At 36.2% G+C, this 72,089-nt stretch overlaps 1 protein-coding gene across 1 annotated transcript; it reads left to right on the plus strand.

The window, feature by feature from the left end:
- Nucleotides 1-13,732: 13,732 nt before the first annotated feature.
- On the plus strand, nt 13,733-40,196 carry LOC131031126 (extensin-like). Its single transcript, XM_059220692.1, has 5 exons — nt 13,733-13,767; nt 14,136-14,404; nt 22,737-23,000; nt 31,333-31,596; nt 39,928-40,196. Exons 1-5 carry the CDS (start codon nt 13,733-13,735, stop codon nt 40,194-40,196), a joined length of 1,101 nt encoding a protein of 366 aa, XP_059076675.1.
- The last annotated feature ends 31,893 nt before the right edge of the window (nt 40,197-72,089 follow it).

Raw genomic sequence — 72,089 nt, forward strand, 5'->3', positions numbered from 1 at the left:
ACATTTTGATGCTTCAAAACTTGCATTTAGGAAAGCACAAACTTCAAAATCATGATTTGGGAGTACGATAAGTCTCATAATTGTGCTTTCATACTCGTGCCTTCTGAATCAGAACTTGCATTTTCAAGTTTTTTGTACCTCCAAACAACCATTTTGATGCTTCAAAATTTGCATTTAGGAAGCATAAGCTTCAAAATTATGATTTGGGAGTACGATATGTTTCATAAATCACACTTTCATGCTTGTGGCTTGGGATTCAGAAATTGCATTTTCAAGCTTCAAAATGATTATTTGGAAGTACGATAAGTTTCATAATTGTGATTTCATACTTATGGCTTCGAAATCAAAACTTTCCTTTTCAATCTTGTTGTACCTTCAAACACCCATTTTCATACTTCAAAACTTGCGTTTAGGAAGCACAAGCTTCAAAATAATGATTTGGGAGTAAGATAAGTTTTATAATCGCGCTTTCATACGTGGCTTTTGAATCAGAACTTGCATTTTCAAGTTTTTGTGCCTCCAAAGACCCATTTTACAACTTCAAAACTTGCGTTTAGGAACCACAAGCTTCAAAATGATGATTTGGGAGTATGATAAGTTTCATAATTATGCTTTCATGCTTGTGGCTTCAGAATCAGAACTTGCACTTTCAAGCTTTTTGTGCCTCCAAACAACCATTTTAATGCTGAAAAATTTGCATTTAGGAAGCATAACCTTCAAAATGATGATTTGGGAGTATGATAAGTTTCATAATCGCGCTTTCATGCTCATGGCTTTGGAATCAAAACTTACATTTTCAATCTTGTTGTACAAAACTAAAAAAAGGGTGCAACACCGGGACTTCCTGGGAGGTCACCCATCCCAATACTACTCCGGCCCAAGCACGCTTAACTGCAGACTTCTAATGGGATCCAATGCATGTTATGATCACACTTGTTATGAGCTTTTCCTAGTGTGTACTTAGCAAACCATGGCCCATGTGAGAATCCACCCTGACTACCCAGCCCATGGTGCCTCCAAACACACATTTTGATTTTTCAAACCTTGCATTTAGTAAGCAAAAGCTTCAAAATGATCATTAGGGAGTACGATAAGTTTCATAACCGTGTTTCCATGCTTGTGGCTTTGGAATTAGAACTAGCATTTTCAAGCTTGTTGTTCTACCAAACACACATGTTAATGCTTAAAAACTTGCGTTTAGGAAGCACAAGCTTCAAAATGATGATTTGGGAGTACAATAAGTTTCATAATCACGCTTTCATCCTCATGGCTTCAAAATCAAAAGTTACATTTTCAATCTTTGGGAGTACGATAAGTTTCATAACAGTATTTCCATGCTTGTGGCTTTGGAATTAGAACTAGCATTTTCAAGCTTGTTGTTCTACCAAACACACATGTTAATGCTTAAAAACTTGCATTCAGAAAGCACAAACTTCAAAATGATGATTTGGGAGTATGATAAGTTTTATAATTGCGCTTTCATGCTCGTGGATTCATAATAGAAACTTGCATTTTCAAGATTCTTGTTCCTCCAAACATCCTTTTTGATGCTTCAAAACATGCTTTTAGGATACATAAATCTCAAAATGATGATTTGGGAGTATGATAAGTTTCATAATAGTGCTTTCATGGTCATGGCTTCAAAATAAAAACCTGCTTTTTCAATCTTGTTGTGCTGTCCAAACACCCTTTTTGATGCTTCAAAACATGTGGTTAGGAAGCACAAACTTCAAAATGATGATTTGGAGTACCATAACTTTCATAATCACGCTTTCATGATTGTGGCTTCGGAATAGAAACTTGCATTTTCAAGCCTCTTGTCCCTCCAAACACACATATTGATGCTTCAAAATATACATTTAGGAAGCACAACCTTGAAAATAATAATTTGGGAGTATGAGAAGTTTCTTAATCACTCTCATGGTTTCTGAATCAAAACTTGCATTTTCAAGCTTGTTGTGCCTCCAAACACCCATTTTGATGCTTCAAAACATGTGTTTAGTTAGCACAATCTTCAAAATGATGACTTGGGAGTACAATAAGTTTCAAAATCATGCTTTCATACTTGTGGCTTCTAATTCAATACTTACCTTTTCAATCTTGTTGTATCTCCAAACACCAATTTTGATACTTCAAAACTTGAGACTTGAGTTTAGGAAGCATGAACTTCAAAATGATGATTTGGGAGTACGATAAGTTTCATAACTGAGCTTTCTCGCTTGTGGCTTTGGAATTAGAACTTGCATTTTCAAGCTTTGTGTGCTTCCAAACACACATTTTGATGTTTCAAAACTTATATTTAGGAAGCATGAGATTCAAAATGATGATTTGGGAGTAGGATAAGTTTCATAATCTCGCTTTCATGCTCATGGCTTGGGAATCAAAAGTTACATTTTCAATCTGTTTGTGCCACACCATTTTTGATGCTTCAAAACAATGATTTGGGGGTACGATAAGTTTCATAATTGTGCTTTCATGCTTCAAAACAAAAACTTACATTTTCAAGCTTGCAAACACCCATTTTGATGCTTCAAAACATGTGTGTAGGAAGGGCAAGATTGAAAATGATGATTTGGGACTACGATTTGTTTTATAATTGTGCTTGCATGTGGCTTCGGAATCAAAAATTACATTTTAAGCTTTTTGTACGTCCAAACACACATTTTGAGGCTTCAAAACTTGTGTTTAGGAAGCACCAACTTCAATAAGATCATTTGGGAGTATGATAAGTTTCATAATCATGCTTTCATGCTCATGGCTCTGAAATCAGAACTTGCATTTTGAAGCTTGTTGTGCCTCCGCATTTCCATTTTGATGCTTCAAAACATAAGTTTAGGAAGAAAAACTCAAAATGATGATTTGCGAGTACGACAAGTTTCATAATCATGCTTTCATGCTCATGGCTTAAAAATCAGAACTTGCATTTTCAAGCTTGTTGTACCTCAAAACACACATTTTGATGCTTCAAAACTTGCATATAGGAAGCACAAGCTTCAAAATGATGATTTGGGAGTATGATAAGTTTCATCATTGCGCTTACATGCTAGTGGCTTCGGAAAAAGAACATGCATTTTCAAGCTTGTTGTGACTCCAAAAACAGCCATTTTTATGCTTCAAAATGTGCATTTAGGAAGCACAAGCTTCAAAATGTTGGTTTGGTAGTACGATAAGTTTCATAATAACGCTTTCATGCTCGTGGCTTAAAAATCATAACTTGCATTTTCAATCTTGTTGTGCCTCCAAACACCCATTTTGACACTTCAAAACTTTCGTTTAGAATACACAAGTTTCAAAATGATGATTAGGGAGTTCGATATGTTTCATAATCATCATGCTTTCATGCTCGTGGATTTCCAAACCTGTTGTTCCATGAAACACCCTTTTTGATGCTTCACAACTTTCATTTAGGAAGCAACAACCAATGATGTTTTGTGAGTGCGATAATTTTCATAATCAGCTTTCCTGCATGTGGCCCCTCTATTAGAATTGACATTTTCAAGCTTTTTGTGCCTCCAAACACCCATTTTGATACTTCAAAACTTGTGTTTAAGAAGCACATGTTTCAAAATGATGATTTGGGAGTACGATAAGTTTCACAACAACGCTTTAATGCTAGTGGCTTCAGAATTAGAACTTGCATTTTCAATCTTGTTGTGTCTCCACACCCTTTTTTGATGCTTCAAAACATGTGCTAAGGAAGCACAAACTTCAAAATGATTTTTTGGGAGTATGATAACTTTCATGCTCTCGTGGCTTCGGAATAAAAAAATTGCATTTTCAAGCTTTTTGTCCCTCAAAACACCCATGTTTAGGCTTCAAAACATACATTTAGGAAGTACAACCTTGAAAATGATGATTTGGGAGTATGATAAGTTTGTTGATCATGCTTTCATTCTCATGGCTTTTGAATTAAAACTTGCATTTTCAAACTTCTTGTACCTCCAAACACACATTTTGATGCTTCAAAACCTGCATTTAGGAAAGCACAAGTATCAAAATCATGATTTTGGAGTATGATAAGATTCATAATCATGCTTTCATACTCGTGGCTTCTGAATCAGAATTTGCATTTTCAAGTTCGTTGTGCCTCAAAAGACCCATTTTCATACTTCAAAACTTGCGTTTAGGAACCAAAAGCTTCAAAATGATGATTTGGAAGTATGATAAGTTTCATAATCATGCTTTCATGGTTGAGGGTCTGGAATCAGAACTTGTATTTTCAAGCTTCTTGTGCCTCCAAACACCCTTTTTGATGCTTCAAAACATGTGTTTAGGAAGCACAAACTTCAAAATGATGATTTGGGAGTATGATAATTTTCATAATTGTGCTTTCATGCCCGTCGAGTCTTTGGAATAAAACTTGCATTTTCAAGTTTTTTGTCCCTCCAAACACCCATGTTGATGCTTCAAAACATATATTTAGGAAGCACAATGTTGAAATTGATGATTTGGGAGTACGATAAGTTTCTTAATCATGCTTTCATGCTCATGGCTTCTGAATCAAAACTTGCATAATCGCACTTTCATACTCATGGCTTATGAATCAGAACTTGCATTTTTGTCAGAACCCTCTTTTTGGACCTTGATATGACTTGCTATTATTACTACTACTACTACTACTACTACTACTACTACTACTATTACTACTACTACTACTACTACCACTACTACTACTACTACTATAATATTCATTTGATGAGTAATCTTAGAAAGAAAAGATAAATTGAAATGAGGTTGAAGTTTTTAAATAAAAAAGAATTTAAGTGGTGACATACACATGAGGTCATAATTTATTTGATAATTGCCTATTTTCTCAATATCCTAATAGTTAAATCTTCTTATTAAACAAATTAGTTTGACTTAGGGAAAACAAAGTAAAAGAAAATGTTATTGCGCCAATGATACACTTATTCCTTAGTTTTGGATCTTTTCATCAAATAAATAAATCCTAATAGTAAGTAGGTTCCCTCAAGACATTCAATACAATTCAAATTTTTAAGTTCTTTAATTAATGGATTTCAAAACTACCTTTTGTATATTTCAATCAGTACAAGTATCAAAGGTTAAAGGAATTTACCTAACAAGTAAATGTGTTTAGATTCATAGTAACCCTTTTAGGTATTTCAAGCAATATGAGTTAATGTCAGGCACAAATTTGCCTCAATTCCAAAAGTTGATTATTTGATTTGTTTCCTTATTAGATTCTAAGATATGAGTATACAAGGCATTGAGAATAGTCAATTCTTTTAATTGTTAAAATATTTACCTTCTAGCTAAAAAGAAACATAAGACTAGTAAAAAGGAAAAGTTACACTTAATAATACAAGTAATTAGTAAGGATAAATTTAATTAAGGTTAAATTTAGAGGTAAATTGCATAGTTAAATATTCATATAGTAATAGTATTAATTAGGATGCAAAGAGAGTTTATTCAAAACCGAAATTGTTGTAGCAAATGAGTTTCAAGAAACCTATTTCTTATCCTACTCCCAAATCATCATTTTGAAGCTTGTGCTAACTAAACACATGTTTTGAACCATCAAAATTGGTGTCTGGAGTTACAACAAGTTTGAAAATGCAAGTTCTGATTTTGAAGCCACGAGCATGAAAGTGCAATTTATGAAACTTATTGTACTCCCAAATTATCATTTTGAAGGTTATGCTTCCTAAACGCAAATCTCGAAGCATCAAAATGGTTGTTTGGAGGCACAACAAGCTTGAAAATGCAAGTTTCTATTCCGAAGCCACAAGCATGAAAGCATGATTATGAAATTTATCATACTTCCAAATCATCATGAAGCTTGTGGTTCCTAAACGCAAGTTTTGAAGTATGAAAATAGGTCTTTGGAGGCACAACAAATTTGAAAATACAAGTTCTGATTCATAAGCCACGTATGAAAGCACGATTATGAAACTTATCGTACTCCCAAATTATCATTTTGAAATTCATGCTTCCTAAAAGCATGTTTTGAAGCATAAAAAAGGATGTTTGGAGACACAAGAGGCTTGAAAATGCAAGTTCTAGTTTTGAAGCCATGAGCATGAAAGCGTTGTTGTGAAACTTATCATACTCCCAAATTGTCATTTTGAAGCTCGCGTTTCCTAAATGAAAGTTTTGAAGTGTCAAAATGGGTGTTTGGAGGCACAACAAGCTTGAAAATACTTTTTATGATTCCGAAGCCACGAGCATGAAAGCGTAATTATAAAATTTATCGTACTACCAAATCAATATTTTGAAGCTTGTGGTTCCTAAATACATATTTTGAAGCATAAAATGGGTGTTTGGAGGCAAAACATGCTTGAAAATGCATGTTTTGATTCCAAAGCCACTACAATATAAGCGCAATGATGAACCTTATCATACTCCCAAATCATTGTTTTGAAGCTTGTGCTTCCTAAACGCAAGTTTTGAAGCATCAAAATGTGTGTTTGGAGGTACAACAAGCTTGAAAATGAAAGTTCTCATTCTGAACCGATGAGCATGAAAGCATGATTATGAAACTTATCGTACTCACAAATTATCATCTTGATTTTTTTCTTCCTAAACTTATGTTTTGAAGCATCAAAATTGGTATGTGGAGGCACAACAAGCTTGATAATGCAAGTTATGATTCTGGAGCCACGAGCATGAAAGCGGGAATATGAAACTTATTATACTCCCAAATGATCATTTTGAAGTTGGTGCTTCCTTAACATAAATTTTGAAGCATCAAAATGTGTGCTTGGATGCACAAAAAGCTTAAATATGCAAGTTTTGATTCTGAAGCCACATGAAAGCACAGTTATAAAACTTATTGTACTCCCAAATCATCATTTTCAAGCTTGCCCTTCCTAAATGCATGTTTTAAAGCATCAAAATGGGTATTTGGAGGGATAAGAGACTTGAAATTGCAAGTTTCTATTACAAAGCCAGGAGCATGAAAGCGCAATTATGAAACTTATCGTACTACCAAATCCATGTTTTGAAGTTTGTGCTATCTAAATGCATGTTTTCAAGCATCAAAAAGGGTGCTTGGAGGCACAAAAAGATTGAAAATGTAACTTTTGATTCCAAAGCCATGAGCATGAAAACATGATTATGAAACTTATCCTACTCCCAAATCATCATTTTGAAGCTTGTGCTTCCTAAACATAAGTTTTGAAACATCAAAATGTGTGTTTGGAGGAACAACAAGCTTGAAAATGCTAGTTCTAATTTCGAAGCCACGAGTGTGAAAGAGTTATAAAGCTTATTGTACTCCCAAATCATCATTTTGAAGCTTGAGCTTCCTAAACGCAAGTTTTTAAGCATTAACATTTGTGTTTGGAGGTACAACAAGCTTGAAAATGCAATTTCTATTTCCAAAGCCATGATCATGGAAACACGGTTATGAAACTTATCGTACTCCCAAATCATCATTTTGAAGCTTTTGCTTACTAAATGCAAGGTTTGAAGAATTAAAATGTTAGTTTGGAGGTACAACAATCTTGAAAATACAAGTTTCGATTCCAAAGCCATGAGCATGAAAGCATGATTATGAAACTTATCTTACTCCCAAGTCATCATTTTCAAGCCCTGTGCTTCCTAAACGTAAGTTTTTAAGCTTATCTTACATGTAAGCGATATTATGAAACTAAATGTACTCCCAAATCATCACTTTAAGCTTGTGCTTCCTAAACTCAAGTTTTTAAGTAGCGTACTCCCAAATCATCATTTTGAATCATTTTCTAATCAAACACAAGTTTTGAAGCATCAAAATGGGTGTCTGGAGTTACAACAAGCTTGAAAATGCAAGTTTTGAATCGGAGGCCATGAGCATGAAAGTGCGATTTATGAAACTTATTGTTCTCCCAAATCATCATTTTGAAGCTTATGCTTCCTAAACGCAAATTTTCAAGCATCAAAATGATTGTTTGGAGGCACAACAAGCTTGAAAATGCAAGTTCTGATACCGAAGCCACAAGCATGAAAGCATGATTATGAAATTTACCATAATTCTAAATTAACATTTTGAAGCTTGTGGTTCCTAAATGCAAGTTTTGAAGTATGAAAATGGATATTTGGAGGCACAATAAACTTGAAAATGCAAGTTTTGTTTCAGAAGCCACGGGTATGAAAGCGTGATTATGAGACTTGTGGTACTCCCAAATCATGATTTTGAAGTTTATGCTTTCCTAAACGCAAGTTTTGAAGCATCGGGATGTGTGTTTGGAGGTACAACAAGCTTGAAAAGGCAAGTTTTGATTCAAAAACTTATCGTACTCTCAAATAATCATTTTCAAGGTTATGCTTCCTAAATGTATGTTTTGAAGCATCAACATGGATGTTTGGACGGACATAAAGCTTGAAAATGCAAGTTTTTGTTCCAAAGCCACGAGCATTAAAGCACGATTATGAAAGTTATAGTACTCCCAAATTATCATTTTGAAGTTTGTGCTTCCTAAACACATGTTTTGAAGCATCAAAAAAGGGTTTTTGTAGGCACAACAAGAATTAAAATGCAATTTTTGATTCTGAAGCCACCACCATGAAATCACGATTATGAAACTTATCATACTCCCAAATCATCATTTTGAAAGTTATGCTTCCTAAAAGCATGTTTTGAAGCATCAAAAAGGGTGTTTATAAAACTTATTGTACTCCCAAATCATCATTTTGAAGCTTGTGCTTCCTAAATGCAACTTTTAAAGTATGGAAATCTGTGTTTGGAGGTACAATAAGCTTGAAAATGCAAGTTATGATTTCGAAGCCATGAGCATGAAAGTGTGATTGGGAAACTTATCGTACACCCAAATCATCATTTTGAAGCTTGTGCTTCCTAAATGCAAGTTTAAAGCATCAAAATGGGTGTTTCATGGAACAAGTTTGAAAATGCACATTTGGATTTTGAAGCCATGAGCATGAAAGTGCAATTGTGATACTATCATACTCCCAAATCATCATTTTGAAGCATCAAAATGCATGTTTGGAGAAACAACAAGCTTGAAAATGGAAGTTCCGATTCCGAAGCCACAAGCATGAAAGAACGATTATGAAAATTATCGTACTCCCAAATCGTCATTTGGAAGCTTATGCTTCCTAAATGCAAATTTTGAAGCATCAAAATGGTTGTTTGGAGGCACAACAATCTTGAAAATGCAAGTTTTGATTCCGAAGCCACAAGCATGAAAGCATGATTATGAAACTTATCATACTTCCAAATCATCATTTTGAAGCTTGTGGTTCCTAAACGCAAGTTTTGAAGTATGAAATTGGGTCTTTGGAGGAACAACAAACTCAAAAATGCAAAATCTGATTTAGAAGCCATGAGTATGAAAGTGCGATTATGAAAGTTATCGTACTCCCAAATCATGATTTTGAAGTTTGTGCTTTCCTAAACGCAAGTTTTGAGGCATCAAAATATGTGTTTGGAGGTATAACAAGCTTGGAAAAGCAAGTTTTGACTCAGAATTCATGAACATGAAAGCATGATTAAGAAAATTATCGTACTCCCAAATCATCATTTTCAAAGTTTTTCTTCCTAAATGTATGTTTTGAAGCATCAACATGGGTGTTTGGAGGGACAACAAGCTTGAAAATGCATATTTTTGTTCTCAAGCCATGAGTATGAACGTGCGATAATGAAAGTTATCGTACTCTAAAATCATCATTTTGAAGTTTGCCCTTCCTAAACACATTTTTTAAAGCATCAAAAAGGGTGTTTGGATGCACAACAAGATTGAAAATGCAAGTTTTGATTCTGAAACCATGACCATGAAAGTGCAATTATGAAACTTATCATACTCCCCAATCATCATTTTTAAATTTATGCTTCCTAAAAGCATGTTTTGAAGCATAAAAAAGGGTGTTTGGAGGCACAACAAGCTTGAAATTGCAAGTTTTAATTCAGAAGCCATGAGAATGAAAGCATGATCAACAAACTTATCGTACTCTGATTATGAAACTTATTGAACTCCCAAATCATGATTTTGAAGTTTGTGCTTTCCTAAACGCAAGTTTTGAAGCATCAAAATGTGTGTTTGGAGGGACAACAAGCTTGAAAATGCAAGTTTTTATTCCGAAGCACGATTATGAAAGTTATTGTACTCCCAAATCATCATTTTTAAGTTTGTGCTTCCTAAACACATGTTTTGAAGCATCAAAAAGGGTGTTTGGAGGCAAAACAAGATTGAAAATGTAAGTTTAGGTTCTGGATCCACAACCATGAAAGTTTTTGTACTCCCAAATCATCACTTTTAAATTTATCCTTCCTAAAAGCATGTTTTGAAGACACAAAAAGGGTGTTTGGAGGCACAAGAAGATTGAAAATACAAGTTTTGATTTCAAAGCCACAAGCATGAAAGCATGATTATGAAACTTATCATACTTCCAAATCATCAATTTGAAGCTTGTGCTTCCTAAACACAAGTTTTGAAGTATGAAAACGGGTCTTTGGAGGCACAACAAACTTGAAAATGAAAGATCTGATTCAGAAGCCATGAGTATGGTGAAGCACGATTATGAAACTTATCGTACTCCCAAATCATGATTTTCAAGTTTGTGCTTTCCTAAACACATGTTTTGAAGCATCAAAATGTGTGTTTGGAAGTACAAATAGCTTTAAAATGGAAGTTCTTATTTTGACACCACGAGCATGAAAGCACAATTGTGAAAGTTATCGTACTCCCAAACCATCATTTGAAGTTTGTGCTTCCTAAAAACATGTTTTAAAGCATCAAAAAGGGTCTTTGGAGGCACAACAAGGTTGAAAATGCAAGTTTTGATTCTGAAGCCACAACCATGAAAGCGCGATTATGAAACTTATCATACTCCCAAATCATCACTTTTAAATTTATGCTTCCTAAAAGCATGTTTCAAAGCATCAAAAAGGGTGTTTGGAGGCACAACAAGATTGAAAATGCAAGTTTAGATTCTGAAGCCATGACCATTAAAGCGTGATTATGAAATTTATGCTTCCTAAAAGTATGTATTGAAGCAACAAAAAGGCTATTTGGAGGCACAAGAAGCTTGAAAATGCAAGTTCTGATTCCGAAGCCTTGAGCATTAAAGCATCATTGTGGAACTTATCATACTCCCAAATCATGATTTTGAAACATGTGCTTCCTAAACACAAGTTTTGAAGTATCAAAATGGGTGTTTGGAGGCACAACAATCTTGAAAATGTAAGTTCTAATTGAGGGGCCATGAGCATTAAAGTGCAGTTATTAAACTTATCATACTCGCAAATAATTGTTTTGAAGCTTGTGCTTCCTAAACGCAAGTTTTGAAGCATCAAAATGGGTGTTTCATGGAACAACAAGTTTGAAAATGCACAATTCAATTTTGAAGCCACGAGAATGCATGTGCGATTGTGAAACTTGTTGTGTGTAATGCCCCGCCAGGAAACCCCTAGGGGTTTAAATTAAAAACACTCAAATAGAGTGTAAATTTTTTTTTTTATAATAACTAAGAGTGTTAATGAAAAGGTTACAATATTAAGATAGATTGAAGTGATCTCAAGTTATCTCTATCTAGATAACACAGCGGAAGGCTAAAACGATCCTAGGGAGTTTCCCAACGCGATTACACAACTTTACACCTAACTCAACTTGCGTCATTTGATCCATTAAACTAGATATCTTAGTTACGAGGACAATGCATAGATCTTAATTACAAATGTGTTCAATGGTTTGACATCTTATAATTTTAGGAAGAGATCATTTACTATAGACGGTTAGGGAGCCATTGAGAAGTTATTTATTCATTGCACTTTAATTCATAATTACATTAGGAGGTCTCCAAATGGGCTCAAGCGCCTATAAATATAACAAGGTTCATTCATTAGAGTTTTAAAATGACCATCCACACTTGACATCATCCTTTAATACTATAAATATGCTTTACGAGATTCATTCGTTTAGGGTTATACTTCGATTAGTAAAACAAGGATGCCATCATTTGATTTTAAGATATTCACCCACATTTGTTAACTTTTTTTTTTGTTAATATTAAAAGCATGGTTGATGAGAGGAATTCATTTCTTAAAGATTAACCACAGTTAATAGAATGAGATTCCCTTCATTAGATTTCGTGCATAGCCAACTGATGAGTGGAAGTTCTTTTATGAAGGGTATAATGTGAGTAGCCATAGGATTCATTTGATGTTTTAATAATGCAAAGAGATGGACTAACTTCATTTAGATGAGAGTGTATTAGGAATCCCATGAGTTCATCCTTTAAATTAAGATATATTTAGCAAGGTGATATTCATCATTTCAAGATTAGAGAAATAAGATCATAATGGCGTCCTTCTATTGGGTTTAAAATACAATTATCTTTTTGCATATCCCCTCTTTTTGTTAGATGACAGTAATATGCGAGAGATACTTTAACTAGGATTTAATGTATAAACAACAATTCAATTACTTTTCCATTTAAGATTAATTTTAGCAATCATGAGGGATTCCTTTTATATGGATTAAAATAGGGATATCTATTTGAGTTCACACAATTATAAAGTAAATCTGGTGAGGATTATTGGTTAAGATTACAACATAAATTACTAAGTATATTCATCCAATATACAACATGAATTACCTAATTGAGTCCACACGATTATCATTTTACTCTAGTGAGGAATATAGTTAAGGTTAAAGCGTGAAATAACTTAATGAATCATCCAATGCAATGAAGCATAATTAACATGGCGTGAATTTCATTCACTAAGGCAAAAGGATAGATGTTGATATGATGTTCAACCTTTAGATTTCAATCTAGGAATGGTGACATAAATTTTAACTTTGTTTCCTTTTTACATCCATTCCATTTATATACTTAATAACAAGTTAATCCAATAAAGAAAACTAGCAAGGTTCCTTCCATTATTACTACGTTCATTTAACCTTATCAAAATACTCCTTTCCACAACTCTAAATTCAATATTTTAAATGCTTGCCATAACCATGATTCACCAAGTTTTATGAACTTAAATAACTACATTTATCCATATGAATAATGTCATGCACTTAAATTTGAATTCATTAAATTTCCACCATACACTCATGCAAGAAATACAACCATCCATGATAATTTAAAACATAAAACAAGCACACTATAAACATCACATAACACAGATATGATCTCGGAGTTCACCCCGGATGGGCTACATCTCCGGGTCTGCTCAACTGCAAGACCCTTTTGGTATTTAATATAGTTAAGGTTACATAATTACATGTCTTTACAATCTTGCCACTTAGGCGATTACAATCAATATACAACAGACACTTCGGACATTAATTACATAATGATCCCTTTTGTAACAGATCCTACTAAGTACATCAAGTAAAAAAAGGCAAGGATTCCTTAATAGGTGGTACCTTAAATGGGGTCTAGACCGACGTTGGATAGACCAAGGAAAACAGATGACGGGGTCCCCACAAATTTCCAAATTAATAGATCATGCACAAACGTTAACGAGTAAATACAACATTTTCTCAAATTGACATAAACGTCTATTCAAATTAGTTAACACTAGATCCCCACTAATGATAAGATGGTTTTCAACAATAGTCTAGCCCCCTTTCTAACGACACAAAACAAAATTTCCCCTTTTTCTATGAAGAACAAATACATAATGAGTGAATGACAAAAAGGAAAGGAATCATTTCCGAGCTAAATTAGCTTCTATTGTATACATTTAAGGATCAAAACCATCACCTCCATTTAATTTACCCTTTATCATATAGTTATTTATCATTTGGGTTTAAAAATTACAATGAAGGTCATTGCTATACCAAGGCCCATAATTCTGTATATATATATTTAATAATACATGCTAAATAGGTGTTACCCATATTAGCATATATTTTAAATATATACCTTTATCCCCTTTTGGTTAAACATACTTGCTAGAGTATAAACTACATCTCATTATCTTTTTAATACCAAAATAGTTCTTAAGATAACTTTATACTAATAAGTAAAATCCCCTTTTCTTTTATTTTAAACATTATATATACTAATATAAAATCCCAACTCATTTTGAAAATACAATATATTACTTAAAACAGATTTTACACCAATAACATCTCCCCATTTTATAAAATGAAAACCCCCATTTCATGTTTAACTATACTAATAAGATTTTTTTTTTTATAAAAAACATTTTAAAAACAAAGCAAAGGGCGGCCAAACCCTAGGCGGCGAAACCCTAGGGCGGCCGAGCCCGAGCCGAAGAGGCTGCGGCCTCCACGGAGGACGCAGGCCCCTCGGCCTCCACTTACAGTGGAGTCGGGGGTTCTGCGCCTTCCGTGGGGGTCGCAGGCCCTTCGGCTCCCCACACAGTGGCGCCGGGAGGGACTGTGGCCTCCATGGGAGACACAGTCCCCTCGGCCCCCACTGTGTGTGGGCACCGAAAGAACTGCGAGCGGCGCGCGGGGAGGGGCGGGTTGAGCTTCGGCTCCCCCCCCGAAAACCCCAAATTTTGTATATATTTTTTTTTTGTTTAATAATTTTTTTTTTGATTCGCCTCACAGTCCGAATTTTAATCATTTAAGAATGCTTCAAAATAAAATAAAATAGGTATACAACGAAAATAACGAAATCTCCCATCATTTTATTTTTATTACAGATCCATTCTTTTCCAGATTTTTCCAAAAATCATCGTTATGGGAAAGATATTTTCCATCAAGTTTTCAGATCACAACTCCATTAAGAACAAGGATTTGATTCAAGAACAACCAAGTTTGAAAAAAAACTGGAACTAAGCTTCAAGGAAACATTCATGGCTAATATCATTTATTTCTTTTCTTTTCTTCAACATTTCATGGAGAACACAACAACAAACAAACAGGTAGATTGGAATCCTACCTCAAAATGCAATTTCCAGGCATGAATCTTGATAAAATGCTTCCCATTCTGCTGCTCCCATCCAAATCTTCCATTTTTCTTCCAAAAAAAACTCCCAAAACCAAGAACCCCCAAAATGTCTCCAAAACTAGGTTAAAAAGAAAAAGCCCTAATTTTGCCCTAATTTCAATTTCGAATTTAGGGTTTTATTTCTAAAATACAATAAATGAAAATCCAAATGGGAATCATTCATTCCCTCCTTGTTCATTTTTCTTTTAAAATTTAAAAGCTTCTATTTCATATTCAACTCTAATTTAATTTACTGAAATTCAAACTTTTATATTTTATCAACTATACAAGTAAGAAGAAATAATTTCTTTTAAACAATAATAATTTTCCCTTTTCCCTCCAAATGCGAAAATGCGTAATTTATTGCTATCTCCCAAATGTCTTTAAATTTTTCCTTTCCAAAAACGCATAATCTCATTAAATTCATTATTTTGAAATTAGCTATTAAATTAACTCGCTACAACATAATAAAGCGATATTTTTAAATAAATGACTAATCTAATGCAAGAGTTTAATTTATTCTAATTTCTCAACTACAAATGCATAAAAGTTACAAATGCGTAAATGAGCACACTAACCTCAGTTAAATACCTTAAACTTGCTACAATAATAATTTAAAGCAAGTCTCTTTAATTACTGATTAATCGTATAAAGAAGCTACCTATTTAAATTTTCTATATCTCTAATGTGTACGTTTAACCATAATTTTAAATTTAATACTTAGGATAACAAACCTCACTTACCTCGTGCAAGGCATGCAAATCGAGGTAGTCCTCCAAATCTCTCGACACGCATCCCAATGAAAGGCAAGCTCCACGAATCCACGCACGATGCTCACCTAACCATGGCTAAGGCAAGACGAGCGTTATATGACCACTAATTCCGAATTCAAAAGATGAAAGAGCATACTCAACCTTGCAAGTTCCAAAGGAGGTGAACCTTGCCCTAAGCGGTGTTGTACCTGCAATCTCCTGCACCCATGAACTCATACAAGCATGCATATACATATACATATTCAATGAAGGCGTTAGCTCGAGATTTATCTCAAGGGTTAGGGAACAATTGTATTTACACGAAAATCGATGCAAAAGCACAATAATAAGTATGCACAATTTATTTATATTATCTAAACTACACATTGCATATCGGTTAATCTACCATTCGAGAATGCCACATAGGAAGTCAATCAAGGTTAAATGGGTTTTAAAAGTCCGACCAGGGTATGGGCATTACATTCTCCCCCCCTAGGTTCCGACTTACTCCTGGAAGTCGCAAAGTTAACGGAAGTCCTGCAACACTTATTAGTCCTTAAACTCAATTAACAATTATCAATTTGCACAAACACCTATTTTGTCAACAATTTAAAACATTATTCACCAATAAAAATGCATCTAACACCATTCACACCTTCAAACATTCTATAATCTACACTCAATCATAGCAAGGATACGAGACTTTTCCCTTTTTATTTCACCAAATTTAAAGCAATTAAAGTATATAAGCACAGTTATCATACTCATTTATCAAACAAGACACGAAAATATGCTCTCAAGGTCAATTTCTCTCACCAATTCATCTCTTTCACAAAACTTTATCACATAGGACTAGCTTCACATATCAATTTTACAACCAAGTTAACTTTTCAACATATAAGAACAACATAAGAACTCAATTGTTTACACTTTTCAGACATACAAGAACTTTTCCAATGACTATGCCCCATAACATAGTGACAAGTTAATACCATTTAATCCATGATTACACATAATTTCCATCCACAAGACTGGTTTGCACAACACAATAGGCCACATGTGAGCATGTCTAATGCTCGGTCAAAGGTAACATATATGATCCACATCTCTATGTCTGCTCTCAGAATACATACATGATCAACAAATATCCATCATCTCACTCAAGGGCTTGATGGTGCTAGGGTACACCATAGCGGTGCCACCTTCCATACAAGTCCCCCGTGAATATCCCTTGTTGTGTAAGGTGTTTAGCCTCCAAGAGATAGTCACCACTCATAGGTAGGTAGTGGATCTTAGCTGTTTTCACAGCCTCACATACCTCCATCCTCAAGGTTCCTTGCGTCTACTTCCTCGTATACACTCATCCAAGCCCGTCTCCCACGTTCTTGGAGAGGAATTCACATCACAACATAAGACCAGCATTCAAAAACAACAAGAATTAACCGGTTTAGCCACCAAAGTACAAAAGATTAAGGGTAATATTTGTCAATTCCAACAATAAAACAAGAAAATAATTTCCGGATTTGCAACATCAAATCAAGTAAAATCAAGATCGCAAGTTTCGTGGCTAAACTGTCAAGGTCAAAGTAAAATAAATTGCTGGCCCACAAGATAATCAATAAATAAATAAATAAAAGAAATTCAGAAGTGCACATTACATCACTATGTGACTAGTAGCTAGCCACCAACGAGGAAGGAAGGAACAATCGTCTAGCTATCCTAGTAGCTCATCATGTGGTGTGGCCAAGTCACACATCCACATGGCATGGCAGTGTGCACCTCGGCATCACCCCGCATCACGTCGTCACGTGGCATGGCTCTACCCAATACATAGCGGTAGACCGCATGGAAATGTCTACTACATCCCGCATCGTGTCTCAGCACGGCATGGCAATACTCCAAGCGGACAAAGTACGCAATGGACGTATCCCGCATGGCAGTGTACCCCGCGGATAAGGCACGCGCTGGTCACACTCCGCATAGCGATGTTCCTCTCAGGATACTCGCCGTAAGCCAGAGGTATACATGGCTAAGGTCTACCCATAAGTCTACCAACACTAGCCAGTTGGTAACTTATGTAGAACAATAACACGCCTCTCATGAAGACAAGGCAACAAATGCTCCAACATGTAAGAAAGTACCACACCTCTCATGAAGACAAGGCAACAAATGCTCCAATGGAATCCAACAATATGCCCAAAAACTGTCATCAATATGCTCGAGATAAAGGATAGGAATAGGCTGGCACATATGAACCTCATAAATCGGTTCATCACAAGGGGAAGTATTGAGTACACCTATGTTATAGTTTCGCTACAAAACCATGTTTTTCCTCGAAATAGGGAAGCTAAAGTTGCTTCGCGTCGACATTACTCGTACGCTGTTCATACTATTTCAAGGAACGGTGACTACTACTACTACCCCTTCACATACTGACTTATCAACAACCCGTGGGTTGGCACTCAGTAAGGAAACAAATAAGCAACACCACATAGATAGGTATGGTTTCCCATACTCCTAAGCAAACATATTCCCCATGGTTGATTACTTCACCATCCCATGGGCACACAAAGCAAGTACGGGTTCTCTCACAACACACACCGAATAGCACCATTACTGGTTTAGTCACATTTACGGGGAGTTTTTTTTTTTACATTATGCTAACACATACTTAAGGGAAGTTTCTAATTATGCTTTACACATGAATCACCAACAAGGTTTACTCTAGATCCGCGTTCTGAAATTTTCAACAATTCAATTTACACAATGAGATAACATCATTCTAATATCTTTCTCAATCTTCCCTAAGCATTTTCATTCACATTATTAACTATGCAATTTTTCCCTTTTCAAGATGAGAAACTTTCCCCTTTCAATTAGAAGCCCAAAGCAACATAAAATTTCACATGCATTATAACAAAATTTCTTCTTAAATCACTGCATTCCAAATAGTATTTCAAAGACAACAATTCCTGTATTTTAGACAAGAGGAGGAAGAGAGTTGGAAAATCAACTATTTCCTACGAATACACAAGAATTTCAAAATCACACCATATACTCGGATATAAGTTTATCATTTGAGTTGCACGGTTTTCATTTTGCTATCTTTTAGGAAGGTGTTGAAGCATCCGAACATGACATTTCTAATCATTATTGTTGCACTATAATGTTCTAGTGTTCCGATCAAGAATTCAAGACAACCAAACTTTCTTTTGTAATACAAGTCTTCTTGAGAACAATCGCTATTCGTAATACAATACAATACAATAATACATCAAATCTAACATTGGAAACTCATAATATAACAAGGAGGTAAATGAAGAGCTATCTACTAGATATTACACATTTAATGCATACAAATTCAACAAGTCTTTCATTTACTCCTTCTTAAACACGATAAGGCAATTATCTAAATCCAAAGCAAGTTAAATGGCGCGTCATTCAATAGGTTCTAAATCACACTAGTTTAATTAAACACTTAAAACAATCTTTCGAGGAGCACATTAATTCACTCTTGAAGCTACTACAATATGTCCTCTTTTGGTATTCTTTTTTCACATCAAGAAATTTTCACAAAATCACTATACGCATATTAAAGCACCTTACTTAAGATGAAATTTATTTATATTACTCCTACCAAGCACATGGAGAGTCCTTAATGCAAACATACCATTTTCTATCATTAACCAAAAATTAACTCCCAAGTCATTCCCTTTCACAATCTAAAACACAAAAACATTATAAGGCTCACACAAGGGCTCAAGATATATCATCCTTTCTCTTGCAATAAGAAAACTTAAATGAGAGATAACTACACATATCAATCCCTTTTAATTTACTTAGAGAGAGAAAAGAGGATGAGTCATAATCACTCAATTTACTACATAATAAGCATTAACATTTGCCATACTAGTTTTTTAAAGTGGACAATCATTAGGGTAGATCAAAACCATAAACAAGCACGTTTCGTACTTTTAGATTTAAGATATCAACAACTCACCCAGAAGGATTAGCCAAAGGAGCAAAATAAATCAAAAATGAAAGTACATACAAATCCCTTTTCAAGGTAAGAGAAATCATAGACCAAGACCTCATTAGGTAGACAAAACACCCATAATTACTCCCAAAACACCCACATCAATAAGGTGAAACACAAGGTGTGAACACACACGTTACACCCAAGTACGGTTTGTTAAATCACACCCTCACATCAAGGAGGACAAGCACACATCATAAAGTAGACCCACACACAACAACTAAGAGCACAAGTGAAACCAGAGATCCCAGTGTTGCAACATGGGCTCTGATACCAAGTGTAATGCCCCGCCAGGAAACCCCTAGGGGTTTAAATTAAAAACACTCAAATAGAGTGTAAATTTTTTTTTTTATAATAACTAAGAGTGTTAATGAAAAGGTTACAATATTAAGATAGATTGAAGTGATCTCAAGTTATCTCTATCTAGATAACACAGCGGAAGGCTAAAACGATCCTAGGGAGTTTCCCAACGCGATTACACAACTTTACACCTAACTCAACTTGCGTCATTTGATCCATTAAACTAGATATCTTAGTTACGAGGACAATGCATAGATCTTAATTACAAATGTGTTCAATGGTTTGACATCTTATAATTTTAGGAAGAGATCATTTACTATAGACGGTTAGGGAGCCATTGAGAAGTTATTTATTCATTGCACTTTAATTCATAATTACATTAGGAGGTCTCCAAATGGGCTCAAGCGCCTATAAATATAACAAGGTTCATTCATTAGAGTTTTAAAATGACCATCCACACTTGACATCATCCTTTAATACTATAAATATGCTTTACGAGATTCATTCGTTTAGGGTTATACTTCGATTAGTAAAACAAGGATGCCATCATTTGATTTTAAGATATTCACCCACATTTGTTAACTTTTTTTTTTGTTAATATTAAAAGCATGGTTGATGAGAGGAATTCATTTCTTAAAGATTAACCACAGTTAATAGAATGAGATTCCCTTCATTAGATTTCGTGCATAGCCAACTGATGAGTGGAAGTTCTTTTATGAAGGGTATAATGTGAGTAGCCATAGGATTCATTTGATGTTTTAATAATGCAAAGAGATGGACTAACTTCATTTAGATGAGAGTGTATTAGGAATCCCATGAGTTCATCCTTTAAATTAAGATATATTTAGCAAGGTGATATTCATCATTTCAAGATTAGAGAAATAAGATCATAATGGCGTCCTTCTATTGGGTTTAAAATACAATTATCTTTTTGCATATCCCCTCTTTTTGTTAGATGACAGTAATATGCGAGAGATACTTTAACTAGGATTTAATGTATAAACAACAATTCAATTACTTTTCCATTTAAGATTAATTTTAGCAATCATGAGGGATTCCTTTTATATGGATTAAAATAGGGATATCTATTTGAGTTCACACAATTATAAAGTAAATCTGGTGAGGATTATTGGTTAAGATTACAACATAAATTACTAAGTATATTCATCCAATATACAACATGAATTACCTAATTGAGTCCACACGATTATCATTTTACTCTAGTGAGGAATATAGTTAAGGTTAAAGCGTGAAATAACTTAATGAATCATCCAATGCAATGAAGCATAATTAACATGGCGTGAATTTCATTCACTAAGGCAAAAGGATAGATGTTGATATGATGTTCAACCTTTAGATTTCAATCTAGGAATGGTGACATAAATTTTAACTTTGTTTCCTTTTTACATCCATTCCATTTATATACTTAATAACAAGTTAATCCAATAAAGAAAACTAGCAAGGTTCCTTCCATTATTACTACGTTCATTTAACCTTATCAAAATACTCCTTTCCACAACTCTAAATTCAATATTTTAAATGCTTGCCATAACCATGATTCACCAAGTTTTATGAACTTAAATAACTACATTTATCCATATGAATAATGTCATGCACTTAAATTTGAATTCATTAAATTTCCACCATACACTCATGCAAGAAATACAACCATCCATGATAATTTAAAACATAAAACAAGCACACTATAAACATCACATAACACAGATATGATCTCGGAGTTCACCCCGGATGGGCTACATCTCCGGGTCTGCTCAACTGCAAGACCCTTTTGGTATTTAATATAGTTAAGGTTACATAATTACATGTCTTTACAATCTTGCCACTTAGGCGATTACAATCAATATACAACAGACACTTCGGACATTAATTACATAATGATCCCTTTTGTAACAGATCCTACTAAGTACATCAAGTAAAAAAAGGCAAGGATTCCTTAATAGGTGGTACCTTAAATGGGGTCTAGACCGACGTTGGATAGACCAAGGAAAACAGATGACGGGGTCCCCACAAATTTCCAAATTAATAGATCATGCACAAACGTTAACGAGTAAATACAACATTTTCTCAAATTGACATAAACGTCTATTCAAATTAGTTAACACTAGATCCCCACTAATGATAAGATGGTTTTCAACAATAGTCTAGCCCCCTTTCTAACGACACAAAACAAAATTTCCCCTTTTTCTATGAAGAACAAATACATAATGAGTGAATGACAAAAAGGAAAGGAATCATTTCCGAGCTAAATTAGCTTCTATTGTATACATTTAAGGATCAAAACCATCACCTCCATTTAATTTACCCTTTATCATATAGTTATTTATCATTTGGGTTTAAAAATTACAATGAAGGTCATTGCTATACCAAGGCCCATAATTCTGTATATATATATTTAATAATACATGCTAAATAGGTGTTACCCATATTAGCATATATTTTAAATATATACCTTTATCCCCTTTTGGTTAAACATACTTGCTAGAGTATAAACTACATCTCATTATCTTTTTAATACCAAAATAGTTCTTAAGATAACTTTATACTAATAAGTAAAATCCCCTTTTCTTTTATTTTAAACATTATATATACTAATATAAAATCCCAACTCATTTTGAAAATACAATATATTACTTAAAACAGATTTTACACCAATAACATCTCCCCATTTTATAAAATGAAAACCCCCATTTCATGTTTAACTATACTAATAAGATTTTTTTTTTTTTAAAAAACATTTTAAAAACAAAGCAAAGGGCGGCCAAACCCTAGGCGGCGAAACCCTAGGGCGGCCGAGCCCGAGCCGAAGAGGCTGCGGCCTCCACGGAGGACGCAGGCCCCTCGGCCTCCACTTACAGTGGAGTCGGGGGTTCTGCGCCTTCCGTGGGGGTCGCAGGCCCTTCGGCTCCCCACACAGTGGCGCCGGGAGGGACTGTGGCCTCCATGGGAGACGCAGTCCCCTCGGCCCCCACTGTGTGTGGGCACCGAAAGAACTGCGAGCGGCGCGCGGGGAGGGGCGGGTTGAGCTTCGGCTCCCCCCCCGAAAACCCCAAATTTTGTATATATTTTTTTTTTGTTTAATAATTTTTTTTTTGATTCGCCTCACAGTCCGAATTTTAATCATTTAAGAATGCTTCAAAATAAAATAAAATAGGTATACAACGAAAATAACGAAATCTCCCATCATTTTATTTTTATTACAGATCCATTCTTTTCCAGATTTTTCCAAAAATCATCGTTATGGGAAAGATATTTTCCATCAAGTTTTCAGATCACAACTCCATTAAGAACAAGGATTTGATTCAAGAACAACCAAGTTTGAAAAAAAACTGGAACTAAGCTTCAAGGAAACATTCATGGCTAATATCATTTATTTCTTTTCTTTTCTTCAACATTTCATGGAGAACACAACAACAAACAAACAGGTAGATTGGAATCCTACCTCAAAATGCAATTTCCAGGCATGAATCTTGATAAAATGCTTCCCATTCTGCTGCTCCCATCCAAATCTTCCATTTTTCTTCCAAAAAAAACTCCCAAAACCAAGAACCCCCAAAATGTCTCCAAAACTAGGTTAAAAAGAAAAAGCCCTAATTTTGCCCTAATTTCAATTTCGAATTTAGGGTTTTATTTCTAAAATACAATAAATGAAAATCCAAATGGGAATCATTCATTCCCTCCTTGTTCATTTTTCTTTTAAAATTTAAAAGCTTCTATTTCATATTCAACTCTAATTTAATTTACTGAAATTCAAACTTTTATATTTTATCAACTATACAAGTAAGAAGAAATAATTTCTTTTAAACAATAATAATTTTCCCTTTTCCCTCCAAATGCGAAAATGCGTAATTTATTGCTATCTCCCAAATGTCTTTAAATTTTTCCTTTCCAAAAACGCATAATCTCATTAAATTCATTATTTTGAAATTAGCTATTAAATTAACTCGCTACAACATAATAAAGCGATATTTTTAAATAAATGACTAATCTAATGCAAGAGTTTAATTTATTCTAATTTCTCAACTACAAATGCATAAAAGTTACAAATGCGTAAATGAGCACACTAACCTCAGTTAAATACCTTAAACTTGCTACAATAATAATTTAAAGCAAGTCTCTTTAATTACTGATTAATCGTATAAAGAAGCTACCTATTTAAATTTTCTATATCTCTAATGTGTACGTTTAACCATAATTTTAAATTTAATACTTAGGATAACAAACCTCACTTACCTCGTGCAAGGCATGCAAATCGAGGTAGTCCTCCAAATCTCTCGACACGCATCCCAATGAAAGGCAAGCTCCACGAATCCACGCACGATGCTCACCTAACCATGGCTAAGGCAAGACGAGCGTTATATGACCACTAATTCCGAATTCAAAAGATGAAAGAGCATACTCAACCTTGCAAGTTCCAAAGGAGGTGAACCTTGCCCTAAGCGGTGTTGTACCTGCAATCTCCTGCACCCATGAACTCATACAAGCATGCATATACATATACATATTCAATGAAGGCGTTAGCTCGAGATTTATCTCAAGGGTTAGGGAACAATTGTATTTACACGAAAATCGATGCAAAAGCACAATAATAAGTATGCACAATTTATTTATATTATCTAAACTACACATTGCATATCGGTTAATCTACCATTCGAGAATGCCACATAGGAAGTCAATCAAGGTTAAATGGGTTTTAAAAGTCCGACCAGGGTATGGGCATTACATTCTCCCCCCCTAGGTTCCGACTTACTCCTGGAAGTCGCAAAGTTAACGGAAGTCCTGCAACACTTATTAGTCCTTAAACTCAATTAACAATTATCAATTTGCACAAACACCTATTTTGTCAACAATTTAAAACATTATTCACCAATAAAAATGCATCTAACACCATTCACACCTTCAAACATTCTATAATCTACACTCAATCATAGCAAGGATACGAGACTTTTCCCTTTTTATTTCACCAAATTTAAAGCAATTAAAGTATATAAGCACAGTTATCATACTCATTTATCAAACAAGACACGAAAATATGCTCTCAAGGTCAATTTCTCTCACCAATTCATCTCTTTCACAAAACTTTATCACATAGGACTAGCTTCACATATCAATTTTACAACCAAGTTAACTTTTCAACATATAAGAACAACATAAGAACTCAATTGTTTACACTTTTCAGACATACAAGAACTTTTCCAATGACTATGCCCCATAACATAGTGACAAGTTAATACCATTTAATCCATGATTACACATAATTTCCATCCACAAGACTGGTTTGCACAACACAATAGGCCACATGTGAGCATGTCTAATGCTCGGTCAAAGGTAACATATATGATCCACATCTCTATGTCTGCTCTCAGAATACATACATGATCAACAAATATCCATCATCTCACTCAAGGGCTTGATGGTGCTAGGGTACACCATAGCGGTGCCACCTTCCATACAAGTCCCCCGTGAATATCCCTTGTTGTGTAAGGTGTTTAGCCTCCAAGAGATAGTCACCACTCATAGGTAGGTAGTGGATCTTAGCTGTTTTCACAGCCTCACATACCTCCATCCTCAAGGTTCCTTGCGTCTACTTCCTCGTATACACTCATCCAAGCCCGTCTCCCACGTTCTTGGAGAGGAATTCACATCACAACATAAGACCAGCATTCAAAAACAACAAGAATTAACCGGTTTAGCCACCAAAGTACAAAAGATTAAGGGTAATATTTGTCAATTCCAACAATAAAACAAGAAAATAATTTCCGGATTTGCAACATCAAATCAAGTAAAATCAAGATCGCAAGTTTCGTGGCTAAACTGTCAAGGTCAAAGTAAAATAAATTGCTGGCCCACAAGATAATCAATAAATAAATAAATAAAAGAAATTCAGAAGTGCACATTACATCACTATGTGACTAGTAGCTAGCCACCAACGAGGAAGGAAGGAACAATCGTCTAGCTATCCTAGTAGCTCATCATGTGGTGTGGCCAAGTCACACATCCACATGGCATGGCAGTGTGCACCTCGGCATCACCCCGCATCACGTCGTCACGTGGCATGGCTCTACCCAATACATAGCGGTAGACCGCATGGAAATGTCTACTACATCCCGCATCGTGTCTCAGCACGGCATGGCAATACTCCAAGCGGACAAAGTACGCAATGGACGTATCCCGCATGGCAGTGTACCCCGCGGATAAGGCACGCGCTGGTCACACTCCGCATAGCGATGTTCCTCTCAGGATACTCGCCGTAAGCCAGAGGTATACATGGCTAAGGTCTACCCATAAGTCTACCAACACTAGCCAGTTGGTAACTTATGTAGAACAATAACACGCCTCTCATGAAGACAAGGCAACAAATGCTCCAACATGTAAGAAAGTACCACACCTCTCATGAAGACAAGGCAACAAATGCTCCAATGGAATCCAACAATATGCCCAAAAACTGTCATCAATATGCTCGAGATAAAGGATAGGAATAGGCTGGCACATATGAACCTCATAAATCGGTTCATCACAAGGGGAAGTATTGAGTACACCTATGTTATAGTTTCGCTACAAAACCATGTTTTTCCTCGAAATAGGGAAGCTAAAGTTGCTTCGCGTCGACATTACTCGTACGCTGTTCATACTATTTCAAGGAACGGTGACTACTACTACTACCCCTTCACATACTGACTTATCAACAACCCGTGGGTTGGCACTCAGTAAGGAAACAAATAAGCAACACCACATAGATAGGTATGGTTTCCCATACTCCTAAGCAAACATATTCCCCATGGTTGATTACTTCACCATCCCATGGGCACACAAAGCAAGTACGGGTTCTCTCACAACACACACCGAATAGCACCATTACTGGTTTAGTCACATTTACGGGGAGTTTTTTTTTTTACATTATGCTAACACATACTTAAGGGAAGTTTCTAATTATGCTTTACACATGAATCACCAACAAGGTTTACTCTAGATCCGCGTTCTGAAATTTTCAACAATTCAATTTACACAATGAGATAACATCATTCTAATATCTTTCTCAATCTTCCCTAAGCATTTTCATTCACATTATTAACTATGCAATTTTTCCCTTTTCAAGATGAGAAACTTTCCCCTTTCAATTAGAAGCCCAAAGCAACATAAAATTTCACATGCATTATAACAAAATTTCTTCTTAAATCACTGCATTCCAAATAGTATTTCAAAGACAACAATTCCTGTATTTTAGACAAGAGGAGGAAGAGAGTTGGAAAATCAACTATTTCCTACGAATACACAAGAATTTCAAAATCACACCATATACTCGGATATAAGTTTATCATTTGAGTTGCACGGTTTTCATTTTGCTATCTTTTAGGAAGGTGTTGAAGCATCCGAACATGACATTTCTAATCATTATTGTTGCACTATAATGTTCTAGTGTTCCGATCAAGAATTCAAGACAACCAAACTTTCTTTTGTAATACAAGTCTTCTTGAGAACAATCGCTATTCGTAATACAATACAATACAATAATACATCAAATCTAACATTGGAAACTCATAATATAACAAGGAGGTAAATGAAGAGCTATCTACTAGATATTACACATTTAATGCATACAAATTCAACAAGTCTTTCATTTACTCCTTCTTAAACACGATAAGGCAATTATCTAAATCCAAAGCAAGTTAAATGGCGCGTCATTCAATAGGTTCTAAATCACACTAGTTTAATTAAACACTTAAAACAATCTTTCGAGGAGCACATTAATTCACTCTTGAAGCTACTACAATATGTCCTCTTTTGGTATTCTTTTTTCACATCAAGAAATTTTCACAAAATCACTATACGCATATTAAAGCACCTTACTTAAGATGAAATTTATTTATATTACTCCTACCAAGCACATGGAGAGTCCTTAATGCAAACATACCATTTTCTATCATTAACCAAAAATTAACTCCCAAGTCATTCCCTTTCACAATCTAAAACACAAAAACATTATAAGGCTCACACAAGGGCTCAAGATATATCATCCTTTCTCTTGCAATAAGAAAACTTAAATGAGAGATAACTACACATATCAATCCCTTTTAATTTACTTAGAGAGAGAAAAGAGGATGAGTCATAATCACTCAATTTACTACATAATAAGCATTAACATTTGCCATACTAGTTTTTTAAAGTGGACAATCATTAGGGTAGATCAAAACCATAAACAAGCACGTTTCGTACTTTTAGATTTAAGATATCAACAACTCACCCAGAAGGATTAGCCAAAGGAGCAAAATAAATCAAAAATGAAAGTACATACAAATCCCTTTTCAAGGTAAGAGAAATCATAGACCAAGACCTCATTAGGTAGACAAAACACCCATAATTACTCCCAAAACACCCACATCAATAAGGTGAAACACAAGGTGTGAACACACACGTTACACCCAAGTACGGTTTGTTAAATCACACCCTCACATCAAGGAGGACAAGCACACATCATAAAGTAGACCCACACACAACAACTAAGAGCACAAGTGAAACCAGAGATCCCAGTGTTGCAACATGGGCTCTGATACCAAGTGTAATGCCCCGCCAGGAAACCCCTAGGGGTTTAAATTAAAAACACTCAAATAGAGTGTAAATTTTTTTTTTTATAATAACTAAGAGTGTTAATGAAAAGGTTACAATATTAAGATAGATTGAAGTGATCTCAAGTTATCTCTATCTAGATAACACAGCGGAAGGCTAAAACGATCCTAGGGAGTTTCCCAACGCGATTACACAACTTTACACCTAACTCAACTTGCGTCATTTGATCCATTAAACTAGATATCTTAGTTACGAGGACAATGCATAGATCTTAATTACAAATGTGTTCAATGGTTTGACATCTTATAATTTTAGGAAGAGATCATTTACTATAGACGGTTAGGGAGCCATTGAGAAGTTATTTATTCATTGCACTTTAATTCATAATTACATTAGGAGGTCTCCAAATGGGCTCAAGCGCCTATAAATATAACAAGGTTCATTCATTAGAGTTTTAAAATGACCATCCACACTTGACATCATCCTTTAATACTATAAATATGCTTTACGAGATTCATTCGTTTAGGGTTATACTTCGATTAGTAAAACAAGGATGCCATCATTTGATTTTAAGATATTCACCCACATTTGTTAACTTTTTTTTTTGTTAATATTAAAAGCATGGTTGATGAGAGGAATTCATTTCTTAAAGATTAACCACAGTTAATAGAATGAGATTCCCTTCATTAGATTTCGTGCATAGCCAACTGATGAGTGGAAGTTCTTTTATGAAGGGTATAATGTGAGTAGCCATAGGATTCATTTGATGTTTTAATAATGCAAAGAGATGGACTAACTTCATTTAGATGAGAGTGTATTAGGAATCCCATGAGTTCATCCTTTAAATTAAGATATATTTAGCAAGGTGATATTCATCATTTCAAGATTAGAGAAATAAGATCATAATGGCGTCCTTCTATTGGGTTTAAAATACAATTATCTTTTTGCATATCCCCTCTTTTTGTTAGATGACAGTAATATGCGAGAGATACTTTAACTAGGATTTAATGTATAAACAACAATTCAATTACTTTTCCATTTAAGATTAATTTTAGCAATCATGAGGGATTCCTTTTATATGGATTAAAATAGGGATATCTATTTGAGTTCACACAATTATAAAGTAAATCTGGTGAGGATTATTGGTTAAGATTACAACATAAATTACTAAGTATATTCATCCAATATACAACATGAATTACCTAATTGAGTCCACACGATTATCATTTTACTCTAGTGAGGAATATAGTTAAGGTTAAAGCGTGAAATAACTTAATGAATCATCCAATGCAATGAAGCATAATTAACATGGCGTGAATTTCATTCACTAAGGCAAAAGGATAGATGTTGATATGATGTTCAACCTTTAGATTTCAATCTAGGAATGGTGACATAAATTTTAACTTTGTTTCCTTTTTACATCCATTCCATTTATATACTTAATAACAAGTTAATCCAATAAAGAAAACTAGCAAGGTTCCTTCCATTATTACTACATTCATTTAACCTTATCAAAATACTCCTTTCCACAACTCTAAATTCAATATTTTAAATGCTTGCCATAACCATGATTCACCAAGTTTTATGAACTTAAATAACTACATTTATCCATATGAATAATGTCATGCACTTAAATTTGAATTCATTAAATTTCCACCATACACTCATGCAAGAAATACAACCATCCATGATAATTTAAAACATAAAACAAGCACACTATAAACATCACATAACACAGATATGATCTCGGAGTTCACCCCGGATGGGCTACATCTCCGGGTCTGCTCAACTGCAAGACCCTTTTGGTATTTAATATAGTTAAGGTTACATAATTACATGTCTTTACAATCTTGCCACTTAGGCGATTACAATCAATATACAACAGACACTTCGGACATTAATTACATAATGATCCCTTTTGTAACAGATCCTACTAAGTACATCAAGTAAAAAAAGGCAAGGATTCCTTAATAGGTGGTACCTTAAATGGGGTCTAGACCGACGTTGGATAGACCAAGGAAAACAGATGACGGGGTCCCCACAAATTTCCAAATTAATAGATCATGCACAAACGTTAACGAGTAAATACAACATTTTCTCAAATTGACATAAACGTCTATTCAAATTAGTTAACACTAGATCCCCACTAATGATAAGATGGTTTTCAACAATAGTCTAGCCCCCTTTCTAACGACACAAAACAAAATTTCCCCTTTTTCTATGAAGAACAAATACATAATGAGTGAATGACAAAAAGGAAAGGAATCATTTCCGAGCTAAATTAGCTTCTATTGTATACATTTAAGGATCAAAACCATCACCTCCATTTAATTTACCCTTTATCATATAGTTATTTATCATTTGGGTTTAAAAATTACAATGAAGGTCATTGCTATACCAAGGCCCATAATTCTGTATATATATATTTAATAATACATGCTAAATAGGTGTTACCCATATTAGCATATATTTTAAATATATACCTTTATCCCCTTTTGGTTAAACATACTTGCTAGAGTATAAACTACATCTCATTATCTTTTTAATACCAAAATAGTTCTTAAGATAACTTTATACTAATAAGTAAAATCCCCTTTTCTTTTATTTTAAACATTATATATACTAATATAAAATCCCAACTCATTTTGAAAATACAATATATTACTTAAAACAGATTTTACACCAATAACATCTCCCCATTTTATAAAATGAAAACCCCCATTTCATGTTTAACTATACTAATAAGATTTTTTTTTTTAAAAAAAACATTTTAAAAACAAAGCAAAGGGCGGCCAAACCCTAGGCGGCGAAACCCTAGGGCGGCCGAGCCCGAGCCGAAGAGGCTGCGGCCTCCACGGAGGACGCAGGCCCCTCGGCCTCCACTTACAGTGGAGTCGGGGGTTCTGCGCCTTCCGTGGGGGTCGCAGGCCCTTCGGCTCCCCACACAGTGGCGCCGGGAGGGACTGTGGCCTCCATGGGAGACGCAGTCCCCTCGGCCCCCACTGTGTGTGGGCACCGAAAGAACTGCGAGCGGCGCGCGGGGAGGGGCGGGTTGAGCTTCGGCTCCCCCCCCGAAAACCCCAAATTTTGTATATATTTTTTTTTTGTTTAATAATTTTTTTTTGATTCGCCTCACAGTCCGAATTTTAATCATTTAAGAATGCTTCAAAATAAAATAAAATAGGTATACAACGAAAATAACGAAATCTCCCATCATTTTATTTTTATTACAGATCCATTCTTTTCCAGATTTTTCCAAAAATCATCGTTATGGGAAAGATATTTTCCATCAAGTTTTCAGATCACAACTCCATTAAGAACAAGGATTTGATTCAAGAACAACCAAGTTTGAAAAAAAACTGGAACTAAGCTTCAAGGAAACATTCATGGCTAATATCATTTATTTCTTTTCTTTTCTTCAACATTTCATGGAGAACACAACAACAAACAAACAGGTAGATTGGAATCCTACCTCAAAATGCAATTTCCAGGCATGAATCTTGATAAAATGCTTCCCATTCTGCTGCTCCCATCCAAATCTTCCATTTTTCTTCCAAAAAAAACTCCCAAAACCAAGAACCCCCAAAATGTCTCCAAAACTAGGTTAAAAAGAAAAAGCCCTAATTTTGCCCTAATTTCAATTTCGAATTTAGGGTTTTATTTCTAAAATACAATAAATGAAAATCCAAATGGGAATCATTCATTCCCTCCTTGTTCATTTTTCTTTTAAAATTTAAAAGCTTCTATTTCATATTCAACTCTAATTTAATTTACTGAAATTCAAACTTTTATATTTTATCAACTATACAAGTAAGAAGAAATAATTTCTTTTAAACAATAATAATTTTCCCTTTTCCCTCCAAATGCGAAAATGCGTAATTTATTGCTATCTCCCAAATGTCTTTAAATTTTTCCTTTCCAAAAACGCATAATCTCATTAAATTCATTATTTTGAAATTAGCTATTAAATTAACTCGCTACAACATAATAAAGCGATATTTTTAAATAAATGACTAATCTAATGCAAGAGTTTAATTTATTCTAATTTCTCAACTACAAATGCATAAAAGTTACAAATGCGTAAATGAGCACACTAACCTCAGTTAAATACCTTAAACTTGCTACAATAATAATTTAAAGCAAGTCTCTTTAATTACTGATTAATCGTATAAAGAAGCTACCTATTTAAATTTTCTATATCTCTAATGTGTACGTTTAACCATAATTTTAAATTTAATACTTAGGATAACAAACCTCACTTACCTCGTGCAAGGCATGCAAATCGAGGTAGTCCTCCAAATCTCTCGACACGCATCCCAATGAAAGGCAAGCTCCACGAATCCACGCACGATGCTCACCTAACCATGGCTAAGGCAAGACGAGCGTTATATGACCACTAATTCCGAATTCAAAAGATGAAAGAGCATACTCAACCTTGCAAGTTCCAAAGGAGGTGAACCTTGCCCTAAGCGGTGTTGTACCTGCAATCTCCTGCACCCATGAACTCATACAAGCATGCATATACATATACATATTCAATGAAGGCGTTAGCTCGAGATTTATCTCAAGGGTTAGGGAACAATTGTATTTACACGAAAATCGATGCAAAAGCACAATAATAAGTATGCACAATTTATTTATATTATCTAAACTACACATTGCATATCGGTTAATCTACCATTCGAGAATGCCACATAGGAAGTCAATCAAGGTTAAATGGGTTTTAAAAGTCCGACCAGGGTATGGGCATTACATTCTCCCCCCCTAGGTTCCGACTTACTCCTGGAAGTCGCAAAGTTAACGGAAGTCCTGCAACACTTATTAGTCCTTAAACTCAATTAACAATTATCAATTTGCACAAACACCTATTTTGTCAACAATTTAAAACATTATTCACCAATAAAAATGCATCTAACACCATTCACACCTTCAAACATTCTATAATCTACACTCAATCATAGCAAGGATACGAGACTTTTCCCTTTTTATTTCACCAAATTTAAAGCAATTAAAGTATATAAGCACAGTTATCATACTCATTTATCAAACAAGACACGAAAATATGCTCTCAAGGTCAATTTCTCTCACCAATTCATCTCTTTCACAAAACTTTATCACATAGGACTAGCTTCACATATCAATTTTACAACCAAGTTAACTTTTCAACATATAAGAACAACATAAGAACTCAATTGTTTACACTTTTCAGACATACAAGAACTTTTCCAATGACTATGCCCCATAACATAGTGACAAGTTAATACCATTTAATCCATGATTACACATAATTTCCATCCACAAGACTGGTTTGCACAACACAATAGGCCACATGTGAGCATGTCTAATGCTCGGTCAAAGGTAACATATATGATCCACATCTCTATGTCTGCTCTCAGAATACATACATGATCAACAAATATCCATCATCTCACTCAAGGGCTTGATGGTGCTAGGGTACACCATAGCGGTGCCACCTTCCATACAAGTCCCCCGTGAATATCCCTTGTTGTGTAAGGTGTTTAGCCTCCAAGAGATAGTCACCACTCATAGGTAGGTAGTGGATCTTAGCTGTTTTCACAGCCTCACATACCTCCATCCTCAAGGTTCCTTGCGTCTACTTCCTCGTATACACTCATCCAAGCCCGTCTCCCACGTTCTTGGAGAGGAATTCACATCACAACATAAGACCAGCATTCAAAAACAACAAGAATTAACCGGTTTAGCCACCAAAGTACAAAAGATTAAGGGTAATATTTGTCAATTCCAACAATAAAACAAGAAAATAATTTCCGGATTTGCAACATCAAATCAAGTAAAATCAAGATCGCAAGTTTCGTGGCTAAACTGTCAAGGTCAAAGTAAAATAAATTGCTGGCCCACAAGATAATCAATAAATAAATAAATAAAAGAAATTCAGAAGTGCACATTACATCACTATGTGACTAGTAGCTAGCCACCAACGAGGAAGGAAGGAACAATCGTCTAGCTATCCTAGTAGCTCATCATGTGGTGTGGCCAAGTCACACATCCACATGGCATGGCAGTGTGCACCTCGGCATCACCCCGCATCACGTCGTCACGTGGCATGGCTCTACCCAATACATAGCGGTAGACCGCATGGAAATGTCTACTACATCCCGCATCGTGTCTCAGCACGGCATGGCAATACTCCAAGCGGACAAAGTACGCAATGGACGTATCCCGCATGGCAGTGTACCCCGCGGATAAGGCACGCGCTGGTCACACTCCGCATAGCGATGTTCCTCTCAGGATACTCGCCGTAAGCCAGAGGTATACATGGCTAAGGTCTACCCATAAGTCTACCAACACTAGCCAGTTGGTAACTTATGTAGAACAATAACACGCCTCTCATGAAGACAAGGCAACAAATGCTCCAACATGTAAGAAAGTACCACACCTCTCATGAAGACAAGGCAACAAATGCTCCAATGGAATCCAACAATATGCCCAAAAACTGTCATCAATATGCTCGAGATAAAGGATAGGAATAGGCTGGCACATATGAACCTCATAAATCGGTTCATCACAAGGGGAAGTATTGAGTACACCTATGTTATAGTTTCGCTACAAAACCATGTTTTTCCTCGAAATAGGGAAGCTAAAGTTGCTTCGCGTCGACATTACTCGTACGCTGTTCATACTATTTCAAGGAACGGTGACTACTACTACTACCCCTTCACATACTGACTTATCAACAACCCGTGGGTTGGCACTCAGTAAGGAAACAAATAAGCAACACCACATAGATAGGTATGGTTTCCCATACTCCTAAGCAAACATATTCCCCATGGTTGATTACTTCACCATCCCATGGGCACACAAAGCAAGTACGGGTTCTCTCACAACACACACCGAATAGCACCATTACTGGTTTAGTCACATTTACGGGGAGTTTTTTTTTTTACATTATGCTAACACATACTTAAGGGAAGTTTCTAATTATGCTTTACACATGAATCACCAACAAGGTTTACTCTAGATCCGCGTTCTGAAATTTTCAACAATTCAATTTACACAATGAGATAACATCATTCTAATATCTTTCTCAATCTTCCCTAAGCATTTTCATTCACATTATTAACTATGCAATTTTTCCCTTTTCAAGATGAGAAACTTTCCCCTTTCAATTAGAAGCCCAAAGCAACATAAAATTTCACATGCATTATAACAAAATTTCTTCTTAAATCACTGCATTCCAAATAGTATTTCAAAGACAACAATTCCTGTATTTTAGACAAGAGGAGGAAGAGAGTTGGAAAATCAACTATTTCCTACGAATACACAAGAATTTCAAAATCACACCATATACTCGGATATAAGTTTATCATTTGAGTTGCACGGTTTTCATTTTGCTATCTTTTAGGAAGGTGTTGAAGCATCCGAACATGACATTTCTAATCATTATTGTTGCACTATAATGTTCTAGTGTTCCGATCAAGAATTCAAGACAACCAAACTTTCTTTTGTAATACAAGTCTTCTTGAGAACAATCGCTATTCGTAATACAATACAATACAATAATACATCAAATCTAACATTGGAAACTCATAATATAACAAGGAGGTAAATGAAGAGCTATCTACTAGATATTACACATTTAATGCATACAAATTCAACAAGTCTTTCATTTACTCCTTCTTAAACACGATAAGGCAATTATCTAAATCCAAAGCAAGTTAAATGGCGCGTCATTCAATAGGTTCTAAATCACACTAGTTTAATTAAACACTTAAAACAATCTTTCGAGGAGCACATTAATTCACTCTTGAAGCTACTACAATATGTCCTCTTTTGGTATTCTTTTTTCACATCAAGAAATTTTCACAAAATCACTATACGCATATTAAAGCACCTTACTTAAGATGAAATTTATTTATATTACTCCTACCAAGCACATGGAGAGTCCTTAATGCAAACATACCATTTTCTATCATTAACCAAAAATTAACTCCCAAGTCATTCCCTTTCACAATCTAAAACACAAAAACATTATAAGGCTCACACAAGGGCTCAAGATATATCATCCTTTCTCTTGCAATAAGAAAACTTAAATGAGAGATAACTACACATATCAATCCCTTTTAATTTACTTAGAGAGAGAAAAGAGGATGAGTCATAATCACTCAATTTACTACATAATAAGCATTAACATTTGCCATACTAGTTTTTTAAAGTGGACAATCATTAGGGTAGATCAAAACCATAAACAAGCACGTTTCGTACTTTTAGATTTAAGATATCAACAACTCACCCAGAAGGATTAGCCAAAGGAGCAAAATAAATCAAAAATGAAAGTACATACAAATCCCTTTTCAAGGTAAGAGAAATCATAGACCAAGACCTCATTAGGTAGACAAAACACCCATAATTACTCCCAAAACACCCACATCAATAAGGTGAAACACAAGGTGTGAACACACACGTTACACCCAAGTACGGTTTGTTAAATCACACCCTCACATCAAGGAGGACAAGCACACATCATAAAGTAGACCCACACACAACAACTAAGAGCACAAGTGAAACCAGAGATCCCAGTGTTGCAACATGGGCTCTGATACCAAGTGTAATGCCCCGCCAGGAAACCCCTAGGGGTTTAAATTAAAAACACTCAAATAGAGTGTAAATTTTTTTTTTTATAATAACTAAGAGTGTTAATGAAAAGGTTACAATATTAAGATAGATTGAAGTGATCTCAAGTTATCTCTATCTAGATAACACAGCGGAAGGCTAAAACGATCCTAGGGAGTTTCCCAACGCGATTACACAACTTTACACCTAACTCAACTTGCGTCATTTGATCCATTAAACTAGATATCTTAGTTACGAGGACAATGCATAGATCTTAATTACAAATGTGTTCAATGGTTTGACATCTTATAATTTTAGGAAGAGATCATTTACTATAGACGGTTAGGGAGCCATTGAGAAGTTATTTATTCATTGCACTTTAATTCATAATTACATTAGGAGGTCTCCAAATGGGCTCAAGCGCCTATAAATATAACAAGGTTCATTCATTAGAGTTTTAAAATGACCATCCACACTTGACATCATCCTTTAATACTATAAATATGCTTTACGAGATTCATTCGTTTAGGGTTATACTTCGATTAGTAAAACAAGGATGCCATCATTTGATTTTAAGATATTCACCCACATTTGTTAACTTTTTTTTTTGTTAATATTAAAAGCATGGTTGATGAGAGGAATTCATTTCTTAAAGATTAACCACAGTTAATAGAATGAGATTCCCTTCATTAGATTTCGTGCATAGCCAACTGATGAGTGGAAGTTCTTTTATGAAGGGTATAATGTGAGTAGCCATAGGATTCATTTGATGTTTTAATAATGCAAAGAGATGGACTAACTTCATTTAGATGAGAGTGTATTAGGAATCCCATGAGTTCATCCTTTAAATTAAGATATATTTAGCAAGGTGATATTCATCATTTCAAGATTAGAGAAATAAGATCATAATGGCGTCCTTCTATTGGGTTTAAAATACAATTATCTTTTTGCATATCCCCTCTTTTTGTTAGATGACAGTAATATGCGAGAGATACTTTAACTAGGATTTAATGTATAAACAACAATTCAATTACTTTTCCATTTAAGATTAATTTTAGCAATCATGAGGGATTCCTTTTATATGGATTAAAATAGGGATATCTATTTGAGTTCACACAATTATAAAGTAAATCTGGTGAGGATTATTGGTTAAGATTACAACATAAATTACTAAGTATATTCATCCAATATACAACATGAATTACCTAATTGAGTCCACACGATTATCATTTTACTCTAGTGAGGAATATAGTTAAGGTTAAAGCGTGAAATAACTTAATGAATCATCCAATGCAATGAAGCATAATTAACATGGCGTGAATTTCATTCACTAAGGCAAAAGGATAGATGTTGATATGATGTTCAACCTTTAGATTTCAATCTAGGAATGGTGACATAAATTTTAACTTTGTTTCCTTTTTACATCCATTCCATTTATATACTTAATAACAAGTTAATCCAATAAAGAAAACTAGCAAGGTTCCTTCCATTATTACTACGTTCATTTAACCTTATCAAAATACTCCTTTCCACAACTCTAAATTCAATATTTTAAATGCTTGCCATAACCATGATTCACCAAGTTTTATGAACTTAAATAACTACATTTATCCATATGAATAATGTCATGCACTTAAATTTGAATTCATTAAATTTCCACCATACACTCATGCAAGAAATACAACCATCCATGATAATTTAAAACATAAAACAAGCACACTATAAACATCACATAACACAGATATGATCTCGGAGTTCACCCCGGATGGGCTACATCTCCGGGTCTGCTCAACTGCAAGACCCTTTTGGTATTTAATATAGTTAAGGTTACATAATTACATGTCTTTACAATCTTGCCACTTAGGCGATTACAATCAATATACAACAGACACTTCGGACATTAATTACATAATGATCCCTTTTGTAACAGATCCTACTAAGTACATCAAGTAAAAAAAGGCAAGGATTCCTTAATAGGTGGTACCTTAAATGGGGTCTAGACCGACGTTGGATAGACCAAGGAAAACAGATGACGGGGTCCCCACAAATTTCCAAATTAATAGATCATGCACAAACGTTAACGAGTAAATACAACATTTTCTCAAATTGACATAAACGTCTATTCAAATTAGTTAACACTAGATCCCCACTAATGATAAGATGGTTTTCAACAATAGTCTAGCCCCCTTTCTAACGACACAAAACAAAATTTCCCCTTTTTCTATGAAGAACAAATACATAATGAGTGAATGACAAAAAGGAAAGGAATCATTTCCGAGCTAAATTAGCTTCTATTGTATACATTTAAGGATCAAAACCATCACCTCCATTTAATTTACCCTTTATCATATAGTTATTTATCATTTGGGTTTAAAAATTACAATGAAGGTCATTGCTATACCAAGGCCCATAATTCTGTATATATATATTTAATAATACATGCTAAATAGGTGTTACCCATATTAGCATATATTTTAAATATATACCTTTATCCCCTTTTGGTTAAACATACTTGCTAGAGTATAAACTACATCTCATTATCTTTTTAATACCAAAATAGTTCTTAAGATAACTTTATACTAATAAGTAAAATCCCCTTTTCTTTTATTTTAAACATTATATATACTAATATAAAATCCCAACTCATTTTGAAAATACAATATATTACTTAAAACAGATTTTACACCAATAACATCTCCCCATTTTATAAAATGAAAACCCCCATTTCATGTTTAACTATACTAATAAGATTTTTTTTTTTAAAAAAAACATTTTAAAAACAAAGCAAAGGGCGGCCAAACCCTAGGCGGCGAAACCCTAGGGCGGCCGAGCCCGAGCCGAAGAGGCTGCGGCCTCCACGGAGGACGCAGGCCCCTCGGCCTCCACTTACAGTGGAGTCGGGGGTTCTGCGCCTTCCGTGGGGGTCGCAGGCCCTTCGGCTCCCCACACAGTGGCGCCGGGAGGGACTGTGGCCTCCATGGGAGACGCAGTCCCCTCGGCCCCCACTGTGTGTGGGCACCGAAAGAACTGCGAGCGGCGCGCGGGGAGGGGCGGGTTGAGCTTCGGCTCCCCCCCCGAAAACCCCAAATTTTGTATATATTTTTTTTTTGGAAGTACAACAAGCTTGAAAATGCAAGTTTTGATTTTGAAGCCATGAGCCTGAAAGCGAGATTATGAACTTATCGCACTCCCAAATCATCATTTTGAAGCTTATGCTACCTAAACACAAATTTTGAAGCATCAAAATGGTTGCAAACCACAAGTATTAAAGCATGATTATGAAACTTATCGTACTCCCAAGTCATCATTTTGAAGCATCAAAATGTTTGGAAGTACAGCAAGCTTGAAAATGCAAGTTTTGATTTTGAAGCCATGAGCCTGAAAGCGAGATTATGAACTTATCGCACTCCCAAATCATCATTTTGAAGCTTATGCTACCTAAACACAAATTTTGAAGCATCAAAATGGTTGCTTGGAGGCACAACAAGCTCGAAAATGCAAGTTCTAATTTTGACTCCACCTGCATGAAAGCATGATTATGAAACTTATTATAATTCCAAATCATCATTTTGAAGCTTGTGGTTCCTAAACGCAAGTTTTAAAGTATGAAAATGGGTTTTTGTAGGCAAGACAAACTTTAAAATGCAATTTTTAATTCAGAAGCAATGTATGAAAGCACGATTATGAAACTTATCGTACTCCCAAATCATGATTTTGAAATTTGTCCTTTCCTAAATGCAAGTTCCTCCAAACACCAATTTTGATGCTCCAAAACTGGGGCTTTCAAGGCACAAGCTCCTAAACAAGGTTCTAAGAGCACAATGTGCTTCAAAATCACATTTTGACACTATGGGCTCTGGAATCGGGACTTGCATCTTCAAACCTTGTTGTGCCTCCAAACACCAATTTTGATGCTCTGAAACTGGGGCTTTCGATGTGCAAGCTCTGAAACAACGTTCTAAGAGAACGATGTGCATAAAAATTGAATTTTGATGCTACTAGAATAGGAATCGGCACTTGCATCTTGAAAACATTGATTTTGATATTCCAAAATCAAGGCTTTCAAGGCACAAGCTCCAAAATGAGGTTCTAAGAGCCCGATGTACATCAAAATTACATTTTGATGCTACCGACTCTAGAATTAGGACTTGTGTCTTGAAACCTTTTTGTGCCTCAAAACACTAATTTTTATGCTCCAAAAATGAGGCTTTTGAGGCACAACCTCCGAAATGAGGTTCTAAGAACACCATGCTTGTCAAAATCATGTTTTGACGCTATCAGCTTGAGAATCGGGACTTGTGTTTTGAAACCTTGTTGTGCCTTTAAACATTGATTTTGATGTTTTGAAACTGGAGCTTTCGAGCCACATGCTCGAAAATGAGGTACTAAGAGCACGATGTGCATCAAAATCATGTTTTGACAATACAGGCTCCGGAATAGGGGCTTGCATCTTGAAAGCTTGTTGTGCCTCCAAACACCAATTTTGATGCTTTGAAACTGAAGATTTTGAGGCATAAGCTCCAAAACAAGGTTATAAGAGCACGATGTGCGTCAAAATCAAATTTTGAGGCATAAGCTCCAAAACAAGGTTCTAAGAGCACGATGTGTGTCAAAATCAAATTTTGACGCTACCGGCTCCAGAATCAGGACTTGTGTCTTGAAACCTTGTTGTGCCTCCAAACATCAATTTTGATGCTCTGAAATTGTAGAATGTCAGGCACAAGCTCCAAAACGAGGTTCTAAGAGCATGATGTGTGTCAAAATTGCATTTTGATGCTATCGGCTCCGGAATCAGCACTTGCATCTTGAAAGCTTTTGTGCCTCCAAAATCGAGGCTTTTGATGCTCCAAAATCGAGGCTTTTGATGCACAAGCTCTGAAAAGAGAATGATATTTGTCTGAATCAAATTTTGATAGTATTGACTCTTGAATTGGGACTTGCATCTTGAAAGCTTGTTGTGCCTCCAAACACCAATTTTTATGCTCCGAAACTGGTGCTTTCAATGCACAAGCTCTTAAAGGAGGTTCTAAGAGCACAATGTGCGTCAAAATTAAATTTTGATGCTATCGGCTCTGAAATCAGGACTTGTGCCTTGAAAACTTGTTGTACATCCAAACACTAATTTTCATTCTCTAAAGCAGGGGCTTTCAAGGCACAATATCCAAAATGAGGTTCTAAGAGCACGATGTGCGTTAAAATCGCGTTTTGATGCTACCAGCTCAGGAATCAAGACTTGTGTCTTGAAACCTCCTTGTGTCTCCAAAAATTGATTTTGATGCTTTGAAATCAGGGCTTTCAAGGTATAAGCTCCTTTTAAGAGCATAATGTGTGCCAAAATCATGTTTTAACGCTACCGACTCTGGAATCTGGACTTGCATCTTGAAACTGTGTTGTGCCTCCGAACAACAATTTTGATGCTCTGAAATCAGGGCTTTCAAGGTATAAGATCTAAAATGAGGTTATAAGAGAATGATGTGTGTTAAAATCATGTTTTGATGCTACCGGCTTAGGAATCGAGATTTGTGTCTTGAAACCTCCTCTTGCCTCCAAACATTGATTTTGATGCTCTGAAATCAGGGCTTTCGAGGTATAAGCTCCTTCTAAGAGCATAATGTGTGCCAAAATCATGTTTTAACACTACCGACTCTGGAATCTGCACTTGTGTCTTGAAACTATGTTGTGCCTCCAAACAACAATTTTGATGCTCTTAAATCAGGGCTTTCAAGGTATAAGATCTAAAATGAGGTTATAAGAGAATGATGTGCATGAAAATTAAATTTTGATGCTATTCGCTCCAAAATCGAGACTTGCATCTTGAAACCTTGTTGTGCCTCCAAACACTGATTTTGATTCCTCGAAACTGAGGCTTTCGAGACACAATTTCAAAAATGATGTTCTAAAAGCACGATGTGCACGAAAATAGCGTTTTGACACTACCAGCTTTGAAATCGGAACTTCCATCTTGAAACTCTGTTATGCCGCCAAACATCTATTTTGATACTTTGAAATCGGGGCCTTCAAGGCACAAGCTCGAAAAAAGGGTTCTAAGAGCACAATGTGCATCAAAGTTGAATTTTAACGCTACGAGCTCTAAATCTGGGACATGCATCTTGAAACCATTTTGTGCCTCAAAACACCAATTTTGGTGCTCTGAAACTGGGGCTTTTGATGCACAAGCTTTGAAATGAAGTTCTAAGAGCATGATGTGCGCCAAAATTGCGTTTTGTGCTACCAACTCTCAAATCAGGACTTGCAACTTGAATTCAACCTTGTTGTGCCTCGAAACATTGATTTTGATGCTCTAAAACTGGGGATTTCGACGCACAAGCCCCAAAATGAGCTTCTAAGAGAATGATGTGTGCAAAATTGAATTTTGATCCTATCGGCTCTAGAATTGAGACTTGCGTCATGCTCGTGGCTTTGGAATCAGAACTTGCATTTTCAAAGCTTGTTGTACCTCCAAACACACATTTTGATTCTTCAAACCTTGCATTTAGTAGCCAAAAGATTCAAAAGGATGATTTTGGAGTACGATTAGTTTCATAACCGTGTTTCCATGCTCGTGGCTTTGAAATTAGAACTTGCATTTTCAAGCTTGTTGTAACTCCAAACACACATGTTAATGATTAAAAACTTGCGTTTAGGAAGAGCAAGCTTCAAAATGGTTATTTTGGATTCCGATAAGTTTCATAATAGAGCTTTCACACTTGTGGCTTTAGAATTAGAACTTGCACATTTTCAAAGCTTCTTGTTCCTCCAAAAACACATTTTGATTCTTCAAACCTTGCATTTAGTAACCAAAAGCTTAAAAATGATGATTTGGGAGTATGATAAGTTTCATAACCATGTTTCCATGCTCATGGCTTTGAAATTAGAACTTGCATTTTCAAGCTTGTTGTACCTCCAAACACACATGTTAATGATTAAAAACTTGCGTTTAGGAAGTGCAAGCTTCAAAATGATGATTTTGGATTCTGATAAGTTTCATAACAGAGCTTTCACGTGGCTTCGGAATTAGAACTTGCATTTTTAAGCTTGTCGTGCTTCCAAACACACATTTTGATGTTTCTAAACTTATGTCTAGGAAGCACAAGCTTCAAAATGATGATTTAGGATTAGGATAAGTTTCATAATCACACTTTCATGCGAAGCTTGCACTTCCTAAACGCAAGTTGTAAAACCATCAAAATGTGTTTTTGGAGATACAACAGGATTGAAAATGCAAGTTTCTATTCTGAAGCTACGAGCATGAAAGCACGATTATGAAATTTATAGTACTTCCAAATCATCATTTTGAAGTTTGTGCTTCATAAAACACATGTTTTGAAGCATCAAAAAGGGTGTTTGGAGGCACAACAAGATTGAAAATTCAAGTTTTGATTTTGAAGCCTCAACCATGATTATGAAACTTATCATACTCCAAAATCATCAGTTTAAAATTTATGCTTCTTAAAAGCATGTATTGAAGCATGAAAATGGGTGTTGGGAGGCACAAGAAGTTTGAAAATGCAAGTTCTGATTTCGAAGCCACGAGCATGAAAGCATCATTGTGAAACTTATCACACTCCCAAATCATCATTTCAAAACATGTGCTTCCTAAACACAAGTTTTGAAGTGTCAAAATGGGTGTTTGGAGGCACACCAAGCTTGAAAATGTAAGTTCTAATTGAGGGGTGAGGAGTATGAAAGTGTGATTTCAAACCCATGAGTATGAAAGTCCGACTAGGAAACTTATCATACTCTCTAGGTAGTGTTCCTGAATGCATGTGCATTCCCCCTAATAATATTCTCACGTACTACTCTGTAGGGTATCATTTTAATGTGGGTAGTTTCCCACCATGCTTTTCCCCTTGATGTTATGTGAGTTGTTGTTATTTATTTAATCTTTGTTCTTATTGCAATTGATCAGATACAAAGTTGTGATAAAATTGTTATATCCAGTGAAAACTGATTCACCCCCCTCTCATTTTTCCTTCATTATTATTGCCGACTTGATTTTGATGCTCCGAAATGAGGTTCTAAGAGAACAATGACCATCAAAATCATGTTTCGATGCTACTGGCTCTGGAATTAGGACTTGCATCTTCAAACCTTGTTTTGCATCCAAACATTGATTTTGATGCTCTAAAACTAAGGCTTTTGAGTGAGAAGCTCCAAAGCAAGGTTCTAAGAGCATGAGGTGTGTGAAAATCAAATTTTGACACTACCAGCTCCGGAATAAGGACTTGCATCTTCAAACCTTGTTGTGCCTCCAAATATCGATTTCGATGCTCCAAAACTGTGGCTTTTGAGGCACAATTTCTAAAACAAGGTTCTAAGAACATAATGTGCATCAAAATTGAATTTTGATTCTACTAGCTCTAGAATCGGGGCTTGCATCTTGAAACCTTGTTGTGCCTCAAAACACTTATTTAGATGCTCCGAAACTGGGGCTTTCGAGGCACAAGCTTTGAAATGAGGTTCTAAGAGCATGATGTGTGCCAAAATCTGATTTTGACGCAATTGACTCTAGAATTGGGACTTGCATCTTGAAAATTTGTTGTGCCTCTAAGAGAATGATGTGCATCAAAATCAAATTTTGATGCTACAGGCTCCGGAATAGGGACTTTCGTGCAACCTTGTGCCTCCAAACACCAATTTTGATGCTCTGAAACTAGGGCTTTCGAGGCACAAGCTCCTAAACAAGGTTCTAAGAGCACAATGTGCTTCAAAATCGCATTTTGACACTACCGGCTTTGGAATCGGGACTTGCATCTTGAAACCTTGTTGTGCCTCCAAACACCAATTTTGATGCTCCAAAACTGGGGCTTTTGATGTGCAAGCTCCGAAACAAGGTTCTAAGAGAACAATGTGCATCAAAATTGAATTTTGATGCTACCAGCACGGGAATTGGGACTTGCATCTTGTAAACATTGATTTTGATGTTCCAAAATCAAGGCTTTCAAGGCACAAGCTCAGAAATGAGGTTCTAAGAGTACGATGTACATCAAAATTGCATTTTGATGCTATCGACTCTGGAATTGGGACTTGTGTCTTGAAACCTTGTTGTGCCTCCAAACACTAATTTTTATGCTCCAAAAATGAGGCTTTTGAGGCACAACCTAAGAAATGAGGTTCTAAGAACACCATGTTTGTCAAAATCATGTTTTGATGCGATCAGCTTGAGAATCAGACTTGTGTCTTGAAACCTTGTTGTGCCTTTAAACATTGATTTTGATGTTTTGAAACTGGAGCTTTCGAGCCACACGCTCCGAAACAATGTACTAAGAGCATGATGTGCATCAAAATCATGTTTTGACACTATAGGCTCTAGAATAGGGGTTTGCATCTTGAAAGCTTGTCGTGTGTCCAAACACCAATTTTGATGCTTTGAAACCAAAGATTTTGAGGCATAATGTCCAAAACAAGATTCTAAGAGCACGATGTGTGTCAAAATCAAATTTTGACACTATCGACTCCAGAATGAGGACTTGTGTCTTGAAACCTTGTTGTGTCTCCAAACATCAATTTTGATGCTCTGAAATCGCAAATTTTCAGGCACAAGCTCTGAAATGAGGTTCTAAGAGCACGATGTGTGTCAAAATTGCATTTTGACGCTACCGGCTCTGGAATCAACACTTGCATCTTGAAAGCTTGTTGTGCCTCCAAACACCGATTTTGATGCTCCAAAATCAAGGCTTTTGATGCACAAGCTCCGAAAAGAGAATGATACTTGTCTGATTCAAATTTGGATAGTACCAACTCTTGAATTGGGAATTGCATCTTGAAATCTTTTTGTGCCTCCAAACACCAATTTTTATGCTCTGAAACTGGTGCTTTCAACGCACAATCTCTTAAAGGAGGTTCTAAGAGCACAATGTGCATCAAAATTGAATTTTGATGCTATCGGCTCCAAAATCAGGACTTGCGCCTTGAAAACTTGTTGTACATCCAAACACTGATTTTCATTCTCTAAAGCAGGGGATTTCAAGGCACAATATCCAAAATGAGGTTCTAAGAGCATGATGTGCGCTAAAATCGCGTTTTGATGCTACTAGCTCAGGAATCAAGATTTGTGTCTTGAAACCTCCTTTTGCCTCCAAACATTGATTTTGATGCTCTGAAATTAGGGCTTTTGAGGTATAAGCTCCTTCTAAGACAATAATGTGTGCCAAAATCATGTTTTAACACTACTGACTCTGGAATCTGGACTTGGGTCTTGAAACTGTGTTGTGCCTCCAAACAACAATTTTGATGCTCTGAAATCGAGGTTTTTGAGGCATAAGATCCAAGATGAGGTTATAAGAGAATGATGTGCATAAAAATAAAATTTTGATGCTATTGGCTCCAAAATCGGGACTTGCATCTTGAAACCTTATTGCGCCTCCAAACACCGCTTTTGATTCTTTGATACCGAGGCTTTCGAAACACAATTTCAAAAATGATACTCTAAAAGCACGAAGTGCACCAAAATAGCATTTTGACACTACCAGCTTCGAAATCGGAACTTGCATCTTGAAACCTTGTTATGCCACCAAACATCTATTTTGATACTTTGAAACCGGGGCCTTCAAGGCACAAGCTTTGAAATGAAGTTCTAACAGCATGATGTGTGCCAAAATTGTGTTTTGACGCTACTGGCTCTAGAATCAGGACTTACAACTTGAATTCAACCTTGTTGTGCCTCGAAACATTGATTTTGATGCTTTGAAACTGAGGCTTTTGAGGCACAAGCCCCAAAATGAGCTTCTCAGAGAATAATGTGTGCAAAATTGAATTTTGATGCTACCGACTCCAGAATCAAGACTTGCATCATGCTCGTGGCTTTGGAATCGGAACTTGCATTTTCAAAGCTTGTTGTACCTCAAAACACACATTTTGATTCTTAAAACCTTGCATTTAGTAACCAAAAGCTTCAAAAGGATGATTTGGGAGTACGATAAGTTTCATAACCATGTTTCCATGCTCGTGGCTTTGAAATTAGAACTTGCATTTTCAAGCTTCTTGTACCTCCAAACACACATGTTAATGATTAAAAAGTTGCATTTAGGAAGCGCAAGCTTCAAAATGGTGATTTTGGATTTTGATAAGTTTCATAATAGAGCTTCCACGCTTGTGGCTTCGGAATTAGAACTTGCACATTTTCAAAGCTTGTTGTACCTCCAAAAACACATTTTGATTCTTCAAACCTTGCATTTAGTAACCAAAAGCTTCAAAATGATTATTCGGGAGTACGAGAAGTTTCATGACCATGTTTCCATGCTTGTGGCTTTGAAATTAGAACTCACATTTTCATTCTTGTTGTACCTCCAAACACACATGTTAATGATTAAAAACTTGCATTTAGGAAGCGCAAGCTTCAAAATGATGATTTTGGATTCCGATAAGTTTCACAATAGAGCTTTCACGCTCGTGGCTTCGGAATTAGAACTTGCATTTTTAAGCTTGGTGAGCTTCCAAACACACATTTTGATGTTTCTAAACTTATTTCTAGGAAGCACAAGCTTCAAAATGATGATTTGGGAGTAGGATAAGTTTCATAATCATGCTTTCATGCGAAGCTTGCGCTTCCTAAATGCAAGTTGTAAAACCATCAAAATGTGTTTTTGGAGATACAACAAGATTGAAAATGCAAGTTTCTATTCCGAAGCCACAAGCATGAAAGTGGGATTATGAAGTTATCGTACTCCCAAATCATCATTTTGAAGTTTGTGCTTCCTAAAACACATGTTTTGAAGCATCAAAAAGGGTGTTTGGAGGCACAACAAGATCAAAAATGCAAGTTTTGATTCTGAAGCCTCAACCATGATTATGAAACTTATCATACTCCAAAATCATCAGTTTAAAATTTATGCTTCCTAAAATCATGTATTGAAGCATGAAAATGGGTGTTGGGAGGCACAAGAAGTTTGAAAATGCAAGTTCTGATTCCGAAGCCACGAGCATGAAAGCATCGTTGTGAAACTTATCACACTCCCAAATCATCATTTCAAAACATGTGCCTCCTAAACACAAGTTTTGAAGTGTCAAAATGGGTGTTTGGAGGCACACCAAGCTTGAAAATGTAAGTTCTAATTGAGGGGTGACGAGCATGAAAGCGTGATTATGAAACTTATCGTACTCCAAAATCAGAATTTTGAAGCTTGTGCTTCCTAAATGCAATTTTTTTAAGTATGAAAATGTGTGTTTGGAGGAACAATAAGCTTGAAAATGAATTTATGATTTTGAAGCCATGAGCATGAAAGTGCAATTGGGAAACTTATCATACTCTCTAGGCAGTGTTCCTGAAGGCATGTACATTCCCCATTATAATATTTTCACATACTACTCTGTACGGTATCATTTTAATATGGGTAGCTTCCCACCATGGTTTTTCCCTTAACTAGGTTTTCCACGTCAAACTCTTGGTGTTGTAAAGCGGAAAAATCGAACCCTAGTTGTTCTCCCCTCCCAACTCCAAGGAGAGAGAAGGGAGAGTCACTAGGGTTGATGGTTTTCACTCGAGAGGGAATTTACATTCAAAAGAGGGGTTGAAACCCACAAGATCCAATCCCACGCAATGCAAGATTGGATTCTAAATGAGTTTCAAGGGGTAAGACATCAAGGATACCCTCTTTTGTAAAGAAATGTAGATAGAAAGATTGAACTAAGAATGCATGTAAAGTAGGAAAGATTCACTTATAAATAGAGATAGGGATATGGGATGAAGCTGTGGACCTAGAATTAGCAGTAAAATGTCGAGACGGTGCTGTTCTACAAATTTGAGCGAAAGTTGACAGGACGATGGCGCCCGGCGTGCACACGGTCCTCCGAAAAATCCGCGAAATGAAGGGGGATTTGTTCGTCTCTGCACAAGGATTCTAGGTCTTCAATTACAGCCACGTACCTGCAACCTACACATAGAAAAGAGAGGATGATTGGGGGGTTAGGGATGAGGGGTTTGCCTTCAGGTCAAAACCCAGTTTTGGAATTAACCAAGAAATGAGAATGCTGTAAATGTAAATGTTTGTAATGTAAACAAGTACTGATACCTTGTTGTAAGAATGTTTGTATTCTTACATGCGAAGGTGTAATGTATGTAGTATGTAATGTGTTGTAAGTGATCTCCTCTTCAATGGTTGAATCCTTGTCTTGAATGCAACACCTAGCCTTGAATGGAGATTTAGAATGCTCAATTGCTTGAAGGAATGCTTGAATGCTTGAATGTTTGAATAACGCTTTCGTGCCTTGCTCACATATGTCCTCCTCCCTTTTTGAGAGAGGAAATGTAGTTTATATACTTGTCAATTAGGGCTGATAGACTAATTTTCCTGACCTTAGGCCGACCTAGAAACATTATTTTCCACTTTGCAAACTTAAAGACCTGAAGCCCCATAAGAGACCGGGCCCAAAATAGGGCCAGGGACCAGGGCGCTGGGCGCCATGGTTCTGGGGGACCAGGGCACTGGGCGCCCTAATCTTGAAGGACCAGGGCGCTGGGCGCCATGGTACCACCTCCCGGGACAGCAGGGTGCAAGGAGGATCAGGCCAGGGTGCTGAGAAATGCAGTTTTTGATGTCATGAACAAGTTTCGGGGTCTCCATTCAGGTTCCGTGTTGCATCGCCATCATGAAGACCCAAATGCAGTCGAAATTGCAAGTGTCACAATTTTAGGACACTACATTTAGCCCCCACTTTAGCAGGAGTATAAGTGTATGCTCATACTTCCGGTAAAGTACAAGGAAACAACATTGAAAAACTTTCACCACGTCAAGGAGGTAAGATACACCAAGCCCCCAGTGGACTAAGGATCTTACGACTTTGATTGAAAAAGTAAAAGGGAAGATCATGAGGGAGAACCATGACTGTCAGTAGTAAGGTTCCCTCACTATGATTCATGCAAGAAAGATATCAAAATTTTTCAAGGCAAAGCTAAATTTGTCAAGAAATTTTCAAGTATCTTGAAAAGATATGAACGGGATGTATGCCCCCCTACATTAAAGTGATCGCACACGCCTCACCAAGGGTGATTGCTTTAAGGTAGTGATACATATAAGAATGAGAAGGGAAAGGAGCACGTTATCACAAGGATTTAGCCCCCAAGTGTGAGATAAGCCCAAGGATAATAGACACAAAACACAAAGCACAAGGTGACTTCGCTTTCCTCAGGGTCAGTATGTTGTATGATAATTCATGTATATCATATGTATGTATGCATAATTGTTCTTCATTCCCCAATCAAGAAAGGTCACCTAGAAGAAGGGAACACATGTGTCTTTTGAGTCAACATGAGAGAGACCAAAAGAGATCTCAATGCTTTGCATCATCCTCAAGTAGACAACACTAAGGACAACAAATAGAAGAATGAGAATAACACATAGAAGAAGTAACAAAAGATCAAGAGAGGAGGAGAGAATCTGCTATGCTAATGAACTAGTCTAGCATGTCATCTACCCCCCGATCTTGCTGATCAATATTTCGGGAAGGTAGGAAACACGCTAGAGGAGGAACATCCAACACAGCAGATGGAGCTATCACAAGATCCAAACAAGGGCTATGTTCATGTTCCGAGCCACGTTGTTCTTGTCTAGGAGCTAGGATAAGTGCTTTAGAAAATTCGTTAGATAAATGGTTATCAACATCAACATATTCATATTCACTATCAGAATGAACAGAAGTAACATTTTCATCATGCATAACATTTTCATCTATATCATCATCAAGATTTATAAAAATAGGATCTTTAACTCGCACAGGATCAAGACCATCATGCATCTTATGTTTAGGAGATTTTGGCTCAATTTTTGGCTGAGGAGAAAATGGAATAATACTGGCTGAAAGTGATTTTGGGGATTGCAAAGTTTGAGAAGCAGCTGCCTGAGCTCTAAGATGATGCTTTCGTTAGCGTTCACGTGCAAAACGATTTCGTCTAGTCTTAGTAGGAAGTTGAGAAGATTGAGGAGGAGGAATGTTCTCATCCTTATCACTTGGCTGTTTAGGTTGTGGTCTCTTAGGTTGACTAATAGGAGAAGAGGAAGGTCTCTTCTCTCCATAAGAGGAAGGAGGAGGAACTGCTCCATACAAAGGAGGAATATTTGGTTTAGGAAGGAGACCAAGCCCATCATGATGAGGAGGTATAGGTCTACTTTTAAGAATTTTATTAGATATAGGCATAGTTACATCCATAGGGATGGGTTGGGAATCTTCTTGAGGAAAGACATTGGTTTTATCTTTCAAAGGAAGAACTTCCTTCTCAAGAATGATAGGAATATCAAGTTTGGGTGTTCTAGGTTCACTTAGAGATAGGATCATATCTTTTTGCCACTTTTGATAAGATTTGAAAAGATGATCACTTCGCGGAGGAAGAGATTGGAATTGTTTAGGCCAAAAGTAATCAATAGGAACGCTAGAAGTTCTTTCAGCTAGTTTAAAGAGACTATGATTGATAGTAACAACTTCACCATTATGGGGAAATTTCAAGCACTTGTGAATAGGAGAAGCAATAGCTTTCATGGAAGATAGCCAAGGATAGCCTAGCTTCACACGAAATTGTTCGGATGATGAAATAATAGCAAAGTCCACATCAAGGGATTTGTTATGGACCTCGATAGGTAATGTAATAGAACCAATTGCAGGAGAAGAAAATGCATCAAATAGTTTCACAACCACATTTGTTTCGTCATAGATCACTTGATTCAATTGCAAAGTAAAAAGAAATTCTTCAGTAATGACATTAACCATACAAGAAGGATCAATAAGCACTCCACGGCAAGGTGTATTCTTGACTTTTGCAACTATATATAAAGGACCATCAGCTGCCCTGATAGTTTCACTGGAATCAAATGTGATGGAAGGTTCTTTGGGGATTTTTTGCTGCTCCACAAAGTTAATCATATTAGGAGTCATAGACACAAGATCATCAGGTGAGATAGAGGAATCAGTAGTATCAATTGCATTAGAGGTATGAGAAGGCAATGGATCAGTAAAAATCTAAAGATTTTGGTTAGGAGGAGCTACAGATGTGTTGCCTTTATCATTCACACCAGAAACAGAGATAGTATTATTATCAATCAAATCTTGAATTTTACCCTTTAGAACAAAACATTTTTCAGTATCATGCCCAGGTTGACGATGAAATTGACAAAAAGATTTGTTATCAAAATAGGGTGAATTAATCTTTGCAGGATCTATTTGCCTTATAGGAGGAAGAGTAAGCACATTTTGTTCCAATAACTTATTCATAATACTATGCAATGATTCATTCAAAGGAGTAAACTTTCTTTCTTTCTTGAAAAACTTAGAAATAGGAGGCACACCTGATGCCACATTCACATTGTTGTTGATGATGTTTTCATTGAATTTCATGGACTCTCTGTTCGGTTTAAACTTCCCAAATGGTTGTTGACTACTATCACCCTTATCACTTGGAGCCATAGGATTTGCTTGTTCCATTTGACTCACAGTCAGTTGATAATTGTGAAGAGTTGCGCACAACTGTTGGAAAGAAGTAAACTCAGAAAATAGGAGTTTTTCTCTAATATCTTTTTGTAAATTAGAAATAAAGATTCTTTGAATATCATTGTCAGGTACTGGAAAGGAAATTTGAGCATACAAATGCTTATATCTACCAATGAAATCAGTCACTTTTTCTTTAACACCTTGTTTACAATGCATTAAATCAATCAAAGTAACTTTAGGACTTATATTGTTTTGAAATTGTTGAATAAAAGCATTTGCAAGTTGTTCGAAAGAAGAAATAGAATAGGAAGGCAATGAGCAATACCATTGTAGGGCTTTATCTCTTAATGTTCTAGTAAATAGTTTTGCAAGCAACCTTTGGTCATAAGCAAAATCAGTACATATTGTTTGAAAGGTCTTAACATGTGTTAAAGGATCACCCTTACCATTATAAAGCTCCAAATGCGGGATTTCAACATGTTTAAGAGGAATAGCTTGGACAATGTCAAGAGAAAGTGGGCTCGCAACATCAAATGTGGGCACACTAAACCTAGATTGATTCATAGAGGCAATTTGTTGCTGTAAAGAAGATACAGTTTGTGCAAGATTGTTAATGGTCGCTTCAGTCGAAGAGTTCATATTAGACGTGTTAGATTGTGATGGATGTGTTATGTTATTGAAAGAAGGTAGAGAGTAAGGTGGTGGGACACTATGATAGTTAGTCATAGGAGATGATTGGAAAGGAGGAACACTACAAGGAGGAATGGAAGGGTTAAATGAATTGCCCCCTTGTGCCAGGTTCATTTGTGGAGATGTAATAGGGACACTCATTGAAGGAATGAATGAAGAAGTTAGATTGAATGAAGGAAGAGGGTTAATTGAAGAAGAAGGATTGCCCCCATGACTAGTGATCATAGGCGGAATGTCTTCTATTGAAGTAGCCATTATGTTTGATGTGAAAGTAGGTATACTAGCAATAGAAGTTGTCAAAGGGATAGAATGATTGACTTGAGTAGGAGGTTGTGTATAACCTAAAGTTTCAGCACAACTCTTTATAGGCATCACATTCAAATCCACAATGTGTGCAATACTACGCAAAATATCAATTCCATTCTTATCATTTTGAACCATAGGTTTTAGACCCTCAATTAAGGGAAGAGCTTGACTATCGGGGTATTCTTGAGACATCCATTGTCGAAAATCATCAAATTGGTTATCCAATTTCGAAAGTTGTTCTACAGAAACCTCATGGAGAGCTTCTTCATCATTAAGAGGATTAGAGGAATTACCCATGTCCTCGTTAAAAAGGCCATTCAAATTAGGTTCCATCTCCTCGATAATTACACCTTGGAAAGACTTAATTCTAAGGCTTCGTCTAACGGGAATAGTGTAAGTAGGGCTTATTGTTGTAAAACTCATGCACTAAAGAAAGAGAAGATTTTGAATTTTTAGAGTTAGCAAATTTCAATAAAATCAGCCAATCTCCTAGATTTAAACTGTTAAATGCAATCAGGACAATCTCCCAAAATTTCAGAAAAAATGTCCGCGACCGTGGCGAACGGAGTGCACACGGTCCTCGCAACTTTTTTCGAAATTTTCAGGGATGAAAGTTATGATGATTTTAAAGCTAATCTGAAAAAATTGAGTGATTTTACGATCTGTAGATAGGCCAAATTAAAGTTGCAATCTCAAAATTGAACCCTACCAAGATTGTTGAAAAATGTAAAATTTGAATTTTGAAAAAGAGGGGGAAACTGAAATTTTGACTTTTATGATTTTAGAGGGAATACTAAAAGAAATGTAGGCTTTGAAATTTAAAAATTGACTCAATTTCATGCAAAATTCAAATTTGAAAGCGGAAATCAGAGTTGTTGCAATTAAACACTTAATTTCAAAAGTCACAAACTGCAAAAATTTGAATAAAACACTAAAATTTTGAATGAATGCCAACACACTTTTCAGATTTAGGACTGTAAGAAACACAATTTTGACACAAATTTCAATTTCAACAATTTTTGAATGATTAGAAGCCTCAATCCAAGCAATCGCTAGACCAACTTTGACTTTAATTTTGAAAGTGTTAAAATTGATAAAATCAGCCAAAATTCTGGATTTTAGTAGAAAAATACAGTAAGATCTCGCTCCCGAAATTTTAGAAAAAATGTTGGGGACGATGGCGCTCGGGGTGCACATGGTCCTCGCAACTTTTTTCCAAATTTTCAGGGATGAAAGATATTGTGATTTTATTGCGGAATCCAAAGTTACAGCCGATTTGGAGGTGTTTTGATCAGTCAAATTATCAGTCAAAGGTTGAATCAAGAAGGTTTTAAAAATTAGGGTTTTGACATTTAACCACTTAATTTTTAGAATTAAAGCACAAATATGAATTGACAATTTACAATAGAAGGGTAGATCTGAAACAAGCATTAACAATTAAACATTTCACAAGCTCAATTACTAAAAATAAAATTTTAGGGTTTTTATGCAATTAGCCTCTAAAATTTGCAAAAGATCAAACATGGAAATGTAATTGAGGAAGCAAATTTTTCAGATCTAACCATGAATAATCAGAATGAGGATGTTCACGTCGGGTTCACCAAAATGTAAAGCGGAAAAATTGAACCCTAGTTGTTCTCCCCTCCCCAACTCCAAGGAGAGAGAAGGGAGAGTCACTAGGGTTGATGGTTTTCACTCGGGAGGGACTTTACATTCAAAAGAGGAGTTGAAACCCACAAGATCCAATCCCACGCAATGCAAGATTGGATTCTAAATGAGTTTCAAGGGGTAAGACATCAAGGATACCCTCTTTTGTAAAGAAATGTAGATAGAAAGATTGAACTAAGAATGCATGTAAAGTAGGAAAGATTCGCTTATAAACAGAGATAGGGATATGGGATGAAGCTGTGGACCAAGAATTAGCAGTAAAATGTCGAGACGGTGCTATTCTGCAAATTTGAGCGAAAGTTGACAGGACGATGGCACTCGGCATGCACACGGTCCTCCGAAAAATCCGCGAAACGAAGGGGGATCTGTTCGTCTCTACACAAGGATTCCAGATCTTCAATTACAGCCGCGTACCTGCAACATACACACAAAAAAGAGAGGATGATTGGGGGGTTAGGGATGAGGGGTTTGCCTTTAGGTCAAACCCCAGTTTTGGAATTAACCAAGAAATGAGAATGCTGTAAATGTAAATGTTTGTAATGTAAACAAGTACTGATACCTTGTTGTAAGAATGTTTGTATTCTTACATGCGAAGGTGTAATGTATGTAGTATGTAATGTGTTGTAAGTGATCTCCTCTTCAATGGTTGAATCCTTGTCTTGAATGCAACACCTAACCTTGAATGGAGACTTAGAATGCTCAATTGCTTGAAGGAATGCTTGAATGCTTGAATGTTTGAATAACGCTTTTGCGCCTTACTCACATATGTCCTCCTCCCTTTTTGAGAGAGGAAATGTAGTTTATATACTTGTCAATTAGGGCTGATAGACTGATTTTCCCGACCTTAGGCCAACCTAGAAACATTATTTTCCACTTTGCAAACTTAAAGACCCGAAGCCCCATAAGAGACCGGGCCCAAAATAGGGCCAGGGACCAGGGCGTTGGGCGCCATGGTCCTGGGGGACCAGGGCACTGGGCGCCCTAGTCTTGAAGGACCAGGGCACTGGGTGCCATGGTCCTGGGGGACTAGGGCGCTGGGCACCCTAGTCTTGAAGGACCAGGGCACTGGACGCCATGGTCCCACCTCCCGGGACAGCAGGGTGCAAGGAGGATCAGGCCAGGGTGCTGAGAAATGCAGTTTTTGATGTCATGAACAAGTTTCAGGGTCTCCATTCAGGTTCCGTGTTGCATCGCCATCGTGAAGACCCAAATGCAGTCGAAATTGCAAGTGTCACAATTTTAGGACGCTACAGGTGTTATGTGAGTTGTTGTTATTTATTTAATCTTTGTTCTTATTGCAATTGATCTCCAAAGCAAGGTTCTAAAAGCAAGGTTCTAAGAGCAAGGTTCTAAGAGAATGAGCTTCAAAATGAGATTCTAAGAGCACTCTAGAATCGGGACTTGCATCTTGAAACTTTGTTGTGCCTCCAAACATTAATTTTGATGCTCCAAAACCAGATCTTTTGAGCCATGAGCTCCAAAATTAGCTTCTAAGAGAATGATGTGCGTCAAAATCGAATTTTGACGCTACAGGCTCTAGAATAGGGACTTGCTTCTTGAAACCTTGTTGTGCCTCCAAACACTAATTTTGATGTTTCAAAATCAGGGCTTTCGAGGCACAAGCTCCACAAATGAGGTTTCTATCGGCACGGTGTGCATCAAAATCATGTTTTGATGCTACTGGCTCTAAAATCGCGACTTGCGTCCTGCAACCTTGTGCCTCCAAATACCAATTTTGATGCTCCAAAACTAGGGCTTTTGAGGTACGAGCTCCTAAACAAGGTTCTAAGAGCACAATGTGCTTCAAAATCGCATTTTGACACTACCGGCTTTGGAATCGGGACTTGCGTCTTGAAACCTTGTTGTGCCTCCAAACACTAATTTTGATGCTCCGAAACCGGGGCTTTCGATGTGCAAGCTCTAAAACAAGGTTCTAAGAGAACGATGTACATCAAAATTGAATTTTGATGCTACTAGCATGGGAATCGAGAATTGCATCTTTAAAACATTGCTTTTGATGTTCCAAAATAATGGCTTTCAAGGCACAAACTCTAAAAAGAGGTTCTAAGAGCACAATGTACATCAAAATTGTGTTTTGACGCTACCGACTTTGGAATCGGGACTTGTGTCTTGAAACCTTGTTGTACCGCCAAACACTAATTTTTATGCTCCAAAAATGAGGCTTTTGAGGCACAACATCTGAAATGAGGTTCTAAGAACACCATGTTTGTCAAAATCATGTTTTGACGCTATGAGCTTGAGAATCGGGACTTCTGTCTTGAAACCTTGTTGTGCCTTTAAACATTGATTTTGATGTTTTGAAACTGGAGCTTTCGAGCCACATGCTCTGAAATGAGGTACTAAGAGCATGATGTGCATCAAAATCACATTTTGATACTACAAGCTCTGGAATAGGGGTTTGCATCTTGAAAGCTTGTTCAAAATCACGTTTTGACACTACAGGCTCTGGAATAGGGGCTTGCATCTTGAAAGCTTGTTGTGCCTCCAAACACCAATTTTGATGCTTCAAAACTGAAGATTTTGAGGCATAAGCACCAAAACAAGGTTCTAAAAGCATGATGTGCGTCAAAATCAAATTTTGACACTACCGGCTCTAGAATCAGGACTTGTGTCTTGAAACCTTGTTGTGCCTCCAAACATCAATTTTGATGCTCTGAAACCGCAGATTTTCAGGCACAAGCTCCGGAACGAGGTTCTAAGAGCATGATGTGTGTCAAAATAGCATTTTGATGCTATCAGCTCCAGAATCAGCACTTGCATCTTGAAATCTTGTTGTGCCTCCAAACACCGATTTTGATGCTCCAAAATTGAGCCTTTTGATGCACAAGCTCCAAAAAGAGAGTGATATTCATTTGAATTAAATTTTGATAGTACCCACTCTTGAATTGGGACTTGCATCTTGAAAGCTTGTTGTGCCTCCAAACACCAATTTTTATGCTCTGAAACTGGTGCTTTCAATGCACAAGCTCTTAAAGGAGGTTCTGAGAGCACAATGTGCATCAAAATTGAATTTTGATGCTATCGGCTCTAAAATCAAGACTTGGGCCTTGAAAACTTGTTGTACATCCAAACACTTATCATACTCCCAAATCATCATTTTTAAATTTATGCTTCCTAAAAGCATGTTTTGAAGCATCAAAAAGGGTGTTTGGAGGCACAATAAGCTTGAAAATGCAAGTTTTGATTCTGAAGCCACAAGCATGAAAGCATGATTATGAAACTTATCATACTTCCAAATCACCAATTTGAAGCTTGTCGTTTCTAAACTCAAGCTTTGAAGTATGAAAATGGGTCTTTAGAGGCACAAAAAACTTGAAAATGGGAGTTCTAATTTAGAAGCCAAGAGTATGAAAGTGTGATAATGAAACTTATCATACTCCCGAATCATGATTTTGAAGTTTGTGATTTCCTAAATGCGAGTTTTGAAGCATTGAAATGTGTGTTTGGAGGGACAACAAGTTTGAAAATGCAAGTTTTTTTTCGAAGCCATGAGCATTAAAGTGCGATTATGAAAGTTATCGTACTCCCAAATCATCAATTTTAAATTTATGCTTCCTAAAAGCATGTTTTGAAGCATCAAAGAGGGTGTTTGGAGGCACAAGAAGCTTAAAAATGGAAATTTTGATTATGAAGCCACCAGCATGAAAGCGTCATTATGAAACTTATCGTACTCCCAAATCATCATTTAGAAACACGTGCTTCCTATACATAACTTTTGAAGTATCAAAATTGGTGTTTGGGGCACAACAAGCTTGAAAATTTAAGTTCTAATTGAGGGGCCATGAGCATGAAAGTGTGGTTATTAAATTTATTGTACTCACGAATCATAATTTTGAAGCTTGTGCTTCCTAAACGCAAGTTTTGAAGCATCAAAATGGGTGTTTCTTGGAACACCAAGTTTGAAAATGCACAACTGAATTTTGAATGCACGAGAATGAAAGTGCGATTGTGAAACTTATCGTACTCCCAAATCATCATTTTGAAGCTTGTGCTTCTTAAACCAAAGTTTTGAAGTGTCAAATGGGTGTTTAGAGGCACAAAAAGCTTGAAAATGCAAGTTATGATTTCAAAGCCATGAGCATGAAAGCATGATTATGAAAATTATCATACAACCAAATCAACATTTTGAAGCATAAAAATGGGTGTATGGAGGCACAACAAGCGTGAAAATGCTTGGCCTGATTCTAAAGCCACTAGCATGTAAGCGCGATGATGAAATTTATCATACTACCAAATTATCATTTTGAAGCTTGTGCTGCCTAAATGCAAGTTTTGAAGCATCAAAATGTGTGTTTAGAGGTACAACAAGCTTGAAATTGCAAGTTTTGATTCTAAAGGCATGAGCATGAAAGCATGATCATGAAACTTATCGTACTTCCAAATCATCATTCTGAAGTTTTTCTTCCTAAAGTTATGTTTTGAAGCATCAAAATGGGTATGTTGAGGCACAACAAGATTGAAAATGCAAGTTCTGATTTCAAAACCACGAGCATGAAAGAGCGATTATGAAACTTATCATCATTTTGAATCATCAAAATGTGTGTTTGGACGTACAAAAAGCTTGAAAATGCAAGTTTTGATTCCGAAGCCACATGAAAGGGCAATTATGAAATTTATCATTCTCCCAAATCATCGTTTTGAAGTTTGTACTTTCTAAACGCATGTTTTGAAGCATCAAAAAGGGTGTTTGGATGCACAAAAAGATTGAAAATGTAACTTTTGATTTCGAAGCCATGACCATGAAAGTGCGATTATGAAACTTATCCTACTCCCAAATCATCATTTTGAAGCTTGTGCTTCCTAAACATAAATTTTTAAACATCAAAATGTATGTTTGGAATCATAACAAGCTTGAAAATGCAATTTCTAATTCTGAAGCCTCGAGCGTGAAATCTCAATTATGAAACTTATCGTAATCCCAAATCATCATTTTGAAGCACTAAACGCAAGTTTTTAAGCATTAACATGTATGTTTGGAGGCATGAAAAGCTTGAAAATGCATGTTCTGATTATGAAGCCAGAAACATATAAGCGCGATTATGAGACTAATCATACTCCCAAATCATCATTTTGAAGCATCAAAATATGTGTTTGGAGGTACAAAAAGGTTGAAAATGCAAGTTTTGATTCTGAAGCCACGAGCATGAAATTGTGATTATGAAACTTATCGCACTCCCAAATCATCATTTATAAGATTATGCTTCCTAAATGCAAATTTTGAAGCATCAAAATGGTTGTTTGGAGGCACAATAAGCTTGATAATGCAAGTTCTAATTCAGAAGCCACAAGCACGAAAGCATTATGATGAAACCTAGCATACTTCCAAATCATCATTTTGAAGCTTGTGGTTCCTAAACACAAGTTTTGAAGTATGAAAATGAGTCTTTGGAGGCAAAACAAACTTGAAAATGCAAGTTCTGATTCAGAAGCCATGAGCATGAAAGCGTGATTATGAAACTTATCATACCCCCAAATCATGATTTTGAAGTTTGTGCTTCCTAAAAGCATTTTTTGAAGCATCAAAAATGGTGTTTGGAGGAACATGAAGCTTGAAAATGCAAGTTCTGATTCTAAAGCCACAAGCATGAAAGCATGATTATGAAACTTATCATACTTCCAAATCATCATTTTGAAGCTTGTGGTTCCTAAACGCAAGTTTGGAAGTATGAAAATGGGTCTTTGGAGGCACAACAAACTTGAAAATGCAAGTTCTGATTCAGAAGCCATGATTATGAAACTTATCGTACTCCCAAATCATGATTTTGAAGTTTGTGCTATCCTAAACACAAGTTTTGAAGCATCAGAGTGTGTGTTTGGAGGTACAACAATTTTGAAAAGGCAAGTTTTGATTTAGAAGCCATGACCATGAGAGGATGAAAGCGCAATTATGAAAGTTATCATACTCCCAAATCATCATTTTGAAGTTTGTGCTTCCTAAACACATGTTTTGAAGCATCAAAAAGGGAGTTTGGAGGCACAACAAGATTGAAAATTCAAATTTTGATTCTGAAGCTACAACCATGAAAGAGCGATTATGAAACTTATCATACTTCCAAATCATCATTTTTAAATTTATGCTTCCAAAAAGCATGTTTTTGAAGCATAAAAAATGGTGTTTGGAGGCACAAGAAGCTTGAAAATGCAAGTTCTAATTCTGAAGCCACCAGCATGAAAGTGTCATTGTGAAACTTATTGTACTCCCAAATCATCATTTTGAAACATGTGTTTCCTAAACACAAGTTTTGGAGTATAAAAAAGGATTTTTCTAGGCACAACAAGCATGAAAATGCAAGTTATGATTTCGAAGCCACGAGCATGAAAGCATGGTTATGAAACTTATCATACTACCAAATCAACATTTTGAAGCTTGTGCTTCCTAAATGCATGTTTTGAAGCATAAAAATGGGCATTTGGAGGTACAACAAGTTTGAAATTGCATGTTCTGATTCCGAAGCCACTAGCATGTAAGCGTACTCACAACAAGCTTGAAAATGCAAGTTCTGATTTTGAAGCCATGAATATGAAAGCATGATTATGACACTTATCATACTCACAAATCATCATTTTGAAGTTTTTTTCCTAAATTTATGTTTTGAAGCATCAAAATGGGTATGTGGAGGCACAACAAGCTTGAAAATGCAAGTTCGGATTTCAGAGCCACGAGCATGAAAGCACGATTATCGAACTTATCATACTCCCAAATGATCATTTTGAAGTTGGTGCTTTTGAAACACATGTTTTGCAGAATCAATATATCTTTGGACGTACAAAAAGCTTGAAAATGCAATTTTTGATTCAGAAGTCACATGAAAGCGCAGTTTTATCATACTCCAAAATCATCATTTTGAAGCTTTGGCTTCTTAAATGCACATTTAAAGCATAAAAATGGGTGTTTGTTGGCACAATAAGCTTGAAAATGCATTTTCTTATTCGGAAGCCACTAGCATGTAAGCACGATGATGAAACTTATCATACTCCCAAATCATCATTTTGAAGCTTGTGCTTCCTAAATGCAAGTTTTGAAGCATAAAAATGTGTCTTTGGCGGTACAACAAGATTGAAAATGCAAGTTCTGATTTTGAATCCATGAGCATGATTATGTAACTTATCATGCTCGTAAATCATCATTTTGAAGTTTTTCTCCCTAAACTTATGTTTTGAAGCATCAAAATGGGTATCTGGAGGAACAACAAGCTTGAAAATGCAAGTTCTAAAACTTATCGTCCTCCCAAATCAACCTTTTCAAGCTTGCCCTTCCTAAATGCATGTTTTGAAGCATCAAAATGGGTGTTTGGAGGGACAAGAAGCTTGAAAATGCAAGTTTTTATTCTGAAGCAACGAGCATGAAAGCACAATTATGAAACTTATCATTTTTTGGTTCTGAAGCCAAGCATGAAAGTGTGATTATGAAAATTTTCCTGCTCCCAAATAATCATTTTGAAGCTTGTGCTTCCTAAACATAAGTTTTGAAATATCAAAATGTGTGTTTGGAAGCACACCAAGCTTGAAATTGCAAGTTCTAATTCCGAAGCTGAGTTATGAAATTTATCGTACTCCCAAATCATCATTTTGAAGCTTGTGCTTCTTAAACACAAGTTTTTAAGCATTAATATGTGTGTTTGGAGACACAACAAGCGTGAAAATGCAAGTTCTAATTTCAAAGCCACAAGCATGGAAACATAGTTATGAAACTTATCGTACTACCAAATCATCATTTTGAAGCTTACTAAATGCAAGGTTTGAAGAATCAAAATGTGTGTTTGGAGACACAACAAGCATTAAAATGCAAGTTCTAATTTCAAAGCCACAAGCATGGAAACATGATTATGAAACTTACCATACTCCCAAGTCATCATTTGAAGCTTGTGCTCCCTAAACGTAAGTTTTGAAGCATCAAAATGGTTGTTTGAAGGCACAACAAGCTTGAAAATGCAAGTTCTGATTCTAGAGCCAGAAGCATGAAAGCATGATTATAAAATTTATCATCATTTTGAAGCTTGTTGTTCGTAAACGCAAGTTTTGAATTTTGAAAATGGGTCTTTGGAGGCACAATAAACTTGAAAATGCAAGTTGTGATTTAGAAGCCACAAGTATGAAAGGGTGATTATGAAACTTATCGTACTCCCAAATCATGATTTTGAAATTTGTGCTTTCCTAAATGCAAGTTTTGAAGCATCAAATTGTGTGTTTGGTGGTACAACAAACTTCAAAATGCAAGTTTTGATTACTCATGAGCATGAAAGCATGATTAAGAAACTTATTGTACTCCTAAATCATCTTATTCAAGGTTGTGCTTCCTAAATATATGTTTTCAAGCATCAACATGGGTGTTTGGAGGGACAACAAGCTTTAAAATGCAAGTTTTTATTCCAAAGCCATGAGCATGAAAGCGTGATTATGAAAGTTATCGTACTCTCAAATCATTATTTTGAAGTTTGTGCTTCCTAAATACATGTTTTGAAGCATCAAAAAGGGTGTTTGGAGGCACAACAAGATTGAAAATGCTTCCTAAATGCAAGTTTTGATGTATGAAAATGTGTGTTTGGAGGTACAATAAGATTGAAAATGCAAGTTATGATTTCCAAGCCATGAGCATGAAACTATGTTTATTAAACTTGTCGTACTCACAAATCATTATTTCGAGGCTTGTGCTTCCTAAATGCAAGTTTTGAAGCATCAAAATGGATGTTTCATAGAACACTAAGTTTGAAAATTCACAATTGAATTCTGAAGCCATGAGAATGAAAGTGCATGATTGTGAAACTTATCGTACTCCAAATCATCATTTTGAAACTTGTGCTTCCTAAATGCAAGCTCTAAAAGCATAAAAATGCGTGTTTGGAGATACAACAAGATTGAAAATGCAAGTTCTGATTCTGAAGCCATGAGCATGAAAGTACAATTATGAAATTTATCGTACTCCCAAATCATTAATTTGAAGCTTCTACTTCTTAAATGAAAGTTTTGAAGTGTCAAAATGGGTGTTTGGAGGCACAACAAACTTGAAAATGCAAGTTATGATTTTGAAGCGCATGAAAACAAGATTATGAAACTTATTATACTCGTAAATCATCATTTTGAAGTTTTTCTTCCTAAACTTATGTTTTGAAGCATCAAAATGGGTATGTGGAGGCACAACAAGCTTGAAAATGCAAGTTCTGATTTCGGAGCCATGAGCATGAAAATGTGATTATGCAACTTATGATACTCCCAAATGATCATTTTGAAGTTGGTTCTCCCTAAAAACAAGTTTTGAAGCTTCAAAATGTGTGTTTGGACGCACAAAAATCTTGAAATGCAATTTTTGATTTCACAGTTATAAAACTTATCGTACTCCCAAATCATCATTTTCAAGCCTGCCCTTCCTAAACACATGTTTTGAAGCATCAAAATGGGTGTTTGGAGGGACAAGAATCTTGAAAATGCGATTTTTTATTCTGAAGCCATGAGCATGAAAGAACAATTACGAAACTTATTGTACTCCTAAATCATCATTTTGAAGTTTGTGCTTTCTAAATGCATGTTTTGAAGCATAAAAAATGATGTTTGGATGCACAAAAAGTGAAAATGTAACTTTTGATTCTGAAGCCACAATTATGAAACTTATCCTACTCCCAAATAATCATTTGAAGCTTGTGCTTCCTAAACACAAGTTGTAAAAGCATCAAAATGCATGTTTGGAGATACAACAAGCTTGAAAATGGAAGTTCTAATTTTGAAGCCATGAGCATTAAAGCATGATTATGAAACTTATTATTCTCCCAATTTTTAATCATTAACATGTGTGTTTGGATGTACAACAAGCTTGAAAATGCAAGTTCTAATTTCAAAATTCAATTTTGTGCACATCATTCTCTTAGAAGCTCATTTTGGGGCTTGTGCCTCGACAACCCCAGTTTCGGAGCATCAAAATCAGTGTTTCAAGGCACAAAAAGGTTGAATTCAAGTCGCAAGTCTTGATTCTAGAGACGGTAGCATCAGAATGCAATTTTGGCACACATCATACTCTTAGAACTTCATTTTGAAGCTTGTGCATCAAAAGCCCCAGTTTCAGAGCATCAAAATTGGTGTTTTGAGGCACAACACGGTTTCAAGATGCAAGTCCCAGTTTTAGAGCCCGTAGCATTAAAATTTGACTTTAATGCACATTGTGCTATTAGAACACTTTTTTGGAGCTTGTGCCTCAAAGGCCCCGGTTTCAAAGTATCAAAATAGATGTTTGGCGGCATAACAGGGTTTCAAGATGCAAGTCCCGATTTCGAAGCTGGTAGCATCAAAATGCTATTTTGGTGCACATCGTTCTTTTAGAACATCATTTTTGAAATTGTCTCTCGAAAGCCTCAGTTTTGAAGAATCAAAATCGGTGTTTTGAGGCACAACAAGGTTTCAAGATGCAAGTCCCGATTTTGGAGCCGATAGCATCAAAATTTTATTTTTATGTACATCTATCTCTTATAACCTCATTTTGGATCTTATGCCTCGCAAGCCCCGATTTCAGAGAATCAAAATTGTTGTCTGGAGGCACAACACAGTTTCAAGACGCACGTCTAGTTTCCAGAGTCGGTAGCGTTAAAACATGATTTTGGCACACATTATTGTCTTAGAAGGAGATTATACCTCGAAAGCCCTGATTTCAAAGCATTAAAATCAATGTTTGGAGGCACAAGGAGGTTTCAAGACACAAGTCTCGATTCCTGAGCCGGTAGCATCAAAACTCAATTTTAAAACACATCGTGCTTTTAGAACCTTGTTTTTCGATATTGTGCCTTGAAAGCCCCTGCTTTAGAGAATGAAAATCAGTGTTTGGATATACAACAAGTTTTCAAGGCATGGGTCCTGATTTCGAAGCTGATAGCATCAAATTTCAATTTTGACACACATTGTGCTCTTAGAACCTCCTTTAAGAGCTTGTGCATTGAAAGCACCAGTTTCAGAGAATAAAATTGGTGTTTGGAGACACAACAAGCTTTCAAGATGCAAGTCCCAATTCAAGAGTCGGTACTGTCAAAATTTGATTCATACGAATATCATTCTCTTAGAACCTCATTTCGAAGCTTGTGCGTCAAAATCGATGTTTGGAGGCACAACAAGCTTTCAAGATGCAAGTGCTAATACCAGAGCCGATAGCATCAAAATGATATTTTGACACACATCATGCTCTTAGAACCTCATTTCGGAGCTTGTGCCTAAAAATCTATGATTTCAGAGCATGAAAATTGACGTTTGGAGGCACAACAAGGTTTCAAGACACAAGTCCTCATTCTGGAGCCGGTAGCGTCAAAATTTGATTTTGACAAACATCGTGCTCTTACAACCTTGTTTTGGAGCTTATGCCTCAAAATCCTCGGTTTCAAAGCATCAAAATTGGTGTTTGGAGGCACAGCAAGCTTTCAAGATGCAAGCCTCTATTCCGAAGCCTGTAGTGTCAAAACATGATTTTGATGCACATCGTGCTCTTAGTACCTCATTTCAGAGTGTGTGGCTCGAAAGCTCCAGTTTCAAAACATCAAAATCAATGTTTAAAGGCACAACAAGGTTTCAAGACACAAGTCCCGATTCTCAAGCTGATAGCATCAAAACACCATTTTGACAAACACGGTGTTCTTAGAACCTCATTTCGGAGGTTGTGCCTCAAAAGCCTCATTTTTGGAGCATAAAAATTAGTGTTTGGAGGCACAACAAGGTTTCAAGACACAACAAGATTTGGAGCATAAAAATTAGTGTTTGGAGGCACAACAAGGTTTCATTTCGGAGCTTGTGCCTTGAAAGCCCTGATCTTGGAACATCAAAATCAATGTTTTCAAGATGCAAGTCCTGATTCCCATGTTGGTAGCATCAAAATTCAATTTTTATGCACATCGTTTCTCTTAGAACCTAGTTTCAGAGCATGCACATCGAAAGCCCTGGTTTCGGAGCATCAAAATTGGTGTTTGGAGGCACAACAAGGTTTCAAGATGCAAGTCCCAATTCTAGAGCCAGTAGTGTCAAAATGCGATTTTGAAGCACATTGTGCTCTTAGAACCTTGTTTAAGCTTGTACCTCAAAAGCCCCTAGTTCAGAGCATCAAAATTGGTGTTTGGAGGCACAAGGTTGCAAGACACAAGTCATGATTTCGGAGCCGGTAGCGTCAAAATGTGATTTTGATGCACAAGCTCCAAAGCAAGGCTCTAAGAGCATGAGGTGTGTCAAAATCAAATTTTGACACTACCAGCTCTGGAATAAGGACTTGCATCTTGAAACCTTATTGTGCCTCCAAACATCGATTTCCATGCTCCAAAACTGGGGCTTTTGAGGTACAATTTCTAAAACAAGGTTCTAAGAGCACAATATGTAGCAAAATTGAATATTGATTCTACTGGCTCTAGAATCGGGGCTTGCATCTTGAAACCTTGTTGTGCCTCAAAACACTTATTTAGATGCTTCGAAATGAGGTTCTAAGAGCACGATGTGCGCCAAAATCAGATTTTGACGCTATTGACTCTAGAATCAAGACTTGCATCTTGAAACCTTGTTGTACCTCCAAACATTGATTTTGATGCTCCAAAACCAGATCCTTCGAGCCACAAGCTCCGAAATGAGCTTCTAAATGTGCATCAAAATCAAATTTTGATGCTATAGGCTCCGGATTAGGGACTTGCTTCTTGAAACCTTATTGTGCCTCCAAACACTGATTTTGATGTTTCAAAATCAGGGATTTCGAGGCACAAGCTCCGCAAATGAGGTTCTAAGAGCACGATGTGTGTCAAAATCATGTTTTGATGCTACCGGCTCTGAAATCGTGACTTGCCTCTTGCAACCTTGTGCCTCCAAACACCAATTTTGTTTCTCTGAAACTAGGGGTTTCGAGGCATAAGCTCCTAAACAAGGTTCTAAGAGCACAATATGCTTCAAAATCACATTTTGACACTACCGGCTTTGGAATCGGGACTTGCATCTTGAAAGGTTGTTGTGCCTCCAAACACCAATTTTGATGCTCCGAAACTAGGGCTTTCGATGTGCAAGCTCCGAAACAAGGTTCTAAGAGAACGATGTGCATCAAAATTGAATTTTGATGCTACCAGCATGGGAATCGGGACTTGCATCTTGAAAAATTGATTTTGATGTCCCAAAATCAGGGCTTTCAAGGCACAAGCTCTGAAATGAGGTTCTAAGAGCACGATGTACATCAAAATTGCATTTTGACTACCAACTCTAGAATCGGGACTTGTGTCTTGAAACCTTCTTGTGCCTCTAAACACTAATTTTTAAGCTCCAAATATGAGGCTTTTGAGGCACAACCTCCGAAATGAGGTTCTAAGAACACCATGTTTGTCAAAATCGTGTTTTGATGCTATCAGCTTGAGAATCGGGACTTGTGTCTTGAAACCTTGTGTTCCTTTAAGTATTGATTTTGATGTTTTGAAACTGGAACTTTCAAACTAGAAACAAGGTACTAAGAGCACGATGTGAATCAAAATCACGTTTTTACAGTACAGGCTTCGGAATAGGGGCTTGCATCTTGAAAGCTTGTTGTGCCTCCAAACACCAATTTTGATGCTTCGAAATTGAAGATATTGAGGCATAAGGTCCAAAAAAAGGTTCTAAGAGCACGATGTGTGTCAAAATGAAATTTTGACGCTACCGACTCCAGAATTAGGACTTGTGTCTTGAAACCTTGTTGTGCCTCCAAACATCAATTTTGATGCTCTGAAACCATAGATTTTCAGGCACAAGCTCTGAAATGAGGTTCTAAGAGCATGATGTGTGTTAAAATTGCATTTTGATGCTATCAGCTCCAGTATTAGCACTTGCATCTTGAAAGCTTGTTGTGCCTCCAAACACCGATTTTGATGCTCCAAAATCAAGGCTTTTGATGCACAAGCTCCAAAATGAGCTTCTAAGAGAATGATATTTGTCTGACTCAAATTTTGATAGTACCGACTCTTGAATTGGGACTTGCATCCTAAAAGCTTGTTGTGCCTCCAAACATGAATTTTTATGCTCCGAAACTGGTGCTTTCACGGCACAAGCTCTTAAAGGAGGTTCTAAGAGCATAATGTGCATCAAAATTGAATATTGATGCTATTGGCTCCGAAATCAGGATTTGCGCCTTGAAAACTTGTTGTACATCCAAACACTGATTTTCATTCTCTAAAGTAGGGGTTTCAAGGCACAATATCCAAAATGAGGTTATAAGAGCACGATGTGCATTGAAATTGCGTTTTGATGCTACCGGCTCAGGATTCGAGACTTATGTCTTGAAACCTCCTTGTGCCTCCAAACATTGATTTTGATGCTCTGAAATTTGGGCTTTCGAGGTATAAGTTCCTTCTAAGAGTATAATGTGTGCCAAAATCATGTTTTAATGCTACCGACTCTAGAATCTGGACTTGCGTCTTGAAACTATGTTGTGCCTCCAAACAACAATTTTGATGCTTTGAAATTGCGGCTTTCGAGGCATAAGATCCAAAATGAGGTTATAAGAGAATGATGTGCATAAAAATAAAATTTTGATGCTATCAGCTGCAAAATCGAGACTTGCATCTTGAAACCATGTTGTGCCTCCAAACACCGATTTTGATTCTTCAAAACTGAGGCTTTCGAGACACAATTTCAAAATCGGGACTTGTATCTTGAAACCCTGTTATGCCGCCAAACATCTGTTTTGATACTTTGAAACTGGGGCCTTCGAGGCACAAGCTCCAAAAAAGGGTTTTAAGAGCATAATGTGTATCAAAGTTAAATTTTAATGCTACGGGCTCTAAAACTAGGACTTACGTCTTGAAACCGTGTTGTGCCTCAAAACACCAATTTTGATGCTCTAAAACTGGGGCTTTCGATGCACAAGCTTCGAAATGAAGTTCTAAAAGGCATGATGTGCGCCAAAATTGTGTTTTGATGTTACTGGCTCTAGAATCAAGACTTGCAACTTGAATTCAACCTTGTTGTGCCTCGAAACAATGATTTTGATGCTTTGAAACTGGGGCTTTCAAGGCACAAGCCCCAAAATGAGCTTCTAAGAGAATGATGTGCATAAAATTGAATTTTGATGCTACTGGCTCCAGAATCAAGACTTGGAATCGAAACTTGCATTTTCAAAGCTTCTTGTACCTCCAAACACACATTTTGATCCTTCAAACCTTGCATTTAGTAACCAAAAGCTTCAAAAGGATGATTTGGGAGTACGATAAGTTTTGTAACCGTGTTTCCATGCTCGTGGCTTTGAAATTAGAACTTGCATTTTCAAGCTTGTTGTACCTCCAAACAAACATATTAATGATTAAAAACTTGTGTTTAGGAAGCACAAGCTTCAAAATGGTGATTTTGGATTCCGATAAGTTTCATAATAGAGCTTTCTAGCTCGTGGCTTCAAAATTAGAACTTACACATTTTCAAAGCTTGTTGTACCTCCAAACACACATTTTTATTCTTCAATCCTTGCATTTAGTAACCAAAAGCTTCAAAATGATGATTTGGGAGTATGATAAGTTTCATAACCGTGTTTCCATGCTCGTGGCTTTGAAATTAGAACTCGCATTTTCAAGCTTGTTGTACCTCCAAACACACATGTTAATGATTAAAATCTTGCATTTAGGAAGCGCAAGCTTCAAAATGATGATTTTGGATTTCGATAAGTTTCATAACAGAGCTTTCACACTCGTGGCTTCAGAATTAGAACTTGCATTTTTAAGTTTGTTGTGCTTCCAAACACACATTTTGATGTTTCTACACTTATGTCTAGGAAGCACAAGCTTCAAATGATGATTTGGGACTAGGATAAGTTTCATAATCACGCTTTCATGAGAAGCTTGTGCTTCCTAAACGCAAGTTGTAAAACCATCAAAATGTGTCTTTGGAGATACAACAAACTT

Source organism: Cryptomeria japonica, chromosome 5, assembly GCF_030272615.1.
Source record: "Cryptomeria japonica chromosome 5, Sugi_1.0, whole genome shotgun sequence".
In the NCBI taxonomy this organism is placed as follows: Eukaryota; Viridiplantae; Streptophyta; class Pinopsida; order Cupressales; family Cupressaceae; genus Cryptomeria; species Cryptomeria japonica.

Coding starts and splice junctions, on each gene's coding strand:
- LOC131031126 (XM_059220692.1), top strand. CDS start 13,733: ATGAAGGTCATTGCTATACCAAGGCCCATAATTCT. Junction 14,405..22,736: donor CGGCGCGCGGGGAGGGGCGG/GTTGAGCTTCGG, acceptor AACAAAGCAAAG/GGCGGCCAAACCCTAGGCGG. Junction 23,001..31,332: donor CGGCGCGCGGGGAGGGGCGG/GTTGAGCTTCGG, acceptor AACAAAGCAAAG/GGCGGCCAAACCCTAGGCGG.